At 34.5% G+C, this 63,261-nt stretch overlaps 3 protein-coding genes across 5 annotated transcripts; 2 read left to right on the forward strand and 1 right to left on the reverse strand.

Moving 5' to 3' along the window:
• Window positions 1-8,654: 8,654 nt before the first annotated feature.
• On the reverse strand, window positions 8,655-9,995 carry LOC128997115 (fork head domain-containing protein FD4-like). Its single transcript, XM_054422696.1, has one exon. The coding sequence runs from the start codon at window positions 9,597-9,599 to the stop codon at window positions 8,859-8,861; it is 741 nt and encodes a 246-aa protein (XP_054278671.1). The 5' UTR covers window positions 9,600-9,995; the 3' UTR covers window positions 8,655-8,858.
• Window positions 9,996-30,820: 20,825 nt separating this feature from the next.
• Window positions 30,821-44,069, forward strand: LOC128997597 (uncharacterized). Its single transcript, XM_054423236.1, has 5 exons — window positions 30,821-30,996; window positions 39,293-39,454; window positions 40,552-40,644; window positions 41,360-41,576; window positions 43,775-44,069. The coding sequence occupies exons 1-5, from the start codon at window positions 30,912-30,914 to the stop codon at window positions 44,067-44,069; spliced, it is 852 nt and encodes a 283-aa protein (XP_054279211.1). The 5' UTR covers window positions 30,821-30,911.
• A 3,568-nt stretch (window positions 44,070-47,637) lies between these two features.
• LOC128996450 (transmembrane protease serine 9-like) lies at window positions 47,638-60,528 on the forward strand. 3 transcript variants are annotated; one of them, XM_054421787.1, is made up of 7 exons: window positions 47,638-47,747; window positions 53,114-53,316; window positions 54,653-54,741; window positions 55,768-55,862; window positions 57,629-57,875; window positions 58,598-58,735; window positions 59,629-60,528. In XM_054421787.1, the coding sequence occupies exons 2-7, from the start codon at window positions 53,262-53,264 to the stop codon at window positions 59,851-59,853; spliced, it is 849 nt and encodes a 282-aa protein (XP_054277762.1). In that variant the 5' UTR covers window positions 47,638-47,747; window positions 53,114-53,261; the 3' UTR covers window positions 59,854-60,528. The 3 variants fall into 3 exon arrangements, with proteins under 3 accessions (XP_054277762.1, XP_054277761.1, XP_054277763.1); XM_054421786.1 differs by having other exon boundaries at window positions 47,638-47,740; XM_054421788.1 differs by lacking the exon at window positions 54,653-54,741 and adding an exon at window positions 54,499-54,584 and having other exon boundaries at window positions 47,639-47,740; window positions 59,629-60,526.
• The last annotated feature ends 2,733 nt before the right edge of the window (window positions 60,529-63,261 follow it).

The raw sequence follows: 63,261 nt of genomic DNA on the forward strand, positions 1-63,261 counted from the left end.
TTTTTAATAATACTCATCAATTACATGCTAATATAATATGCTATAATATGTAATATGCTATACTTAGTTTAGCCAATATGAGTCCCAAATAATAATGATTCATTAATACTTTATTATTCATTGTTATAATAAAATAGCAAACAAACCCTGTCCTTCATAGATGTATTCTAACTCAAACCACCACATTATTTCCTTCCAACACGAATTACACATATAAATTGAAGACTATTTTAATGTACGTTCCCTCCAATTCAAGATGTAAGGTTCGGAAAAGTTATCAATTTATTTTGTAATTTTACTATTATTGAATGATAACGACTTGAACATATTAGAGTACGTTTCTACTCTAATATGAAACCCATTGCTTGTTTTCTAGTATCACAACACACAATATTACATTTAATTTTAAATTAGAGAGAAAAATTTAATAGATCATTTAACGTAATCACACATTAAACACACTTCTAAATAAATACTTATTTTTTCAACAAAGAGGTCTATTCGTGTTCAAAGGCATTGCACCCACTTAACGCAATGCATCAATAATTCCAATTCCAGTTCCACCTATGTCCACTCAGTTCCAAGTTCCATCTGACCCTCGACCCACGACGTGGGAGAGAGACCAATGACATGCGGTTTTACCAGTCACAATGCCCTGAGTACCTCCTACAACAGCTGTTTGTTAGACTACAGCTGATTACTAATAACAGCTGACTCCGCGTCTGTACTTCGCCGCCGACAATACGGTTAATCAGCTGTTTGAAATACTGTTTTGTCGCTTAATGTGCATCGTTGTAGTTCATTTTGAGTAGTGTTTTGCATCTAATAAAATCCCTGCGGGATTTAATAAGGTTGTTTTCAGCTCTAAAATATTGTGTGAAATAATTCTGTGGTGTATTTGACTAAAAATATACATTACATTGCTATGTTAAAGTTGTTGCCAGTCTTAGAATAAAAATAAACACTCAAAATACAAATTTATCACCAAAAGAGTGTGTTTATGTAAATTATTAATTTCTGTTGAATAACTCACTTTTTCCAAGCCAACCCAAAAACAATTCATTGTAAACTATTTTATTTGTATGTCTCATCAACTATAACCAAAACAAAATACTAAGGAAATATAAAATTTTAGCATAATACACACAATGAGGGACTTAAGATATATCCCTCTGAAATATAGTATGTGAGAGGCTTTAGCTGGACCCTATGGACTGGAATCCCACTTATACTGTATATCTAAAACTCAATGGCAATAGTGTGTATAGTTGTATTTGTAATAGTTATGTAGATATATTTGTCAAAAATCAACAAAAATAATATGATTTACTACTTATTATTTTCCATTAACTGTCTTATAAAAATTGGTTTTTAAAATAATCCTTAGTATTGCATAATCTAATTTCTATCGTATTGTATATTCTGTTTGCATATATTCACTGCTAAGATAATCATAAGCTATTATTAATTCCCATTCTTAAATGGGTAAAAAATTAAAGTATTTTTGGAAAAAACGGTAAGAAACAAAAACATAATACAGTTACTAGTTTTTATTTAATTTCCTAGCATTAATACACACTGAGGAACATTCGACTGCTTATGAGATAGGATATACATAATACACAATATATACAATTTATATACAATAAATACAAATAATTGTCAATGTTTATCACAAAACAGCTCCTGTATAAAATACAACTCTAGGAACAAACTATCAATGATTTGAGAGGATGTTAACTATATTACGGGATAAACTTTCAGATCTTGTAGACTAATATATAATCTGCTTGTATAGTATGTTTTAAGTTAAATACTCATTTTAAACCATGGGTTCTTAACTATCCATGTATTTTTTATATCTCCATTACAGCAAACCTAAATCAATTTGATTTTCCAATTGGTTACTTAAATTATAATTTCAATGGGATCATAATATAAATTCGGATATTCACTTTTATACTAACGCTCAGTAGAAATAATATTTAGTAATATAATACTTCGGTATGCTGATACATATAAGGGACAAACAAAAATGCTGTTAAACAGAAATTCATCAAGTATGCTTATAATGAAATAAATAAATTGTTATAGAAAAAAATAAATAGAAAGCAATTAATTTATTCTCCGTAGGGATACAATTTGAGATAAAACAATAAGTTTAACAATTGTATATCTCAATTCTTAATGCTTATTAGGATTAGCAAATTTAAATCCTCTCAAATCCAATTGATACAGTTTATTTACAAAAATATTGCACAAAGTTTTTATTTTCTAAAATACATCATCGTCCTTAGTTTTCAATGCATTATTTTTTAAATATGTAATCCTCATTCTTATATTTAAGTTTTTAAGTATCTCTTACACATTTGTAGAACACAACTAATCTGTTATTTGGTTTTCCTTGGTTATACAATATTGAGTCCCACAAAGTGCGGCATTTAATAAACCAGTTCAGGAATGTTAACGTATAATGTTACTTTCTGAAAAATACCACTTCTTAGAATAAATACGTTTTTATTACTTAAGTATTTGAAAATTACACATTTTCAAACTGAGAAAATTCGATTCTTACTTGGCAGTCTTAGAATGTGGAAAAACATTTTTGAACAGTCATAAATATTGTACTTATTTTAAATCGTGAAATTTTAACGTTCACAGAATCCTCCTTATAAAACGGTGATCTGATACTATTTGTAACCGATATTTTGGAAAATAATCTAAATAATTCAATATTAATTGCAATTTATCCAATTTCACGTAGAGTAGTCCTTAAACTGCTTCAACAACATATCCCAGCTCAATTAACTAATATTACTTCCTAATAATACATTAATTGTAAAAAAACTATAGGCCTGCCAAACAATACTTTCAATCCATTTAGGATTCGTTCACTATGCAACATTTTCCTTAAATATTTTTAGTGTTCAAATAATTGTACTCCCGTTACCAGCCAGACTTTATTTACTTTTTAAATTAATATTGACAAAAATAACTTAAATAACACATAAAATGTAATACCAATATAATTTCACATACAATCTTCAAAAATCACAAATTCCGCGTCAACCTATGTTTTTCCCTAACCCTATTTTTATAGGCACGAACCCTGTATAGGCCTGAGGAAAACTTTTAATTTGCATGGCAACTGTTCTTGGCTCAATCAATACCCATCAAGACACGTTATTCAACCCTCCTGCGAAAGTACACCCTATTGTAGAGGGCGCACGCAACAATGTCAAAATATGGGGCAATCGGGGGATGATTGGCCAACACAGCCCCCCTGAGTCCAATAAACAGGGGGAATAACCGATCAGGGACTTTTATTGGGTTATTTGGTAAATTAGATATTTCCTTGTCCTGATAAATGCTGTCTTAGTGGAAATATAGTTACAGTAGTACATTTTTTGAATGTAAATTGAATATGATTTTTATTAAGGGGTGAATAGTTTGACAAAATAAAAAAAAAATAGAGGACTGGTATTTTTACTGACCAAATACTGTTTTAGTTTTTAACTGAATTCCTTTTTTGTTTAATATTAAATAGACTTGTGTGTGCTTTAAATAAGAAGTGATCAAGACGTTTTATAGCCTAATTGTGTTTTTCGTAAAGGAGATATTTCTTTGGGCTGGTACTTTTGATTATTTGACCATAGTTGATCAGTTAAACTTGTTATTTTTGTAACCTACTATTTGTTTGGTTTAAATATTTTTTTTATAAACAAATTTTATCGTAAATATTATTTTGTTGTCGTGTTGTATTATATAAAAAAAATATTGAGTTAGTAACAATAAACAGTTGTCTTTCCTTAAAACATTGTAAAAGATAAGTGGTCTTTTTATCTCCCTCGTATTAATACATTTCAACTATTCTGTTCCTAAACAGCATCATAGTCTTTTGAATAATTTATTTTATACTAATCTTTTAATTCTCTGATCTTATTTACTTATTATAATTTTCTTTAAAAAAATAATAATAATAATTCCGCGCCAATTATTAGTTTTAACTATTACTTTTAATAATTTAAATTGAATTGTCATACATTAATATTACAAGGGACGAATCGTTTTCAAAGTTTATTATTACTAACATATTTAGAAGGGTTTTTACTAGCCAAATATTATTCATCACTTATTATAACTACAACACGTGTTTTATTATAATGTTGAATATGAAATTGGCTTTGTTACAATGAAAAAGGAATATGTTAGACGTACGGTGTTATAATACAGAGCTTTAAAACATCGTATCAGCGTCAATTTGTGGTTCGGTTTTTTTGGAAAATAGGATATTCCTTTATGTCGTAAGTTTAATCAGTATAAAAGCGTATGTATAACTTAAATAATTAAATTAATTTTAGGTATGATTAATTTTTTTCTATTTATTAATGATTGCTAGTTAATTAGATAAATCATGTTAAGCGTATTAAAAGATTTTAAATCAAATCTGCGATTGCTGATGTTTCAAAAAGTTCTTTGCAAAGAAAAAGTAAACTATTTTTCACTGAATATTTTCTCAAGTTGTTTCCATATATTTTAGTGCCTAAAACAACTTTTAATGTGTTTTTCTTTGAATTATTTGACAAATAAATATTTTTTTTAGTTTTTACGCGCCGGGTTTTAGTAGGTTTCCCGGAACTGTTTCCCTACAAGAAACTTATAAGTAGTTGGAATATTTAATTTTGCTCGTATAGTTAAATATTTTTACCTAATACAACAAAATTGGTATGTGCTGGCATATTTTAAAAACACAACAGTATTAGGGATTCATCACTGTAAGAAAAAAACACAGAAGTTTTAGAGATTCATCACTGTACAAATTTTAAAAACTGTAAAGATGAGAATTGTGTATCTAGTTTTTACGGAAATTAGAATTTTCTCCTGAAACAGCTGTGCCTTCTGTATCAGTTGTAATGATCCGTGTCCTATCTTATTGTCTAGGGACTGTCGGGGTTTCACGGGTTTTTATTCGGATTACCACCAATTTACCGCCAAAGAAACAGCTAAACAAGACTACTTAGCTGTACTGTTTTTTGGGAGGAATCGATCTAATAGTTTATAGAGAAAGCGACCAGACAAAAACGCGTAATAAATATCATATAATATAGTTGTATGATCTTAAGTTCATATGATTTACTTTTGTTAAGGTTTGTCGAAAGGAAAGCAACCAAAGTGTCCCTACGTGTTATATTGTTATTTTAATTGCTTGAGGAAAATTAATATAAAATGTTTTAAAAAGTTTTAAATACGCAATCAAAATAATATTAAATCAAATATAGAACAGACAAATATTCCTGAATACGATTTTATATATTATGAAACGTATAGTAAAGTTTAACGATATTTTGATAAAGGTTTTGTTAATTTCTGAAATATATAGAATCATTATGATGAAATATGATAAGTTTTACAACCATTTATAAATTAGAGCGTTTGTTATAAGAATTCAAGAGAAAATGGGATTCCAGGCTGCTTTAGTTACACAAATAATTCGGTTTTGTTTCACAGTTTGATTTATTTACACGATTACCTTTTTTTAAAAGAGTAATTATTGCAAATTTTGACACATAGATAATTTATTTATTAGTTAGTCTGATGTACCACATTACGATAATTGGTGTTATTTTAGATGTATTTGGGGCTTTGTCCCTACAAGCCACTAGTATTATTAAGTATATTGCAGTAGAGGCAACGTTTAAAATTTTGATTGATAACATGAAAAGAAATACAATTTAAAATTAAAATATCACCAATATTTGCATAAATGTATTTACATTAGTACATGTAATATTTGTGATTAGTTAAACATAAAGTGGATTTTTATAAGACATTTTTACACTACTTTAAATATAATATTCTTGTACCTTATTGAGCATTCTAGAAATTATAAATAGGCTATACGGGCAATTCTAGAACATTTCGAAGATATAACTTCAATTTATATTATCTAGTAAGGTTAAAAATACTATGGAAAGTGAATTATATTTTGTGATTTTAGTCCCAATGTCTCAAAGAATTATCTTATGTATAAAAATCTGCAAATATGGATAAAAATATTTTTACCAAAGGTATAATAACCTAATTTACGACAGAATGATTCCATTTATTTTGTAAATTATAGTAAATCGTAACAAACCCTTTTACTATTGATAGAGTTTGACACTCCCGTGTAAAAAGTTGTAGCCACAACTTGTAAGGCTTATAGGCCTACAATAACAATGTACGTTGATATAAATAATTATGATTGCTGACGGTAACGGCAAATTTATAACCACGCCAAACTGAAGGAACACCTCACTGTTGAGATAAGCCAATAAGTAATTTATTAAATCAGATTCAAATAAATCCATTGCCTCCGCCTTCTGAGAATAGCTTGTTCAAAAAATATTTTATTTATTCTGTTCCGCCAAAGAACATCTGATCCTTATTTAGAGGATGTTTACTTTCGCATCCAAAATTCAAAGGTGCTACCATGTGCTGCCTAAACTTAAAGAATTGCTACAGCTGATCAACCCTGGTATATAAGAGTCAATATCAAATTATAAAAATAAACCTCCAACAGATATTTCTCAATAAACAACCGGCCATCGTTTATTTCCATTATATAGAGTGTTTTTTGCCTACCCCAGGACCCCAGCCTACAACAATCATGTAAATTAGCCTAAGGTGAGAGTATTAGGCGGGCTGCGTATTAACCGACCAATTACCAACAGCTGCGCTCTACCATTTGTTTTGGCCTTTCCTGAATTAAATTAACCGTAATTATTGGTGGGTTTTTTTGTGAAACAACCTCGGTTGAAAGAGGTATTGCTATCTCGTATGAAACGTGTAATTCAGAGAAGATTTGGTTATGTTTGTAATAGTTTTAGGCCGTACCCGACTTGTTAGAATGCAATTTGTTAGGTTAGACAAGTTTAATTTAATGTGTGTTTCGTAAACGGCAAAAATATAATTTTTCTTACGGTGTAAATGCAGTAACTATTATAATCAAACAATCTCATCATACAGTTGCATTGTAGTTTTTTTAGCTTTGGCAATGCCAATTTTAAGTTACTTGCACAAAGGAAAACAAACATTCTTAATTCAATATGTTAAACCAAAGACTAACCAACACAAGGGAGTATGTTTTATCATTGACTATTAGATACAGAAGTTGTTGTATTAATAGTTAAAGGTTTTATCTATGGTTAAACTGACTTTAATTTGCATTAAAAGGTGTTTTGGTTGGATTATATAGTGCGTAATAGACGAAACTATAAAAAGAATGTAAAACTAAAACATGATTGTGGTAGGGTGTACTTCTGGAAACACCGCAACAAATTCCACTCGTTTTTTATAAATTGTATTGTGTAAACCTAAATAAATTGTATTATAAATTTGTAACACATTTGCATGGGGACAATGTATAGTAGTTTATAACGAATCTTGACATTTTATAGTACAAAGTCTACCGATTCTTAAAAATTGACAAAATCTAGTAAATTTTAATAAATAATACTAATAATAAAAATGCGTGTTCTGTTTTAACTTTCGGTTGTTCTAAAAATTATAAAAATATATTATTACTTGTTGAATTATGAGCAAACATAATTCTGAAACGTTATGGAGTCATGGAAACGTGTTTTCTTTGGTATCCATGTTTTTATTTGTTTGATATTTTACACTTCTACATAAATAATTTATTTAATAGTTTTGTTTGATTTTAATTGTTATCTCTACTGGAACAGTATTTAGTTGAATATTTTAAATGCATATGACTGGGCTAAGCTGTGTTTTGTTAACTATTACTTCTTTTAAAAATAAATAGGTACTATTTAAAGACGTAACTAGATACAATATAAAGATGTAAAGTTATTCCACATTTATGATCAATACTATTTTCATCAGCACTGAAAAGGGCAATTTTGGACTGTTATGCGAGGGTTAATTATGTTATTCAGTACTTTCTATGTATATAGGTCTATGTGAAATACAAAAATATTATTTTTCAATTTTTTCGTAAAGGAATTCACTTAATTCGATTTAGTATTTTGGCAGGCCTACAATGTTTTATCATGCTAATCGGTTATGAAATGTGTGTAAAAGCCGATGGAATGGAACTAAACTTTTAAGAACAAATTATATTACACGAAAATAAAATACATCATAATAATAAATAGTCTCGTAGAAACTACAGTAGTTTTCCCATAATATCTTTCCTTAATAAATCGAAACTAACAATAGAGACTGTATAAAAAGACTGCCAAGTTAGTCGTAATTTTTAATATAATTTATTAATTATCTTTCACAAAATGTACTTACACTAAACTTAAGCCTAATATAGGCTAAATAAAAAATGTGTTTTAAAGCTATAAATCAAATTTACACTCTTTGTCATGGGTCTTTTCATTGAAGTGTTAAAACGGATTCGCAGTTAATAACTTATATAGTATTTATAAGAGTCATTGAGAAAACAACAAAACAAATCACTTCTAAAACATGTATTCCTACTTACATAAAAAAATTTAACAATATACAACTTAACATTTATATGGGAGTTTCTAGAACATTTTTGAACAATACTACCACAAAACGAAATGGGTTAAATCGAGACTTTATGACATGAATATTTATAAAACTAATAAAAGAAAATTCTCTTTGATACTTACAAAGTAAAATAACATTTGCAAACGTTTTGTTAAGTTGTTCAACTAATCAATATTGGGGTGGAAGAATTTAGTCGAATAAACATGTTAGACCCTTACGCTATTAGTATACTTTTGTGACCCATACACAAGATATAAATTCTATCCACAATAGACTGATAATTAAATTACATATGTATAATAAATTACAATACTTACAAACCCGACCTATTGTCATACGGCGCGTAACGTGGGGCTGAATCTGAAGACGTGCTGTGGTGGATGGAAGTACGGGGGAGGAGGCAGCAGAACCAGCTGGGGATGGTGCATCGGAGGAGGGTAGCAGGCTGTCTGGGGAGCGGCCATCACGGGAGGTGGCGGACTTTTGGGCTTATCCGGAGAAATAAGACTCTCTATGGTGAACAGCCTCTTGGGTCTCGGCGCTGGCTCGGAGACCACGGTGTTGACCGGGGGCAGTGACGTGAGGGAGGTCACTGGAGGCAGAGGGTCCATGGTCACAGCCGGGGGGGGTGGCGGCGGCAGAGGCTGCGGAGGTGGCGCGGGCTGAGGTGCGAACAAGAACCTGTTCATGTTAGCCAAAGCGGCGAGTTCATTTTCTAACCTATCTTTGTCAGATTTCATCAACTTGAACCTCTTCCTCCTCCTGAGTAGGGATCCGTTCTCGAACATGTCCAGAGCAGCGGGATGCAGCGCCCAGTAGGCACCCTTGCCCGGACGGTCGGGTCGCCGCGGGATCTTGACGAAGCAGTCGTTGAAGCTGAGGTTGTGTCTGAGCGAGTTCTGCCACCGCTGCGTGTTGTGGCGATAGTACGGGAAGCGCTCGCTGATGAAGCGGTAGATGTCCGACAGCGGCAACATCTTCTCCGGAGAGCTCCAGATGGCCATCGCGGTCAGAGAGATGTAGGAGAACGGAGGCTTCTGGTCCCCGTAGGATTCTCGGCACGGTCGAGGCATGGCGAACTACTCGGGTACACTTCAAACTGTCTACAAGTGTCAGATGTCACAGAACAGAGTGTGAGCCGTGGAAACTTACCATTCCGGCATCGGTCACTTGGAGCACAAAACACACAACACGAGAACAAACAGATGGTGCTGAGATGGGCTCGCGCTCAGAACTGGCTCAGGTGTGATCGCCGACACCTCGGCTGCCCCTCCACTATTGGAGAGTGACGCCGCGCCAATCGCAACGCTGGGCGGAGCGATAGGCGGGGCTTCCAACAGCGCAATCCTCCTCTCCCATTGGTCGTTCTCCTTTATACTCTTGTTATTCCATTAAACGAGCGGTTTTTGTTTACATTCCGCGCGCTAAGATCGATGCTCCGCGGGCGGTGCCCGATAAGTTAGGCACAATTGGAGAGATCTTTGATGAATCGACACCGCCGTCGACAAAGGATAATGAAACCGCTCCAGGTCCGTCCTGCACGATAAATAAATCAAATCGATAAATGTTCGGAGGAATTAACTCGGGAATATGCATGGCGAGACGCAATTAGCGTAGGGCCGCGGGCAGACGCGGTCGCCATTAAACGACTGACTTATTGATTCAATCAGAGCGGTGATGTTGTGAGACAACCGAGGATGGGCTCGTCAGTCGATATCTACGGTGATCTGTAGCGACTAGCGACTAGCGGCTAGCGGCCAACTGCTTTAATGTAGCCGCAACCCCCAGGGCCCACTGATTATCGATACATATTTATACCGAGTTTCTCCCGGTTAAGCTTACAAGTCGCTCAGATTGGCTCGTTGTATCTTGAATACACAGAATATTCATGGCGTTATTGATTTGATGTCATCCTAGTAGAGAAAATGCATCATACTACAATATCACAACACTAACGGTGTGATTACGTCTATCCTACCGAGTTTAAGAACGCTGCGAAATTTTCTTCTACAAATGTCTGCGGTTTTCAGGAGCTTGCAGAGGTATTGAAATCCGAGTTAGTAAGCATGATCATCGAACGAGAGCCTTGGATATGTTCCGTTGCCGTTTAAGTCACACTCGATCACACCTTGAAGAGATGCCTTCGCACGGCAAAATCTTCAACAATCTGCCTTACATTCCTAGCAATATTAGAAACCTCGAATATGCAGCGAGCAAGACTTTCGATTCTGTCTCACATGAAATTCTCCTTGCCAAATTAAACAAATATAGGGTACGTGGTGCAGTTTCCCCTCGTGTCATATTTGGAGAATCGGCAGCAGGTCGTTTCAATAGGCGGTGCTAAGTCCCAAAATCTCAATGTTCCTCTCGGGATGCCACAGGGATCATTTGTGGGCCCTGTCTTCTTTCTGATAGCCATAAAGGACCTAGAACTGGATGGCAATGCACTCAGGTTAGCTGATGACACTACCCTAATTTATGTTAGTGACAATCCAGGAAATGCTTCAGAAAAAAGCTAAAGTGATGTTTAGGGCAGCAAAAGAATGGTTTGAGACGAACAAATTAAAACTCAACCAAGACAAGACACAAAACATCTTGTGTTCACTCTATCCTAACTTGTCCCAGGACGTCGTTGGTTAACTAGGTTTACGATCGACCCAAAGCTGAGTTGGAGACCCAATGTGTAAAGAGCTATCAAGAGTAACACATCTTCTCAGGAAGTTAACAATACTAGTTGATAAAACTTATCTAGTTGTGATCTATCATGATTTAGTCCACAGCCTCATTACTTACGGTCTCCAGCTAAGGGGTCATGCAGCCAATGTCATCAGAATCCTTAATGCTGCAAAGGAAATCCCTCATAGTCATAACTTGTAGCGGGCGAGCGGAGCACTGCAAGCCTATATTTGTTGACTTGGGCATCCTTACCAAGCATAGCAACTACCACTTTTACCACTAGACAAAATGTCCATCCGCATAACACCAGGCGCAAAAATTACATTGATGTGCCCTATTGTAGGCTCAGCAAGACAAGAGACGCGTTGCCAGTCATGCCCCTCAAACTGTTCAATAAGTTGCCGCATGCAGTGAAGGATTCTAACCACAAAAAATTTCAAGCCAGTTTGAAATGTTGGTTAAATGCTAGGTTTTACACACTCATGGAGTTCTTTGAGGACGACCTCACAAGCTTTTTAAATCCACGATCCATTAAATTTTTTTAAAGTCTAAAAGTATGGTATAAAAATCCTAAAGTTAACGGAAATCTGTATATATAGTAAATATACGTGACGCAGCCTATCCAGCTTATTCTGGTATGTGCCAATGAGTAGGTAATTTTTTTTGTCCTAAGACGCTAGGCACGAGCCTGGGATTGTTTTACACATTACTTCAGGCTAGACCTAGGGGTTGCGGCATTATCACTTAGATAAAATCCATTGGTGCCTTGGCGGGGATCGAACCCGGGACCTCAGGGACTGAAGTCCCGCGCTCTAACCACTACGCCAGCTCGCTCCCCAATGAGTAGGTAATGAGTTAATGAGTTTCTGAACTGTGATGAAGAACTTGTTCACAAATAGGCCCTTGTACAATCTGGAAGAGTTGTCCTCCGCTAAAAGTCAGGGTGGAAAGAACTACGGCCTCGTGTACCACAAGCACAAATTGACGATTTTAATGTTATATAAATATATAGTGTACATTTTAAAAATATAAGTTTTGTTTTATTGACGCAACCAATCCAATTTTCATTGGTCAAAGATTTAAAAAACAAGTAAGTGTAACGGGTAGTCACTGAAATTATTTTCTAAACTTTGGGATTATATTTTAAGAGTAAACAACCTGGTAAATGGATTTCACAATTCATATAGGCCTACCATTGGAATTAGTAGACAGCGTTATTATTTTGTTGACTACCCGTCACATGAGTAAGAAAACTCACGACAGAATGAAAGGAAAACTTAAGTTTATCAGCTATGAGTTGGTCTTGGTTACATTGAAGCTATTTATTCGAAAGTTCGACAAGGGATAAGGAATAGAACTAGTATTAAGTGTCAAGTAATTTATTTCCCCTGCTAAAAATTCTTACGAAATTAAACCAAAATGAAAAAGTCTTTATCAGGGAAAGTTAGATTCACATGGCATTTTCCTACACATCATACTGAATCATTGATTAAGACGTTACTGTATTTAAAAATATTGTAAGCTGGCCAACAATTTCATTTGAATTTTGTGTACGCGAACATGTAAATTTACTTCAAGAAATTTCTACGACTACACATTTACTATCAACTCCGTTACGAAGCACGGGTATAGCAGAGGTAAATAAAGTGAAGCCAAATCAAATATTGATTTGATTGTAACAATAGGCTATGTAGGATGCTTTTAACAACCCTTCAGATAACATTGAATGGGACGTAGCGTATGTTATCTTATCCGTTTAAATTCCCGTTATCTCCATTCATTTGCGTCATCGTCCTTGGGTATTTAAATTTTATCTTTACTGTGGAATTTCATTAATTTGCATGTTCCAAAAAAAAACTAAACTTCTCAACTAAAGTGTTATTTGGATTGTAATTTCACCGGTGTATATAACTAAATAGTTGTTTTTATATAAATTAGTTTTAAAATTTCACATTAAACTACTGATCATCTATAATATTAAAACGAAACAGTGTTTTTTTTATTTCACGATTCTGAATCAACCACTCGACGGATTTTCATGATTTGTGTGTTAAAAGAAAGATAATTTTAAGAACTAGGGAATGTCGAAGCCATAATTTTAGTTTAGGGCCCCAGTTTTTTAGAAATTAAGTTTTAATTTTTAAAAAGTCTAGCAGCCGACGCTAAGATTCTAAACTAGCTTTCGGCATAAAATAATTTGCTTCATAACAGCTGTAAATATTCAGCTTTTGTGTCACAAATTCAGCATTTGGATAAAAATGTAAAGACTTACTTAGGGTTGACTTATTTATACTATGTGTAATGCTAATCATTGATACGTTCAATTCTTCTGTAAGAGGATGCCAGATTGATTAAATATACATAGTAAAATACTAGGTTTTTCAAATTATTTTTTAAAGCAATCTTTGTAATCATCGATTTGTTTTAGAGCAATATAATTTGTTTTAACTAACAGCTGGTTAAATATAAACTATGGAACTATGAGGTTATTTTATTTACTCTTATTTTGTCATTGATTATAGGAAATAAGTAAGATTAGTAGAGATAATTAGACCACAGTTTAAAATAGTTTAGACCAAAATTAATTAAACCACAGTACGAATCGAGGCTCTGTACACGAGTCTTAATAAAAAAGGATAAATGCAAATTATTTTACTGCTCCACTTTTCAAGGAAAGTTTAGAAAAATAACAATGTTTACATGTTTTAATTCTTTGTGGTAGCTTTTTGTTTACAATTAATGTTTGTCTGCTTTAACTTTGTTTGGATTAGGCCCGGAAATATTAATGTCATAAAAAGAAGATCAAGAATAATCAAGAATCACGATTTTAAATTACCACCACAACCTCAGCCGAGTTTTATACAAAGATTGAACACAACGTCAACATTGACCTAGGATACTGCAATTAGACAAACCATCCTTTTATGAAATCGTGTTCAGTGTGGTTACGTTTGGGGGTGCCTATCAGCGCCCCCAAACGTGAAAATATTACTTTTATTTTAACTATGAATATATTGTAGTTTAAATTAACTATTATGGGAAATTACGATGTACATTTTTATTCAATGAGGGTGGGTAATTATCAAGGATAGAACTGATAACCGTATGGATAATAAACATTGACAATTACGTCATTAGCTTTACTAGCGTGTTTACTTTTTATATTCCTGCTACATGTGACCAGTTCTTTTTTCAAATGAATGTTATTTGAACCAAACAGCTGTTTCAAAACAAACTGTTATTGATTTTACTTTTCTTTGTTTAGACTTATTTATTTAGCAATTATTGCAGTGAAATTGATATAGATGTGACGATTAGTTTTGATGTTAGGACACCAACGTTAAATTATGTGTACTGTGAATTTTATTGGATACTATCGTTTTATTTTAGGTGATATTTTTTTTCCTATGATGGAATAAAAACATATTTGGCTACACAACATTTGTTTACAAGATGATTTTTACATTAAAACTGCAAGAAACTTTGTCTTTATATGTGTAAACTAGCTGATCTGAATTGTACACGGTTTTAACTGACTACTGAATTCCCGTACGTAGGACGGGCTAACACCTCGTTTCTTAATATTACGCAAACAAAATCATATTTACGTTATACATATTTTACATTTGCATATTTTAGAATAGTTATTTTACTGATCTCGTTGGAATTTCATAGAAAGCTGCAATTTGGTTTAATGTTTGCTTTAAACTATGTAAAACATCTAAAGTTTTAGTCCATTTAAAAAAATTTTAAATTTCAATTAAATTCAAATATTATTTTATTCATAGTATAAAAGTAGAATGATTTTACCAAGTTTTCAATCCAAAATCGAGGGCCAATAATTGGTATTCAGAAAATTGTATACTACAGTTTCCAAGTTGCCATATTTACTTTGTTTGTCTAAAAAAAAACTTTGTTTGTAAATAGTAATTAATTAAATGTCAAAACTAAACCTTGCTCATATTTCAATATTTATTCATATTCATCCAATCGATGTAATATAACATATATTTACCTAAAGCTTCTTTGAATTATAGTATTAACTCTGTAAACAAGTTTAAAAACACAATTGACTCAACATATATGTAATTTATAGCCAAAATTTATTCATTGGTTTATTAAAATTGTTATCCAAAACCAGTACTACAATCACGTATAATGTATCTGGGGTCAAAATAAAATTAAAAAATATAAAAATAAAAATTCAACACGAGTGTAAACTCCATACATTAACGCATGTGGTTTGAGATTTGAAGAAGATAATATCAAAATCAAAGCTGTGCTAAATTAAAGTAATGCATCTATATATCTAATTCCGTAAGCCCAAAATTTTACAATGAAATTGTGAGCGAACCGGAGGCCGTAGAAAGCTGGGAGGGGTCTCATTTTAAAGGTCTGGGCATGAAATTTTGGGGAAAATTATTCATTTTTCTTAATTATGCACCAAAAGGTTGTGACAGAATAAAATAATTCACATTTAAATAACATGGGAATCTAGGTCATGTTTGCTTTGTTTACATTAAAACATGTGGTTTAACTTTATTTAAAGCATATGGTAATATGTAATATGCACTGTAATATGTATACTAACCCGAGAGGTTGAACCTACCAATTGACTATATTAATTTAATTGCACGATCTGGAATGCCACCACACAAATTAGTTTTAAAAGTTGGTTCAATAGTGATGCTCAATAGAAATATGAAGCTAGGGTCTGGATTAGTTAATGGAGTACGATTGGTTGTGTTAGGTATTACTGGAAAAAGTGTAAAGTTAGTAGTAATTACTGGAGTAGGCAAAGGAAACGTATTTTCCATGCCAAAAATAATACTAATATCCACAGATCCTAATATGCCGTTTAAGTTTACAAGGAAAATTTTCACAAAAATTGGCATTTATTTGAAAAATTTATCTCCATGTATTTTATCTAAGTGAATTTGTCTATATTCAAAGAAATGTATATACATTTAATTAATAGTCATGAAGATTATCATTGAAAATTATCCTTAGTTGTATTATGATTAGAAAGTTTATACTATAAACACACCGCATGAAAAATCCTTTGTAATTTTTATTTTTAACAGAGCAGACCTCAAAATGCATTATGCAGGTATGTAATGACTATTATACATATTATAATATACAATAATGTTAAACGATAATCAAGGTAGGGTAACCCATGGGACTAATAATTTGTACAAAATAATTACTAGAATATATATATAGGGGCTACTGCCCCTACAAGCCACTAGTTTTAAATATTGTTGTAAAATTAAATTGGATTTATCAAATAAAAGAAAGAAGACTATTAAAGACTTTTGGAAAATTAATTTAAATAAGACAAAAGACAACTTTAACAGACGATTGGTGAGAAAGTTCGAATTTCAATCTATATAATTAATACGCTACATGAAACTTTGTCGACATCTCATTGGAAAGAGCGTGTCGCGTAGATTTGCAAACTGGCCTTACATTTTTTTAAAGCCCCTTGGGCTCTGCCCCAGTGGCTTTGAATTGAATTGAATTGAATTGAAAATAACTTTATTCATAAATCATACAAGTATGTACATTGAATGGCGTCAAAATTCTTAAACTACTTAAGCTTATAACATAATATCAGCTGTACAGTTCATCAAAATTATACAGTACTTCTTGTGTTAAGTATATTTTAAGCTGGGATTTAAATTTTTTACAATCATCAATTTTCCTCAACCACTCTGGAAGCCCTTCCAAAAATTTTCTTCCAGCACATGAAGGTTTTTTGTTATAAAATTCCAATCTATGGGCACCAACAGCAATTTTGTTTCTATGCCGGGTGCCATATTCGTGGTTATCCCCTAGTTTAGGTAACATACTTTCAGACAAAAGATTTTTAGTTAAAAGAACGGTATGGAAAACATAAATGCCGTACACAGTCATTATACCCATGGATAAGAAATGATCACGTACGGAAACATCCCAGTTTAAATTTAACATTCGTCTTATTGCTCTTTTCTGCAAAATTAAAATTCTATCCAAATTTTTCTTAGATGTTCCACCATAAACACTTATGCCAAATGATATTGCGGATTCAATGAAAGCAAAATAAAGCTTTTTCAAAATATCTGCTGAACAAAATTTAGACATTATACAAATTGCATAAATTCCAGATGTGATTTTGCTGACAACATGGTCAACATGGGAGTTCCATGAAAGATTTTAATCAACTACTAAGACCAAAAATTTAGTTGTAGTAACTTGATTAAGATTAGAATCTTTAAAATTAATCACTGGATCTATTGGATTTTTTGTTTACCTGTTGAAAATACCATAAAGTTAGTTTTACTGGAATTTAAAAGTAATTGATGATAGTTTAAGAAAGCATCTATTGTTTTTAGGCAATTCAAAGAGTTAAATTCCAAACCGGAAACAGATGTACTGCTTACTTTTAAACTTGCATCGTCTGCATACAAACTTATTTTATTAAATATATTGTTTTGAAGTGACCCGGGCATTCCTTTGATGTAACAAAGAAATAAAACAGGTCCTAAAATCGAACCCTGTGGGACCCCATGTTGAATAATAGATAACTTTGAGCAGGAGGTTGAAAAAACGTTATTTTTTAATTGCTTCATTTCAACATACTGAGATCTCTGAGTTAAATAGGATCGAAACCACTTCAATGACCTGCTGTCGGCACCCAAATCTCGGATCTTCCCCAAAAGAAGCTGGTGTGAGACACTGTCAAAGGCCTTAGTCAGGTCCAAAAATATGCCCACTGTTTTATCCCCTTTATCCACTGAGTTTATTATTGAATCGATAAAATCTACTGCTGCAGTTATAACAGATCTACCTGGTCTGAATCCATGTTGTTCATCATCATGCAAATGGTTTTCTTCTCGATAAGTTACTAATTTGTTATATGGCTTTGAAAGTTCCCATGTTATCCTTATGGATAGCTGAATTGTATACATTTTGATCAGCTGTATAATTTAATTGCTGTTATTTATTTTTCAATTCAATGAAACGCATTGAGTACATTTATTTACTATTTGAGTTTGTGTAAACATAACCCCCAAGACGGATCGTGGTAGTATGGTTGTATCTTAAATTTGTGTATTTATCGTTGTTTTGTGTTGCTATGACGGATCGTGTTAGCATGATTGTAACTTAAATTTGTGCATTTATAGTTTTTTTGTGTAGCTATAATATGTTTATTTGTTTTTTTTTTTCTTTTAAATGCCTCCGACGCTGAGAAGGAGAAAACCGGCCGGAATGCTTTAGGTTTATCAATAACGAAGATAAACATGGACAACCTTATATGGCTATAAGTCAGGAAATATTTTTAGAAAACATTAAAAAGCAATACCAGGTTATGAAATATGATACAATATTTACAGGAAATGTTGATTACTGTTATACACATCGTTAGTATCTCCATGAGTTACACACCGGTAATCTTTTAGTTGACTCTTTTAAACTCATTGTAAATATGACTGTTACTCGTTTTAAAATATCTCCTGTAATACTTTGCAATTGCTCAAATTCGAGCAACATGTACACTAGTTAAGAATTTGTCAATGCAATTCGAGTTGTCAAAGAAATTGTAAACCACGTTATAAGATGGCTTTTTGCGGTTTCCTTTGTTTTAGGACTGTCAATTGAATTTTTGCAGTGTAAACCAAAATAGTAACATATTCGGATTGAAAACCAAATAACAACTCTGTGAATAACCGAAACAAAATACTATTTTTCGTCATACTGCAGCAAAAACATCCGGTTTTTATACATGCGTTGCGGGTCTAAAGTAACATTATTAAGTTACTCCCTAGCCATTTTAGTCCCTAGGGAATAAAAGTCAGCTGTTGTAAAGAATTGTAAAATTCTATGTGGCAATCACATGGATCAAAATTATTTATCGTTGAATTCTTGTCAGTCCGAGATATCGATAGTATAATCATAGACAAAATGTACAGTTACACAATCGTAATAGACGAAATCATTGAATCACTTACTAAACAGCCGCTCATTTACATTAGCAGAATTGAAAATAAGCTGGAAGTCGTTTTGAGGGGTTATCTTTACATAAAAAGTAATTTAGTTTTCTTGCTTGGTTTGTTAAAGATGCAATAAGACGAAAAATATAGATCATCATATAACACTGGCAAAAATTGTCTTTTCAACCTTCACTCATTTTCCGAATTGAGTCACACAAATTTGAGGTCGAAAAGAGCCACTTTACGCCCTTGTAATGAAATATACTATTTCCAATTAATTTTCATAGATTTCAGCCAAACATGTTGGGAAATGTTTTGATGCTATGAGCAACCCTATATATCACTTTATTGGGAAGAAAATAAAGATCACGGAGTGAAATACCTCCTCTGCTGTTACGAGACTGTTGATACTTAGACATAAATAGTAAGTCATAATAAACCATTGCCCTTTACGACCTTTACCAATAAATAAACTCAGCATCCCAGATGATTCAGTGCCAAATTGATTAAAGATATGGTTTATGGTGGTTATGACTTTGTAACGCCATGATCGAAGTTTGCAAACTGTTATTTATTTATTTATTAAAAGTTTTATATTTACCGGTGTTAACTGACTCAAAACGTTAAGCAAACCAAAAATATCTATATCCCATATAATTGGTTACTGGTACCATAATACCACATAATATTAATTTGCCAAAGTATTAACTTTACAAACGTATTAACGTCAACATTACTATTCACATAAATTGACATTCACTAAATTTTAGTGAGAATAGCATTTAAATCATAATTTTATGCCGCATATCTTTATCTGAACTCTCTGCAGTTTTTAGGTCTCCAGCAATTTCTGTTTAGCTGCTCACCTTAGTGCAAGCAGTGTTATCTACAATTTAAAATTTTTGAAACGTACCTATTTGAAATATTATGAATATTAGTTGTAGTTTTCTTTACATTTTAGCAAGTAAACGCATTTATGTTCAGGCCTACTTACACGTACACAAACATAATTACATACTTTTTCATATGAGCTTTGACAGTAGTTTCTATACATTCAATCTTTCTATTACGACCTAATATATAGTTTGTTTAGTCAATTTTTTAATGTTTCAAATCACAAACATTCCAGACTAAAGATAAACTCTAAGACCAGGTAAATGTTTAAAATATAGAACAAATTAAAGTTCGTTCATACTTCAGACATTTAGTAGAAGAAAAATATATACATACTGAATTTTACTGAATAGTAAAACACGAATGCATCAACACGATAGTTTATTGACTATTCCTACTCCTGCAATGTTTAGTGCAGCAACACCGCTCACAGTAGTGCAGTACTGTAGCATTCATAAACTGCAGGAACAATTTAAAATTCAACTGAAACACCTATATTGTCATTGGAAACTTGCGGAATTTTTTTTAATCAGCTTGAATTATATACAGGGTGTCCCGAAGCTCTCTACCAATATTTTAGGGCATTGTTCCTGAGTATGAAACATATCTAAATAAAATTTTTAAATTGTCTGGAAGTCCTTAGTTACTCACACAGCCACAAATTTGTTTATTCACTTATACATTGTTTTCTAAAATTGGTTAAAGATACGAAATTGAAACTTTGCACAAACTTTGATGACAAATATACAAAGCTAAAAAGAATTATGATAATTTTTCAAATTCATAAAACAAAATGGCGGCTTTAAAATTCTTTTCAATAACTCAAAAACTGTTGATTTTACAACAATTTTAAAGGCCGCCATTTTGCTTGATGAATTTGAAACTTTGTTATAACTTTTTTTGTAGCTTTGTGTTTGTCATTTTTATTTTTTTAATTGTCATTGTGCACAGTTTCAATTTCGTATCTTTAACCCCTTTAAAAATAACAAATGAAAAAACTAAATGGTGGCTGTGTGAGTAACTAAGGACTTCCAGACAATTTAAAATTTAATATGATTTATATATAATATACATGGAATGCATTAATCTTCTACCAAGCTAATTTTCTTGCGATTCGTGGAATTAGTAGGCTATTAGTACATATTAAGAAGCAGATGATTTACATTAAATTTCAAATGCAATATGAACTCTTATTTCAATGAGTTCTTAAGCTTGCTAAGGGTGCACATCATTACAATATTACAAACTTTTTATTTTAAAAGAATTCAACGAAAAGCCTACATAATTTGTTTGAATTTGTCAGCTAAAACCACAATAGAATATGTATATTTTTACCATATATTACAGCTAATTAAATAATTTGTACAACAGTATTTTGGTGTATAAAGCGCCATTACCCTCACCGCTGCAACCCTTCAGACCAAGCGAATTTACATCACCTAATTGGATTTTCAATAAAATATTTCCTTAATATATGAGATTTGTTTCCTATTAAAATATCAACAGTAGGTGTGGCTAAGCCATGAGACTGTACATAGCAAATGTTTTTATTTACATCTGGTTAACACAGATGATATTTTGTTGGTGATTGTAAATAAACTATTAACTTTTTGAATGAAAACTAAATTGGATGAAATGAGTGTTCTTTATTCTTTTAACTTAAACTAAATTTTATCTATGAAACAAATCCAATTCTTAACTTATATAAACTAACTAACAAGAAACTTTAAACTAAACTTCTTACTGGACAAGAAAATCTCAAACCTCAATCCTAAATCCGCGACAGTAGGTTAACGAGTACTTAGGAATGCTGGCACAGACGAGGTGATAAAGTATGTTTAAGAGAAATATTTGTAGCTTATAATGAAATAAATAAATTTCACAAATTCAATCAAAATACATGAATAAACTAGTAAACCACATCTTTTTTTCTGTAACAATAATATTGAAATTTTAAATGTAAAGTTCATATTTATTTTTTTCATAAACATTAACCGTTCAACTTTGCTTCTGCAAACAGAATTAAACTCGTAGATGTATTTTCAAAGCTCTACAAAACAGTTTGTAAGAAAACTGTTATGTTTTGACTGTTTTGAGGGTTAACACCGGAGAGATCATCTTTCTCATAGACCTCAGGTCCTATAGTCCAAACGTGGGGGCTCAAGAACTCGTTAGAATAATCGTAAATTAAGATTTAACGTTTCCAAATTTCATCCAAACCGGATGATTTTTACTCGAGTTATCGAGCTAATGGGTATAGACATGAATTTCAACGATTAGTGTACCTATTAGCATCTGGGAGCTTTAGAAGAAAACAAGTAAATCGGTCCCAGGTCTAGGTCTTACCATACCACCTACAGTAATAGATTATTATGTAGGGTAAATTAATTCAAAACAAATATTGCATACAATAATAATGTAATAATACCCTCGCCACAGCAAACCTGCAGACTAAGTGAATTCCCATTTGCCTGATTGCATTGACTCTAAAATATCTCCTTAAAAATATCACAATCATTCCCCATTTAAATAGCATTAGTTTAACGAGTACTTAGGTTCGCTGCAACAGGGAGGCTAAGGTATTATTTTTTATTGTAATAGTTTAGTATAAAATGAATACATTTTCCAAATTTGATCAAAATATGTTCAAAAACAAGCAAAATACAACAGGTTACTTATTGTCCATAAAATTTTTACTTATAAAAAAAGAATTTTTATTTATTTTTTTCTGTTACTATTAGGTGCATAATAAAACTTCAATATACTAAATTATTTAATTTTTTAAGCTCTTAAACAATTGTTTGAAAAGAGATTTCAAAACTGTATGTTTTAGAGTCAAAAATGGGGAAAACCAATTTTTACCCCATAAACCCCTATTCCCATAGTCCGATCGTGCTGGTTCGCGAACTCGTTAAATTAAATGTAGGTTTACACATTTAAACCAAATTTCATCAAAATCAGATCAAATACAATTACAAATATACAAATGATGTATTTACCTATTCTGCCTAAATGTCTTCATGTACTACTCAATACTCATAGTTCTACTACTATGAGTACTAAGACCCTCAGGCAAAATAGGTAAATAGATAATAGATTGTTTCCATAACTCCTTACTGCTATTATGTTTAATTTTGATAACTATATTTATTTAGACAAGCTGTCCAAGTAGTCGATTAAAATGGAATATAATTCAGATCTGCTAGTTTACACGAATAAAAGAACATTCTGGTAGATTGAATATGGTAGTATTCCTATATAACTGCAATAAATATTACTTACCACAAGTCACAAAAGGAATATGCAGGTTTCTTGTCCTAAATCTAGCTGCACGACAACAAACACTAACATCAAAACTTAACAACACTCTGACAATGTTCTTTTGCATTATTAGATCAAAATGTTTAGCGCAACGAATTTTCGAGGTAAAATAAATACACTTATATTCTTGATTAGACATTAACAAAACACGATACAACATTAAAGAACACATCAACCGACACAACTAAAAACGTATTAACCAAATAACCACTACAACAATGGAATACTTGACTGCCAACAGCTGATTCGTGTTTTACCAGTGATGCCAACCTTAACAACGTAATAGAATGTTTGGAAATACACTTATTCTGATGAATTAACGAAAAAAGAGTGATTATTTTGTTAGTGTGTGTAGGCCTACTGTGTACAGCTTACATTTATTAAGTTGTTCGATTGTTTTATTATATTGCTTGAAGGTTTATTTTAACATGATAGTGTGTATATCATGAAGTACAAAATTAAGTTTACGTAGGTTAGCTTGTCCAAACGTCTGTGAATGAATAATAATTTATGTGTATTGTTAGTGCCTGTAATGTCAAAAATGCAAACTCATTTCACAACAGGTTAGCACTAAACTGCACGCTTTTGAAGGCGTTGACTTTATGTTTATTATGTCTTTTAGGAGGTCTAAGATATTATGTTATATGAAAACAGGAAAAAAGCTGTACCCATGATATTAACATATTTTCTAGAAGTTGTTCAATTGACCATTTTATTGGAAGGGGAAAATAAATGGAAACACATTTTTGCCAAACATTTTATGGTTTAAAAGTGTTTTTTTTTTTCAATTTCATCTTCATAGGTGCGTGCTCAAAATACAACTACGTCGAAGTCATCCATAAATGTAACCTGGAAATACAAAATAAAATATAAAACATATATCAACTGCTATTTAGATGTACATGTATCATAGTAGCTAATAGTACTGGAGCATAGATCCCCAGGAAGTGAAGATGTCCCTTCAGTATATAAAAAATTCTACTGTTCTGTAAATTGTAGTCATCCCTGTGCTTCAATGATATATTATATTATTACAGTGATACATTCCAATTTGTGTAAAAAAATAAAAATACGTTTCATAAAATTAAAATAATGGCATAAGCATCATCAAAATGAAGCTTAGAGTGTATATATTTGCTGAAAAGTATTGGTATAAAAGAATTTCTTAAGGGCTCTCCTAGAACTAGGGAATGCCGGAACCATAATTTTAGTTTAGGGTTTCAGTTTTTTTAGAAATTAAGTTTTAATTTTCAAAAGGTTTAGCAGCCGACGGACGAGTTTTAAGTTGTTTTAGTGGTGGTTTAACTAACAGCTGGTTTCGAACTGTCATTGAAATGTTTATGTTACAAATTGTTTGTATACAAAAATATTGATCGTCAGAGTTTGCCTATACACTATTTCACTTTAAAATTTAGTTTCTTTCCTCCCGTAAAAGATTCATTTTATCAGGACATTGTGCAGTTTTGAACTAACATATTTAAACGTATAATCAAGTTGTGTCATAAATGCAATCCGTCTAAGTATAAGTGCTAAATCCTTTAAGATATAAGTGGTTTACGTGTTGATACATCTTTTTCTAGATGTTTGGATATAAGTATGACTGCATACAGTACACATTTTATTCGTAATGAAAATGTCAACCGGTGTAGTAGGTCTCCAGAAAACTTACCAGTAAGCTGCAGGGTGTCAGTAGAAACCAAAATCGATTCATACCATATCATAACCATCCCAGTAGTACTGTATGATTCAGAAACTTGATAAAGGGGTACATTCCAAAAGTAGACCAAAAGGCTCGGATCTCTGATGGGCTGGGCAGGCTTTGTATGGCGGAGAGAAGATGCTTCAACTTCTAAAAGTGTATTTCAAGGAGTACTGCAAGGTAGACGACCACTTGGAAGACCAAGTAATGAAAGGCATCTTCAGACTAGTATTTTCCTTAGAAATGGCAGGGGATGGAAGAGAACGGGAGGCCAGGATCATTTTAGAGGTTTCAGGGGCCAAGGTGGTAAAATTAGGTACGGTAAGTGATAGTAGGCCTATGCGGTGGAAGGTGGTATGTAGCTACTGTACTCAAAGCCAGTGTGTGTGAATCGGCCACCAAGTTGTAAACTAGCTGTTCTGAATGATATTCAGTTTTAATTGACTACTCGATTCCCGTCCAACAGCTCGTTAATGATTTAATTTAAGTTATTTAATGAAACAGCTGGTGAATGCAATAACTGCATATTTACTCGAAAAATATGTTTGTGACGCTTTGTTTAGATTGAGGAAATATGTGAATTATTCAGTAAGAGGGTTATGTTTTGTAAAAGAAAGGTATAGTTCGGCCGCTTAGAAAACGACCTGCGCGCTAATGCTAAACCAATGCTGGAGGAGGTCGTTTTCTAAGCGGCCGACCTTATAGTACGGGTAAAGGAGGAAAACGGGTCCGCGACGTAGGAAGTGGTGAAGGAAGTAGTCAAGGTGAGATGTCCGGAGTGTGGAAACTGTTTATGACGATTAGATTTAGGTATCTGCATTCCTAAAATGCTATGGGAAGGGAGGAAAACGGGTCCGCGACGTAGGAAGTGGTGAAGGAAGTAGTCAAGGCGAGCGGTCCGGAGTGTGGGAACTGTTTATGACAATTATATTAAGGTATCTGCAATCCTAAAATGCTATTGGAAGGGAGGAAAACGGGTCCGCGACGTAGGAAGTGGTGAAGGAAGTAGTCAAGGCGAGCTGTTCGGGGTATGGGATCTGTTTATGACCATTAGATTAAGGTATTTGCAATCCTAAAATGCTATGGAAAGGGAGGAAAACAGGTCCGCGACGTAGGAAGTGGTGAACGAAATAGTCAAGGCGAGCTGTCCGGAGTGTGGAAACTGTTTATGACTATTAGATTAACGAAACGACACACGGAAGATTTCTCAGGTGCCGTTTGACGTCACTAACTGCTGACGTCACTTTGAGGGAACACCATTACCGCAACGATACGGTTTTGAACCATCGGCCTCGGTGGTGTAGTGGATAGCGTGTCGGGCTGATAATCCGAATGAACCTGGTTCGTATCCCGCTGGTAGCACTTCCTGTTTGTCAACATGACTACTAGCCAATATGAGAACGGCCATTAGGAAACTTCATTAGGTATCCTAATTACTAAGAAACTCCTAAAGATTTACTAACTAATCAATTACATTTTGGAGAAAGTATTGGATCTATACTTTATTATATTTATACTTCATTTAGGAATACAACGAATTAAAGATTATTGTAAACGAATGAGCCACATCGGTTGTGTGCGTAATTTAGTAAAACTTTGCAATTCATGAATGTTAGGGGTGGTGGAGGGGAAAGGTCTTAAGGTGATTTCAGGGAACTTTTTGTACAATGTACATCTTTGTGTGTCCTATTCAGTGGTATATAGATTTGCTTGTCACTAATTTGTTCCATTACAAAACCTTTATGGACTGGGTTATTACTTCTTATGTTGTTTTATATGGTTATAACATTGCAGGTAAAGAAACGTATTTTTATATATATTTTAGTGTTTTTTGCATGTTTTTATTTAATTATTATGGACTGACTATTGTACGTCAAGAGGATTATAATTTGTGACCTAGCCTATTACTTATTTGTTGAATGGCCCAATAAAATTTTGATTTTTAACGGGGAACAACGAACGAACGAACTATTTGAGTTATAAGCCAATCATCGGTCTCAGGTAAGAGACACAACTCTCGGCTTCTTAAAGAATCCAATTAATCCTCACACCGTTAGCGACAGCGTTAAACAATGAACAATGTACCAGTTGAGGGTAGTCTTGTAAGAGAAACTAACAGAACACTGCGAGTATCAACTAATAAAAATATACTATTGTCAAATACCACAGCTTTAGATTGAAAATAGGACAACTTTAAATGTATAGCTTACTACATTGTACCTAAAACCAATTTTTGTTTCTATTTTTTATATTTTTTAAAGGTTTAAAATCGATCAGTAATATATAAACTATAGTGGATTAAGTGGGATTAAGTGTTATCAGTTGAAGATGCATCTAGCGGGGATTAGGTGAACTGTCGCGAGCCTCGACGGTAGCAGCATCTAGCGGAGATTGACTGAAGTAGTCTTAAAACTGCTCACGGTAAAAATATTGTTTTCACCACACTATGATGTTTTTGGCTGTATTACATACGTTAATTGGTGGCTGAAAGTTACGTTTTGCTGGCCATGCCAGCTGTCATCGTAATTTGGGGACCGAGCAGGTTTTTACAGGCCGGGGCCGCAAAATCAGCTGTCCGCTTACTTACTTAAAACATGAATGCATTTAAAATACACAATCAAAATCGATAGCATTGCAATAGAATTGTGGTATTGTCACCGTTGCCTAGCAACTATTTATTTTTATTTTTACTGATTCCTCAAATTATTTCTTCACATAACCTTAAAGTTGTAGTTGTGTTGACTATCAGTGTGCATTATTATAGTGGTGAATAGTGGTAATAGGGTATAGTGTGGTGAAAAATAGCGTTCGTACCACGGACCGAAATGGTTTTGCAGCTCTCGATCGATAAAAACTACCTCGAGCCGGCAAAACCTCATTTTCGGCCCTAGGTACGAAATATACTATTACGGTTGTTATATATTTTCAAACATTTTAATTAGCTCACTTTCTTGTCCGGTACAAATTTTGCAATCAATTTTACACTAACTTCCCCATGAGCTAGAGACTTGAAACTTGAATCTTAGCTCACAAATGGATTAACGAGAAACAGATTAAGCATTGATTATGGAAAAGTATTGGATTAATTAGCTCCGCTCAATATTGCAATCAGACAGCTTTATTGTACACCTAGTCACTTACAATTACAGTTGCCTTGTTCAAAACAGCAGACAGCTGATTGTTTACTCATCACAGCTGATTACCGCATAGTGCTTACCTCTAACATAAGTATACACCGGGGGACGCTGGGTGGTCAGGGTAGGTCTAGCAGAAGTCACAGTTACCCTCGCAGTGGTTGCTGAAGTTTCATTACGTAGTCTACATCTGCGGCAGCATCTCCCTGACCGGCAAGGTTCAGCAGCGGCGTCAGCAGACAGCATGCTGCAGCAAACCTGCGTCCATCGGACAGAACAATCAGAACAAACAATTGATCGATTGATGAACTAGTAAAATATATCCTGGCTATCGAAGCAGCCTATTTTAGTACATCGCAGCTACACATAACATCTTACCATCCCACACGGCCTTGTGCAAATAAACTTTCGCAAGAGTGAATCTTAAACTGTACACTCCTGTTATCTGGTTAACCGAGTATCCGTATGTGCTCGTCTTCACCTTCAAATCTGAATGTTACTAGTTCGATCCTAGATGCAAAAAGCTTATACAAAGTGACAAAGTTAGATGGATTGAAGATTCCAAAGGCGCTAAAACTCAGATAAAACATATTACACAAAACAAACTAGATACATACTTAAATTAACTACATCCACAACTACATCAACAATCATATCAAACACCTTTTTCTACTGAAGGTCATCATAACCCCAAATACCCTCCCCACTCCAAATGAAATACCCAGCTTCTGCTTCATTTATTTCTTTAATTTTTTTGTATTTACGGATACACCATTTTTGCATAGCTACACAGACATTAAAATACTTTTATTTCTTAAACATACAAAGGACAAAAATAATCACATAAACGAAACAGTAATACTATGGAATGACAGACAAGATTATACAACAATTTAACTTTAACAGCTGAGTTGAACCATATGATTTTCAAATTTATCTTAGGCCTACTAAAGTTCATAAGGTTTCATAATATAAGGAACCTGCCGAAGTGAACCTATTTCCAAGACCAGCTTCAGTGTGTTTAACCAGGCTTAACATTCACTGAAGTTCCACGATCAAATACAGGAAGGTCGCAATATATTACCGGACTTGAAACTTCTTGCTTCATATTTCATTATGGTTATGGGGTGTCTCATATCGACATCTCTAATCAATGGAACTTAAATGATATTATGAAAAGCAATCAAGTTAGTAAGCTAGGTGGTAAGCATATACACATATTTTCGGTTACTTACCAAAACTAGGAGTAAAACCGACAAAATTAGAATCGCAGTAGGTTTCATTTCCAACAGACTTTGGACAAACCTTTTCTGAAGAGGATCTACCGGTGTTTGAAAAATATACAGGGGCGGATGTGCTGTTTTTAATTACCTAAAGTGATTTTCAAGGTCAAAACTAAATAGTAGAGTAATGTTCTAAATGACAAAAGAAAGATGATTTATGTCAACGTTAAACATAGGTTTCCATACAAACGCTTTGTTGACGCTTTTAAACAAATTGTTTAAAGCATTGTGGACAACTACAAATGGAGTACCACCACTTTTAACAATCACTCTCCATTCTAATGAATACTAGAAATTATTTGTTCAAAATCCTGCAATAATTATGTTTTTTATGTTCACTCTCACAGTCATGACTGAAAATTTAAAAAATATAAACTGTTTTTAAATACTTGCTACTACTGTAACTGTTTTAATATCTTACTAATATAGACACATCCAAGTAGGATGTAAATATACAAACATTTTATAATCATAAACATGTTTGGCCTGGTTACAAAAGTTTGTAGAAAACTCTGTTGGATGTTCAATTCAAATGGTAAAAATTACTATCACCTTTAACTCAACCTTTAACGGAATGTTAACTTTACAGTAAAGTATCCATGGTCAACCCAAAATTCAGAAATAGAACACAATTAATTGCATTATGTATACATCATTTCGTCACAAGCTAAACCCATCGATGCTAAACCAACATGTTTTTTAATGGGCTGTATGTATACTAGTGCTGGCATTGCTGCTCTTCTCCTGTAGGTATCAAGATTGGGGGAGGCGTTTTATGGCTCGGGTTTTATGAGTTATATTGTGTTCCATTGTACATATGTTCTTCTATATTTTTGTTCAGGTTATAGTAAAGGCATTCCAGAATATCATTTTTAAGTTGGATGGAGAATTTTCTTATCTTGATAATTTTTTGGACAAATTGATAAAAACGTTTTAAGTGCATATTTCGATTTATAAGAGGGATTCTACACATCTAAAGGCATATATCTTTCTAACAGTATGCCTAGATCTTCCCGGCGATGCACATGAGGTGAGAAAAAATGTGTTAACGAAACATGCTTCCCTATTAAGAGAGGGATTCGATTAGAGTATGGGTTTCTAAGGAATTATTATGAATCAAAAAAATGTGTTATACAGTAATTGTTTTGCAGTAATTTAGAAAAAGGTTGCATTTCTTTTATAGTCTGTGATACTGTTTGTTTTCAGTCCCTCAAATAATTCTCTGGAATAAAAGCATTACTACCGCAACGACTTGCTAGCCGACTAGACCAGTACCAGACTATGACGGCTTTACCGAGTCCACAGAAGGAAAGCAGATCGACGGTCGTCCCCTCCTCTGACCCAGTGGCCCGGATGGAGGCGGCCGTAGTGCTCCGCCAGTCTACACTCGACCGTCCTTGCCATGGTGTCTACCGGAGTACTCGTCCTAGCCGGGGTCGCCGTCCTGGCAACGCTCGGAGGAGTTCGCGCCCAGGCTGGCATCTCAGGTAAAGAAACTATAATGTTTTAGGAATTACAGGTTATTGCCAATAGTAATATTTGTTTAAATTGCATTACGAATATTTTTAAATTTTTAGCATGGTTAAAAAAATGGTATTGTAATAATTTTAGAATTTTTTTAGGCATAAATATATATTTTTCTGAAAACATTGTTTAATAAAGAATTTTATAAAATAACTATACTGTTAAGAATCGGAAATTAGGTATTTTGAAAAAAATTATAATAATACAATTCCAGTTGAGGTGGTTTTTATTGTATACAAGTAGTACCAGAGTAATACTTTTTTTTTTTAATTACCACTTAAGTGTTTTGCACACAGGTAAGAATAGGAATTGTAAAAATACTTAAGTCTTACATATAAAATATTTAAATATATTCTACAGAAATTAAGTCTTTATAAACTTTTACTTTCTCATAGGGCAATTGGTAAATTTATTATTTCTTACAATGTTTTTGGGTTGAAATTTAATAGTATTTTATTGGATTTTTCGGGTTTTTCGTGTAATTACAGCATAGGTTACATCAAGACACATAGTTCTGAGGTGTTAGTTGATTTGCACACAAAAGTGACTATGTAATTTATTTAAAAGAAACATGAATTAGATGGAATTTGTACGATTTAACAATATGTAATGGGATAATTAATCAGTTTGGTAAACTGATTAATAATACAAATAATGTAGATTTTTTCACTAGCTGGTTACACTTTGTGTTTAACCAATTAGTAATACCTGTGCTATTTATGCTAACAAGTAATTAAGCTTATGACTTTTTGTCTAGTATCATATCTCAAAAAGGTAAGAAAAAGTACAGTAAATAGTTTAGATGTGTATTACAATCATTAATAAAAACAATTGTAGGGGACTAGTTGAATAATATATGTTGAAAACATTCTTAATGTCTTCAATGTGAATCAACAATGGAATTTCAAATAAAAGTTTATTGAAGGTTTGCAAACATAAAAGGTAAAGTAAAATAGCAATGAGACGTTATACAATACGCGAATTATATCACATAAGAGGACCAGAGGACTTGTACTTTGCTTGTATCATGACATAAAAGTTATACCATAACTAACTACCATAATCACTATAACTACCATAACCACTATAATTTGTATTGCACATGATACAAGGAAATCGTACTTTTATTCTGTTATGTAAACAGGTTTGTGACATTATCCAAAATTTATATTTGATTCCATTACTATGAAAATAAATTTAAATTATGCAAAGTAAAATATCTAATAAAATATACTAGAGGTCGTCCAGTGGTTGAAAAATCGACCAAAAGTATGTAATGTACACTCTTCTCTATTTTTACCCCACGCTGTAAAAAAAAACATGTGAATAGGCTATCTTCCGTTTGTTTTGATTTTCTGTTTATATTTCTATGTTATTTCGTCACCAGTATGGCAACCCATAAGGCCCATGTTAATTTGTTTATATTTATATTAATTTTCATGCTTATTGTTAACCTATCATCTGAAGGCATATATCTTTCTAACAGTATGCATAGATTTTCCCGGCGATGCACATGACGTGAGAAAAAAGGTTTTCAAGAAACATGCTTGCCTATTATTAGAAGGATTCGTTTAGAATATGGTCTACTTAGTAGGAACTATTATGAATCCAAAAATGTTTTATGACTTTTTTGCAGTAATTTAGAAAAAGGTTGAATTTCTTTTTTAGTCTGTGATAGTGTTTGTTTTCCTTCCGTTTGTTTTGATTTTCTGTTTATATTTCTATGTTATTTCGTCACCAGCATGGCAACCCGTAAGCCCATGTTAATTTTTTAAATTAAAAAGTCGTGTTTTGTGCTTTTTAGTCTGTTATGATTTATAAAAGTTCTGCACATCTATAAGAAATCATCTTTCTAACAGTGTGGGTAGATTTTCCCTGCAATGTACACGAGCTGAGAAAAAGGTTTTGAAGAAACATGCTTGCCTATTATTATATAGACTCTGTAATTTGTTACCGACAATTTGTTATTATTTTATGTTACCAACTATAATTTGGTACATACTATTTTCTTCTGTAAATAAAATCAAATATACATCATTATAACGGGATTAAAATATAAAACACACAGTTTATAAAAATATTTCTCAATTAGCTAAGCTAACCACAGAAAGCATTCGTTCCAGACAGTAGCTAATGATGCAATTATTGCAATTATTAAAGTATGCAAATTTGACCCTTACCACCACGCTCTCACGGTCTATACTCCCTTGCGTGTGATCTCCAGTTACCATAACAGTGATAAGGTCGTTGCTCTTATCACCTGACGATGAGTCAGAGGTAACGGTCCAAACCGTAGACTTTCCACTCTCTACAACCTTGACTCACTGGCAGAAATGAAAAGTGGTCATGGTTCCGGAATAGATTTGATTTACTTTCACTGTCTTTCTTCGGTGGTCTTGGTTTGTGAATTCAGGTTTCACTGTTTGTTTGTGTTAGATAGACTGTTGTTGGTTATATTTCTTTACAGTGATTGTTAATGGTTCTGTTGGTTTGGAGAAGTATGGGTTTCCATTATATAAACTAAACATGTTTTCAAAACGTTTCAAAAATATTATTGTATCACATCAGTTTAGTTTGCACAATTCAAATGAAAATGGTTAACATTTGAAGCACTTCTTCGCCAAATGTCGGGAACATTATTTGGTAATTTTGTATAAATATAATTTATTGAGATTTCATTTCCAAAAAATTCCTCAAGTAGATAACCTATTATTTCCAAGGGTGGACATTAATTGCGCCAACTGACCTAAGTCAGGTAGTTGGGTATTCCTGAATTACGCCAACTCCTCCAGGGAGCCACCCGATACGTTCATTAACTGCACCAAGTGGCGGCCCTCTTTGACTGTATAATTAAGTAGGTTTTGTAGGATTGATTTTCACATTACTTCAGGCTAGACCTAGGGGTTGGGGCATTATTACTTAAAATCCATTGGTGATCTGGCGGGATTTGAACCCAGGATCCCAAGGACCGAAGTTCCACGCTCTAACCACTGCACCAGCTCGCTCCCCATAATTGAGTAGGTTAGAATAAGTTAGGTTAGGTTAGGATATGTTAGGATAACACGTAAACAAGGACATCCTTCTGCTGGCAACTCTCCCCTACCTGGCTTGGGCTTTGCACAACTAAGTAACATTTGTTGCTTTGAGGGCTTGGCGCAATTAAGAAACTCTTTGGCGCAATTAATGCACGACCCAATTCCAATACCAACAAGGAACTGTAAATCAAAGTAATATTTTCATTTTAACTGGATGGATGTTGGATCAACAAGCTCTCATTTAGAAGTCACCAGTATTAACGAAGACTTTAGCGAACAAAAGATCAAATGTTTAGAAAACTAATAATGCAAACCATGTAACAGTTATGGAAAAGTCTATTTGGCTAAGACAAAACGTCCAAACAAAAGTCAAGCCACATGTCTCTGCCATACACTTGGCCAAATGAAAATAGTGGAAATTGATGTATTGTGGCCGAATCATGATCAAAATACAATCGATATATTTATACAGGTCGGACAGGTATGGACAGCTGTTTATGTTCCAAATTTAAGTGCGGTGTACTTTAACAGTTTAACACAGCCTATCCGAAAGTGTTAAATAAACTTATTTCGCGCACTTATAATATGCACATGATGATTTGGAGAATAAATTAGAAAGTTACCTCTTAACCTAATAAGGTAGTGTCATCGTATTACAATTGAAGTGTCGTCATATATGATGAGTGAACGATGGGGTAACACTTCGTTTCTTCTCACATCATATGATTAGGCTGTTATGTAACTAAAACATCCAAAGCTCCAGGATTAGCTGTAAGATCCATTGATATCGGCTTTATAAGACGTTAAAATCGTGAAATTGAATCCTGGCAGTGTTATTTAGTTGTAAAGTTGTCAACTAAACAACTAAATAACACTGAGTTGTTGGTTGAAGATAAGTAATACTTTACTTCGTTTTTGAAAAGATTATACAACTTGTGGTCAATTTGAGTTGCATTGGCTTATCTTAGTTCATCAAGGGTTGTCACTATATCAGTTTAAAGAATTAGTATGGAAAGTTTACCTTCAAAGACAGATATTGGAGTATGGAGAGTTTATGTCATTTTATGAAGAGTATGTGTCTGAATGGAGAGTGTATCTCTGTATCGTTGAAGTGCAATTTTCAATTTTCTTATATGGAGAGTTCATCTCAATATGGAGAAGTGTTAGAACGGGTATGTTAGTATGGGAAGTTTATATCGATATATAGTGAATAGAAGATTAGTATAAAGAGTTTATATATTTATAAAGGGTTAATATGGACATAAAAATGTTATCCCAACACAAAGAGTTTACATCTATGAAGAATCTAAAAAAGCCTCCGTATCATACATTTGTGTATGGGAACCTAGTATCAGTAAGGATAGTTTATATCAGTACAAAGAGCTTACACCAGTATGGAGAGATACACATAAATATGAGTACATAAAGTACATAAGTATAAGTAGTGTATAAGTATTTATAGAGCCTTTGTCAGTATACCGTTATCATTCCCATCATATTTAATACCTACCTTATTCTCAATAGAATGATAAAAATGTGTATTTTTTATAGCATTTGTTGAGAAAATCACGTGTCTAGAACATTTTTAAATGCTCTCTTTGTGTTAACCATTGAGCTCTATGCAAATTAACTCGTGTACGAGCTCTAACCCTAGCATAAACTACATTAAATGGGATAAATTAGATGACTTTTTAGCTGTCAAAACCATCTAATACTTCACGATGACACGGTTGCGACCTGCCTACAGCAGACCAGACCTATAGAATCCTTGCAGAATTCTATGTAAGGATTATTTCACCGGCGAAAGCCCTGGCTATGATCCAAGTCTTTCGCAGCGTAGGCTGATATACGATATGATATGAATCTGTAAAAAGTAGAGCTTACGAAGAAAGTAGAGTAACCAGTATTTCAAGGTCGACTGGTCACTTTTACCACCTCCGTCTCTCCTGTTAGCCCAGAGTAATTAAACGCTTATTACTGGCTCTTCTCAGTAGAAGGACCGAGTTCGAAAGTCGTTGAGCATTTTTGAAGAGAGCTAAAATATGTTAAAAGTTTGAAGTACAACAGAAAAATACAACAACAGATCTTTATTATGACGAGCTGTTGGCCCGTCCTACGTATGGGAATCGAGCAGTCCATTTAAACTGTAGGGCCTACATGTAAATATTGTTATTTTCCAACTCTTTCCTGAAAAGGTCGAGCAGTAAAATGATTTGCATATCCTTTTCTTTTAAGACTCGTGTACAGAGCCTCGATTTGTATACAACAATGGTTTTACTTATCTCTGTGGTCTAATTATATCTACTAATCTTACTTATTTCCTATAATCAATGACCAAATCAGAGTAAATAAAATAACCTAATCGTTCTATAGAATATTTTTATATTCAACCAGCTGTTAGTTAAAACAAATTATATTGCACTAAAAAATCAAAGCTTGCTTTACAAAATAATTTGAACATCCTAGTATTTTATTATTTATATTTAATTAATCTGTCATCCTCTTACCGAAGAATTGAACGTATCAATGATCAGCATTACACATAGTATAAATGTTAACCCTTAGTACGTCTTTTCATTTTTATCCAAATGCTGAATTTGTGTCACAAACGCTGAATGTTTATAGCTTTTATGTTAAGCATATTATATCATACCAAAAGCTATGAATGATGAAGTGTAAAGTGGGGGCATATGCTAACATTGGAGTGCTTATAAAAATAATTCAAGAATAATGTCCCATTAAATTAGGATACCATTAAAAAATAATAAAAAACCCCAGCTATACGAATTACACGAAAATAGGTAAGGTATATTTGGATTACGACTGATAGTTATATTTCCAAAATCCAACCACAACCAGTAATATGCTAGGGTTGCTGTTTATTTTCAATATAGTTAAGTTTATTTCCAGAATTTAAATATAAATTACCAACCTTCTAAATATACTTTGAGCCGAGTGTGCGAAGCTCTTAAAAACTAACTGAGGGAAGGTATAAATCTTAAATTATACAAATTGGACTACAGGGTGTTTCCATAAATTAATTTCAATTTCTAAAAATTCAACATGAGCCTTATTTATGGGTTGAATGGTTGCCATGACAGTATGTACAAGATAACAACAAAAATGTAAGCAAAACAGATGTAACATATGTTAATAAACAAATAAAAAAATCTAAAGTAGCACATTACAAAATACAGAATCAAAGGGAAGAACATCAATGGCACATTGAGTATGATTTTATGATAGGCTCGAACTCCTATGTCTCTCTGAGTATATTTGAGTATCTGTATATTTGAGTATCCAAAATCAATGACTGAAACATTTCCAGTTTCCACCCACAAGTTGAGAGCCAGAAAGAAAGTGACGCAACGGAGAGCAGCTTTCACGTAAACAAATGCTGTGAAAGCTGAAAGTCGGTCGAGCGAGGGACGCTTCGAAGGTCTGGAATATGACAATGGAGAGCTAACAGGATGCATTGTAGATGGGTGCATTCACCAAACTGTTGAAACGATCACTTATGAATCTGAATACTTGGTTACAAAACGTCCAAAGCCAGGACCGTTCTGAATTGAAAAAAAGGCAAACAATACTTTTCTGTATGGTCGAAATTCTTTGTTTCTTTTAAACCTGAATGCAGCCAAGTATTGAACCGTTCTGAAATTGAAAAGTTAAATAAGCAAACAGGTTTTAGTAATTTCTGTATTATTTCGTCAATATCGCTTTGAAAGATAAACCTTTAAAGTGTGGGAGTTTGTCAATTATAGTGTACAGATAATTAATAAATGTTTTTTAACAGATTTGAGGTATAAATTGTGTTAAGGCCTTTATATAGGACTAGCTGTACCCGCGGGCTTTGCCCCGTTTAACTTTATAAGTGAGCTCTTTCGCATGGCTCAATCACGTCCTGGTTGAAGTTCGTTCGCTACGCTCACTCACCTTTTGGTTGCAAATTAGCTGTTGTCATAAATGTAAAAGAAATGATAGTGCTGCACCCTGTTGGTAATCCTTGTGCCCTTAATGCTATTGAACATCATAGAACAGAACCAACTTGTTTAATTGGAACAGCTGTTAAGATTCATTAATTCCATTTAAATATGAGTACTCATAAGGTTAACATGGGAAACTCCAGAGCCACTGGGGCGGAGCCCGAGAGTCCGATCAGAATAAAAACAGCTTAGTTTTCCTATTTAATGCCTAAAGAATCAGTGTACCAAATTTCAGCCTCCTAGGTAAATGGGAAGTAAGAGAATTAGTGATGAGTGAGTGAGTCAGTCAGTCAGTGAGTCAGTGAGGGCTTTGCCTTTTATATATATAGATAGATATATTATTTAGGTTGTATTTATACCAAGTTTCCTTTCTTATCATTATGGAAACTCTGGGACTCTTAAACTCTAAGGTTGAGTAAAACAGGTAAAACTGACACTAAAGTACAGCCACTCGTTGACTTTTTTATAACTAGTAGCAGTCAATGCTAGTGTGCCTGTTTTTGATTAAGTTTCTCTGATTTCAGCATACATTCCCTTAGATAATGTACCTGTTTCTCTAATTAGCTCTCTTTTCCTAGAAAAATTCTCTTCGATAATATGGATATTTCTTATTTTTATATGTGCATCGACGCCAATAGAATTTCTTAACATTTTTGACTAAACCCTGAGCTTGTTACTAACATCAACCTTTTTGTTAGAACACATTAGACAATTAATGAAATTGGATCTGGGTCCAGTAACGATCTAAAGGTCGACCGTTTAGAAAAGAACCTGCGCGCTAATGCTAATGCTATTAGAATTAGCGCGGAGGTTCTTTTCTAAGCGGTCGATCTACAGCTTAAAATCGAACCAGCGAGCTTTATATTTAAGGCGAGCACTACAACCCCCCTCCGGAAAATTATTATTATCACTGCTTCTCCAATTATTTATTTGTTTGCAGACAGCTTTCTGGAAAATAATGGACTTTTGTTTCCAGCTACACTTTCCTGAATCGTGAAACTATCCAACCCCTATGTTTTATCACTTCCTCAATACTACCCGTTTTACACCAATTATCACTGTGTTTTCAGACATATTACCTTGGATACTGTGCTACATTTTCCTCCAAGTGTCCACCACATCAACGCTCATTTAACATTTATGTCGCTGATTCCAGTCACAATCTCTTGATACTGTTCTTGTATATCCAAAAATGTCTCTCTCTGGTTTACTAACTTACATGATCACCATGTTTCTAGATATATTCTCCTGGGGCCTGGACTACATAGATCCAGAAGCCAAAAGTGGGGAGAAGGAAGAAAGCACTTCCTCGCTGGCCTCTAGAGAGTGCAAATGTGAGGGGATGATCTGCAATTGCTGTGTAAACTTCAACGTCACCTTCATAGACTTGGGAGGTCCAGGTAAGGAACTTCAATAGAAACTTAGACTATCTATTTAACTACTCAATTTCCATGTAGAAGATTTTCAGTTATAGAATTAATGAGACGAAAACAAAAAAGCTCCTCACGTCATGCTGTGATTTTTTGGTCGATCCTTTGGTGAATATCATCAACCATTCAATTCAAACTGTGATTTTTCCTGACGATATAAAACTATCTATAGTGAAGTTAGTACACAAAAGGAGATGTGCGATATCTTGACAATTACAAACCCATTTCAATCACATCAACATTTTCCAAAGTTTTTGAAAAAGCCTTTTTAAGCAAGTTGTTGAATTTCATAAATATTAACAAAGTCTTTTGCCCTAATCAGTTTGGATTCGTCTAAGGTATATCCACTGTCAATGCAATTTTTTCGATGATCAATAGGGTTTTAAACGTATTGGACAAGGGTGAGCTGCTTCTGGAGTCTTCTTTGATCTGTGGAAAGCCTTTGATATGGTTTCGCACGATATTTTGCTTGAAAACTTGACACCAATCTGAGAGGGGGTCTCTACTTCGATATCCAAGAGCCAATATGAAACATCCTTGATGTATTTAAAATTTTAACATCAATAGATTCCTATTTCAACGTTTTTAGCCTGTCACACGCAGTGAAGCTTTTCCATGTAACGTTTAAATCTCCAGTTTTAAATTGCAATGCTGATGCTAGCTTTGAGACCACACCTTACAGAATCGCCTTTGGTAGCTTCAATGTTAGTTTTTAGAACACGTAAACAACTTACATAGTTTCAAAACTGGTCATTGCAAACGCGTTTTGGTTTTACATTATGACAATTGGCTAAGATATGTTTTGGACCTAATGACTTAATAGTTCATGTCAATGTATTAAGTACAGTGACTACGCGTTGGCCTGTGTTAACCTAAAAGTGTGCAAAGGCTGCAAAGATTTTGGTTATGCAACTGATAAATACGTAAAAAGTATTTTAAAAATAAAGTCATTTACAGGAAGCTCAATTTCTAAACGAATATGAATTAAAACATTTAACTCATATTACCATGCCCTATTGCCCTACAATTATAACCTTCTAGCTCATAATGACGTCTTGGTTTTTCAGGTTGTGTGAAGTTGAAGTATCTGTCTCAAACTGATGGTCTGATGATGAACGTCTCGTATGGAGACAGTGTGCTCCACAGCGAACAAGTCAAAGGTACAAATTGACTTAAACAATATATGTTACCGAATATATGGTAATGTAGAAACGATTTCTCTTATGTACAGTTAAGTGCCACTTCGCACACTTGTTACACAAATTGGGCTTTCATGGCATTTGTTTCCCCGTATAATCCGTCCTCTTAGATTCAACTTAAGCCTTAAGCCTAGATAAATAAGCCCAGTACAACGACCCTGTTGTTCGAAACCTACCATGTGTAGCACCAACCCAGAAAACTAAAATGGCTCATTAATTAATCTCAAATGGTCTTTTCGGCACGGAGATCATACTTTGTATTTAAAAACTTACTCAACAATATACGTTGTATAATCGATACAAAATAATAGGACTAGCGTGGGACTAGCACAAATTCTGATAACAGCGTTCTCTTGGGTATCTTTTACAGTTTAAATGCTTGAGGGGATGACAAAACTCAGCTACTTTTATAAAACGACCGTACTCTGTATGACTAACCCCCCCCCCCCCCGTCTACCTGAGAACTGATCCGGGCCAGTCTTCAGGTAGGCAAAGGACCAGGAGACAAGTTCCACCAAACAGACTATAGCTATAATGAAAGAGCAAACTAAACTTCCAAAAAGCCATGCCTGCGATTCAACCAGATAATACCTAAATGGGATGTCTACTCTAGTTTAATTTAATAATTAAGGTATTTCACATTTGAACAAATGGAAAACTAAACATTCTTCTACAGCCTCCAACCCAGAGCCATCCTGCATCGACCTCCTGTCGGACCTTGCCCAGGTTTGCGCCAGGTTTACAGAGTTGGTCCCAGAGGGCGACGGCCTACGAGGTTGTGTCGTCATGGAACCCACCCTCCTGGGTGACGTCCAGACCCAGTATCCCGTGGGATGCTACAAGATGGGTCCAACTGGGATGAGCGAGGATACAACAAGGGAGCCTGTACTCAGGTAAAGTAATAGTTGAAGTTAATAACTTAGCCACTGCCCTAAGTCATGTACGTAGTTTAAGGTGAATATTAATGCAATGGTGGGTTCGGAATGAAGTGAAATGACAGCTCTGTTACGGACTACGATCAGGTTGTTGTTTGGCTATGACTCTTTTTTTACCTCAAGAGTCCAGTTTCGAGTCATCAAAAAGCTGCAGACGCAGACGTTCCTCGCGATCAAACCAGCAACCCTCAGATTGTTAGACGATTGCTATACTTGGGAGCCAGCTGGTCTAGTGGTAGAGCTCGGGGCTTCGAAGCGCGAGGTCCCGGGTTCAAATACCGCCAATCGCCCAATGGATTGTATCCATGTGAATGATGTGATAATGCCACGACCCTCTAGGACTAGCATGAAATAATGTGTAAAACAACTCCAGGCTAGAACCTAGTGTCCAAGGATGTGAAGGTGAGACATAAAAAACTACACTTAAAGTCACATCTAGAAAGGATATGAATCTAGGACACCTATTCTTTTCTAATCCTTAGAACGATGCTCACTGAGTCACTGGTTGATACATAAGTGAGTCTCTTCTCTTCGAGCTCAACTGATTCCAAGACAGCTGTAATTAAACTATTATTGGTTTTGAGCTTATTTTATCAGCCAACCTGGAATAGTGGAAATACCGCTCTGCTCACTCAATGACCATGACGTGATGAGTTCGTGATGTTCCAGTCCAGAGAGCTGAAACCATACTGAACTGAGGCTGTAAGGACTATGTTCTCTTCAGCCACTCACTGACCAGGCCCCGCTGGGGCTGATCCTTTGTCTAGTTGCTCAGTTTATCAAGGCCTCCTCTGCGGCGTGAAGCTGCTGGGTTCTCTTGTTTAAACTGTTAGCTTTTCCAGATAAAGCCTCGAGGCCTAAAAGGAGATAAAAGTTAGGACAATACAGAGTGTATCGGTATCTAGTTTAAAAATGTTTAATACCTTTAATTGATTTTTGAAGCATCTGTGTGAGTTGATCAATCCTAATTGAAACTGTATACTGCCAATATAAATTTTGAAGTTATTATATTGTTTCTCATTGGGTGGATTATTTTCATTAGATCAAAGGAGTTGATCACCAACATCATCCCAACGCATTTCTATACAGTTTCTAACGAAATAAGCATCAGTGAAAAAGATTAATCCATCAAAAACAACCGTGCATTTTGGTTCTCATAGCATTCATTTTAACTTTGCTCTACAATTGTGAAATAGAACGGAAACCAATGAGCGTAAACTAGAACGTAAAACTGGTAACATCAACTCAATAGTTACTGGCGGAAGGATATCCTGCCATTTGACTAATGTATATTTGTAACTACTAAAACTCGCTGGAACCTTGAATATGGATACACTCTAAAGTAAATTCACGATCAAAACTCGGCCAAATTCTCTATCTTCCAGACTCCGCGTTAGTCCCTAAAGCCAGATTTGTGTATTTTTTAATGTTCCCAGCCATTACGAGTTAACATTCAAAACAACAAACAAACAAAGGTAAATTTCACAATTACTTTATTGAGTACGATAGTCTGTATACTGTACTTTATTTTAAACTCTGTTAGTAAAACTAATTTTAATCATCTAAACGCCTAGAGAAAAATATTTGAGGGATTCTTTGAGAATGAATTGGAAATCGCAACCGTTTACAATTTACTGCCTATAGAAGCAGATAACTTCTAAAGGTGATCCGTAAATCATAAGAATTAGTGTGTTAGTGTGTTCTATCACTGTCACAATCACTATTTTAGATAAGCCTGTTATAAACCAAATGAGAAAAGATCTGGAAACTATAGTATAAAACCGTAGCGGCTTTCCAAAATCATAAGTAAAAGGGTGAATAAACTTACCTTAAATATAGAAGAATTCGTCACTCAACGTTTATAATAGGAACACAAAATAATCCGGTGGTAGAATATCACTGGGGCATCCCAGATTATTTTGATTAAGTTCTTAGTCATGAGAATTTTGAATGTAACCAGAGGGAATGAAATACCAATTTTGAATAGCTGTTGGTAAGGCCAAACCCCTAATACTTAAACGCTGTGGTAAGGTAAAATTTGAATACCCTAATGTGATGGATAGCTTTTCATATTGTCTAAGACAATCGGTAATCCCATTCATTAGCCACAACTATTGAATCCCCTAAATTCGATACAACTAAATTTCTCGTTGCAGCTCGAGTGAGGAACAGTCCAACGAGGAGTCGGCTGAAGGAGAAGGAACAACTGACAAACCAGACTCTGAGGAAGCTCTGATCAACGCTGTCAACGAAAGTGCTGAGGAAGGAATAGCCTGGTTGACCGGATTGTTGGGTCTCAACTTCGGCAGCGGTAACAAAAAGCCTGCTGAGTCTACTGACGCCACTACCCCCAATGCCGCCCCCAATGCCGCCCCCAACGCTGCCCCCGCGCAGAAGGCCGCTCCTGCACCTCCACAGAGGCAACGTAGCCTCAATGCTATCCCTGTGTAAAGCCACCCCTAAGATTGGAGTATACGAACATTGATGTACACTAGTATAGAGTAAGTTATGTTTGTTGGTAAGCTTCTCGTTCTTAACGTAAGATATGTTGGAAATGCCATAAATTGAACATTTCCTTGTAAGGTTTTGAAGAGCTCAGCTTCAATTTGTGTTCAGTTTGTTGTTGAAGTAGGCATCCATATTCAAACCATTCGTAGTTTATTTAATTTAAAAAATATCAAGATGGTTAAAGATTGGGACATCTGTTTCGGACTGGACTTAATACTTGCCAATGGCGTATAGGTTTATCTCATGTACGGTAACGTCGTGGATTGGAACCCACTTTAATCCATACAACTAACTACCCACGAAACTAAAATTGAATGTTGAATTGAATTTTATTTTATAAACTGTTGAAATTTCTTCCACAATGTGCGATAATGTATTTATATCAGGATCATTGGACGATTTCGAGCACATGTATAGATAATACTCTTGAAAGTATTTCTTTACTGAACTCACTATTGAATGAAAGAGAAAACTTAACCCTCTAAAACCCACCCCCAAAACAGACACTGCCTAAATGGGATTGCTCTAGTTTCTACTACCAATCTCTTAAGCTTTAACTGTCGTGCAATCTTATAACAATATTATTAACGAATAATCGTCTTATTGCACATTTAATTTCCAAATAATTATAATGTATTTAAATTTTGTATCACGAATTCTTGAAAATGTAAATAAGAATATACCATGTGAATTTATTCTCAACGTATAACATATAAACTTTTGTTAAGTATTTTGAAAAATGATTAGCTAGGTTGATATTGTAAAGCAGTAAAACTATCTTATAAAAGTAAGAGGTCGGAAAACATTTGATCTATTTAATACTAGACCCTTTTCATTCACAATATTAAAGTTTCAATGGTTTACTTCAATCACCTTATAGTATTATTTTATACGAGTTGTTTACCTAAATTAGCAGCAAATCTTAGACTTTAATTTTTAGATTACTGTACTTTTAATTTATTTGACGCACTTCACTAGATTAACCTAGTTTGTAATCTAACGACCAAAGACTGTGTATTAATTTATTTATCGTACCAGTACGCATTTACACTTGTACAATATTGTTAGCAATAAACATGTTAATATTTTATATTATACTATTTTAGTACAGTAACATGTACAGTATCTACTTTATTTCCTTTAGCAAAATCCAACCGGATGGTTTTTAGTAGGACCTACTCATGGTAAGACCTGGACCCGGTACCGATTTGCTTTTTCGTTTTGAGGAGGTCCCTAGAGGCCAAAAACACCATCCGTTGAAATTCATATATATAGTGATTAAGAAAACTATGATTATTGTATATGCGTGTGCTCGTTAGCACGATAACTCGAGTAAAAATTATCCTATTTTGATTAAATTTGTTATAAACGTGTAAACCTACATTTATTCGAACGAGTTCGCGAACCGGCATGATCAGACTATGGGAACAGGGTTTTATGGGGAAAAATGGGTTTTTCCCATTTATGACTCTAAAAACTAACACACTAACTAACACTAACCTAAAAAACTTTTTTTGTCGAACAACAAATGTCAAAATAAATTTAACTCACAATAAAACATAAACATGAAGTGAATATTATATTACATAAAAACATTCAGAGGTTAATATTTCTTCTTATTTCGGTTTAGTAAACAACGATATGAAACCGTATTGTACGCTGTTCCAGAGTTATTATTTATGATACCTATTGTAGTTTAGAATGTAATATACTCGTTTCATCAATGTTAGCTGCGATTTGTTTGCTCCATTGCTGCCAGCTTGTGTGCAAACGGTGTTATAAACAATAATTTTGATTTATTACTAACAAAGTTGAATGAACTGTTAACTAGAGCACTCCGGGACATAAAAGGTGCTCCAGTTCACACTGAGTGAAGCAAAACTCCCGTTTATTTTCTCTCAACCAACCTGTCTCCTCCAAATCTGTTGAGGAAAACCCGTGGAATCTGCAACCGGATAAACCTAATGGGTTTGTTGACATACACCGTTTGTTGCAAGTCACTGCCTCCGCAATCTACAGATCAACCGAGAAACCAACCGCAACCTTCGATCTAGGAGGCCTTGGCTGTGGAAATGACAAATGGCGACGATAACTGCAATTTATAACTGAATGTTGAGCCCTAAATAACCAATAGAAGATCAAAGCTCTGGCATTGTTACCAAACTTCCAATGTATAATCTTATATATATTGCTTCATACAGTCATGTAGTACCGGTAGGTTTAAGCACAGATTAAAGGAATTTGTTTATAGTTAAATATGTACTTTAAGGATCTGTGGGCGGCTTTCAAGTGAACTTGTGTATGTGTAAAATTTCCGAATGGACATTTTGTTGCTACAAAAATACCTTCAGGTATGCCAACCTATAGTTTTTAGCGATCATAACCTCGTATTTTACAATAAAATTGTGCCACCATCGAATTATTGTCTTGTGGAACTCCCAAGACCAATTTATGATAATATGGTTATAAGTAATTAGTATAACCATAAACATATTAATCACATCTAGAATTTGTATTACAAATCCCATTGTTAAATCACGTACGAGACTCTGCACGTTTTGTTGCGATGACTTGCAAAATTCCTCCTTCAAGGAAACACTCTGAGATTTCCAACGATCGAAGTTTACATCTTAACTCCTTAGTGCATCCAACACTTAACACTGTTCGAATTGATCCGCCATCTCAAGCAACTTAATCGTAAGTAAACGTTTGATAAAAATTAAATTTAAACTATTTCTAAACATTGTAACCAATTCATGCACACTAGTGAAGCTGTTCACATTTTCAGTAACCTGTAAAGCATTTTGTAATTTTGTATTATGAGTAACTGAGTTATGTTTAGATAACTTCTTATCTATAGAAACACAGAAAACCACTCAAGCACATATTCCTCACAATAACACGTACAAAGTGTTTCTTCTCAAGGATGACTTTACCAAACTATCGGGAACACAAAACAGAACCAACATAACTGAGTAGACTTCCAAATTGCTGATTCAAAACAAAGAAAATCCCTCAACCGCACAGACGAAATACAATATTTTTGCTCAACATCCACTAGCATTCTTCACAACAATGTCTTAACGAAATTCGCAGTAACATACGATCAACACAACGTAGATGAATTGAATTAATACAATTTAGAGTCACCAATGATCTAGCCTAAAACCACAAAAACCACAAAACCACAAAAGCCATCACTTTTAGGATATTCACAACAATTACATTTCCCTACACCCGATCCCGTAACGTATGGTCAACACAAAACACCAAGTAAATTTCAGTATCACCTCTGAGCTCTGATCTAAAGCAACGAATACTACAACACACACTGTCACAAACGTCCAACAGCTGTCACAACAATGACTTTGTCCTTTTGAGGTCATTTAGAGCAATCAGCTGTAATGCAGGTCGGCGGGAATCCCCTCCATAGTAGTTCAGCTCTGGACCGCCAGAGTATGCTGCTCCCCCAGCTTCAGCGACCTGCGAAGTGCGAAGCACAGTACGTTCCGCGGAGTGTTTACAAACAAAGAACATTGTGAGAGTGAACATGTGATAAGGGAGTGAGCTTCTGTGACGTCAACAGTGTGCAAACGAGGAAAAGTTTTATCTTAGTGAGTTGTAAGATTACTCTTGCTGTTATTGCTAGGGATTGGTGTACGAGGAAAGTAGAGTAAATAATTAAAATTTTAGTTTAGAACATATTGTTTGGATGGTGTGATGATATTGGCATATTTGAGAGAGTGAACGAGACTAAGGAATTACAATAGTAAACATTTACTTAAAGCGCAGTATTTTTAAATAATCTTGGTAATCCCATGAACTTTTGAGAAAACTACAAGTCACACCCCATAAACCATATATCAAATGTTCGTCATTATGAGAAACCTTGCGTAAAACTATCCATTATTTCATAAATTGCCCTTTAAGGTAGTAATTCCTTTCTAAAAGTAACTTTCCATATACCTAATGTTAAAAATACCTCAGATGTACTTATTTGTATGTTATTCTTTAAATTTATTACCTTAAATCAGGTGTGATTATTTGTCTGTATTACTGTATTCTGTTTTGTTTATTCCAGCTTAACTTAACCAATCAATAGTTTTATTAATACTTATGAAGTCAAATGGGGTGAAGCTCGTGGGTAACAGCTATACAATGCTGAATTTTCAGGTTAAGTTGGGTTGAACAAAACTCGGATATATGAGCACTCTAACCAAACGTTTTTAGTACTTAGTATTTTATTGAGTAAATGCCATGTGCATTGTGCAAAGATAACTATTAATTTTATTCTTTTCACCTCCAACGAAGTCAAAGTTACGATTACAATATTTTGATTTGAGATATTAATAACATTTGAAATTTTGAAGGAAAAATATTTTTTCGTATTTGTTTTAGTGGCTTACACTTGGCTTTAAAATAGTAGTTTCTTTAAACATTTATTTCAATTTTTTAATTAGTATCCTTTTAAATTTCTGTTTGTTGAATCTGGTAATAAACAGAAAACAACTATATTTTTTCAAAGAAACCCTTAGGAATGACTGGAATATACGAATACGGTATCATGGAAATGGTCTTTGCCTAAACAACGCTTTAAACACGTATGTCATTCTCATCCTTATTCAATGTCACATTCCTAGCTGCGTCTCCATGCAAATTATGAGGTGGAAGAGCTCAAAAGAAGCCACGGCAACTGGGCTTATTGAACTCGTAAATTCAGGGGTCATACAATTGTCAAGTTGTGTGGAACCTGGCAAAATATTGTCTCCCCAACAGTACCATACGGGATATTTTGGTGGACGGGGATGGTAGGGTAAAGAGAGGAGTGAGAGAGAGAGAGAGAGATGGTGGGAGAAAGTAAGCTTATGCACGGGTAGGGGTTGAACAACACGTAAGCATGGCCAAGGGTTGTATAACGAATTGCAATTACTATGAATAGATGTAAAGGAGTTTTTAAACAAAATTTGCAAGTATCTTTAGTTTAGGGGCGGAAATAGGACGGTACCTAATGCTAATTTAATAGAGCCATTTATTATGACAATTTTAAATATATGTAATGGGCCTACAGTTACGAAAATATTATCGTTAGCTATTTGTTATAGGAGTGTTATTAAAGAACCTATGCCGTTTTAGTGTATTATAGATCGAAACCATGGTGGAAGATGGATCGAAACATTTAATACGTTAAAAATTTTACGTAACCTATTAATTTAATTATACAAACAGCTGTTCGGAGGAAAAGATACAAACACTTAAAACAATTAAGAATCGTGAGGTTTATTATGGTTGTTACGAGTCAAATGAAGACGATTTGAGGGAAAATGGACTTTAATTGGTCAGGCTGCCCCAGCCTAACAAACATCTTTGGAATAAGGAATTCTCAAACAAAATCGTAACAAGATGTGTGTCTTAGAGGACAAATCCCGATAATTTATCAGATGTAAGATGTTAATGAGTTCAAACCAAAGGTATAAACTAATGCAATGCTCAGTCAAACAGATTCATGAATATAATCATAAATTTAAACAGACAAATCATACATTCACTTTTACTCGATAATACATTCGAGTTAGGATTAATAACTAGACCAGCTGTCATCGATCATATGGCTTTTAAATGGTCCTTGCTAGAGAACAGCTGATCATAGTAACGAAGCTACACAAGTAATCTTGACTCCATTCCGCACTCATAGTTCACTCAATTTCTTCGTAGCACTACATGCATTTATCATGCAATGAAGTATGAAATAATACTTATGAAATTATTATCATTTAATTTTCAAACGAGAGAGTTCTACGGTGTAGAGATTACTCTTCATGGCTGAAATCCATCTTTTTTTATTTTTTGAGATCCATAGTTTTTTTTATTATGTCCCACCGTCACATCCCAGGAGGCTAGTTCTAGTCCGGACGGTTTTACACATTTGACTAGTCCTGGGTTGTGGAGTTGCGGCATTATCACATAGATAAAATCCATTGGTGATTGGCGGGATTTGAACCCGGGGCCTTGTGCTCCTAAGCCCTGCGCTCTACTACTCACGCTCCCCAAGATCCACGGCTATGGTGAGCACCGAATCAATCCACAACCCTATCGAATTAGAAATCGTGATTTGCAAGACTTGAACCGTCATCCCCAGAACAGAAGTCTCGTGAACCTTACCAACCTCTAAATCCTCCAATGACAAAATTACACCGCAATATCACTATCAAACCCTGTAAGCCAAACAAGTCAATGTGTGTTTTAAATGTTAAATGCCTGTAATTGCTTTTTAAACACCGTGAGCGTGTAGTCGTGTTTGATCAACTCTTCGCGTGCTCAACTTACATTCTTTTTTCATCACGCACTCCTTGTGTAATCAGGGTCACGGCACGATAGCCTTTGCCTTGTGTTTTATAGCTTTATTAAAATATTGCCAATTCTGATAATGGATTGGATTGTTTAACCCCGTGATATAACTGCGTGTTTTATGGGGATCGTGTGGATTATGTTAGAGGTATTGGCTGAAGTTGAAGAGGTTTTGTGTCATTTCGTAAGCTATGCCATTGAATATTCCATTAATATGTCCCATTGTGTCTCATTTATCCCATTGTACCCCATTTGTCATCCACACCATCGTCTCTTTTTCACCATTTATTTGTTTGATTCAGTACCATTCATTATCCCAAGAACAGCTGGGTTGAAAATACAGATTAGAACCAGACAAAAAAAATCACATAGACCATCAGCTGTGCTGCAGTTACCATAGGTTCTGGCGCACACCGCTGGGAGTGCCATGTAGTTACAGCATACGCGCGGCGCTACGTAACTACACGGTGCTCCCAGCGGTGTGCGCCAGAACCTATGTTAACCATGGTAATCACAGCACGGCTTACAGTCTATACTTAATTCTTTTTGTCTATGGAACCACCAAAAACCCCATTATTAAACTGGTAACCCCTTAATAAATTTTGTACTAAACTTAAGGAATGAAAAATTTGAAATATTTTGATTTGTTACCATTTAAGATGTGAAGTAAAACCAAACCAAGAGATTTTATCTACAAAATGTCAACCCTACCATTTCGTAGTTCGTCATTTCCGTTTCCTATATCTTAGTGACGGCATCGATTGATAGCATATCGTCACTGCCACTGATATCATCACTTCGGCGTATCTTAGTATTATCATTGATATTATACAATGAGTAGTAAAAGATATCATAAATTCTTTAAACCCCCAAATATGACGTAGAGACTTATGAGTCAATGGCGAGTGATGTGAAGCAACTTGTATTGGTAAATTTCGTCAAATAAATTAAAGAAACGTTGGATTATGAATTTGAAAACTTATTTCACGACACTAATATAATTATTGCTAAGTCAACTTAATCTCTTTGTAATGCAATATTAACCTCTCTCTTCCCATTTCCCAAGCCATGTTTAGAGAAATACATACATCATACAATCTAATGATACTGTCCCATTGGTTAATTAATTTCCTACTGACCACAAAGTAATTTTTCAAACTGCACTACTACAGTTGCAATCATTTCTGCTATTATTCAAGGAGAATCGCGTAAACCTGCTCCGGTATGATTCAAAGCTATAAGTTGTCTATTTTTATCACCATTATTTTTCCAATCACAACCATAGTCCCACTGTCGAGCACTTTATAACACAAACATTAAATCAAAACAAACATTTTAAAATATATATAACCATTTCAATCGGCATACTTTGAGCAATACTACGTCATTTTCTAGACCCTAGAAACACCAATGTTTTATAAATATTTATACCTACACTGCTCACCTGATAATCAGATGGTCGAAACATTGATCCATAAGAAAATCCAAAAAGAATTTGGATTGTTTGAAATTAGGCCTAGATTTCCTTGATCATATGTATTCTAAATAGTCTTCGATAGAGAACCAGCTGATCAGAGGACTAAGTAAGTATAGCAGCCGACATCTCATTCATTGAACATTCATATTCACGTAGATGAACATTATATTTCTAATAGATGAATTATATTTTTTCGTCATATTGCAACATTATTTGAACAAACTATGTTACAAAACTAAAATAGTTTTCATTGAAAGACAACCGCTCAAAACTACTTCTAGCTTTTTTCAATTTAATTTGGTAATGGAAACCAACTTTTGAGTAAGTGATTCCATCGTTTAATGTATTACGAGTGTACATTATATTATCGATATGTTGAACTATTTACAATAAGGCAAGCAATTAACTGCTATCGATTAAACAATCAATACATACTTTCGATACATGCATTTTGTTTGCAATCGACATTTAGAACTAAGTTGACAACAGCTGATATTTACTCCCTAGGGGCTAAAAACGCTTTTTACTTCCTTAGGAAGTAAAAACCTTTTCACCACGCAATGATGTTTTTAGCTGTTTTACATACATTAATTGGTGGCAGAAAGTTACGTTTTGCTGGCCATGCCAGCTTGTCATCGTCATTTGGGGACCGAGCAGGTTTTTACATCCCTGGGGCCCCAAAATCAACCGCTTTCTTTCTAAAAACATGCATATTAAATGCACAATCAGTATCCATAGCATTGCAATAGAATTGTTTTATTGTCACCGCTGCCTAGCAACTATTTATTTTCATTTTTGCTGATTCCTCAAATTATTTCTTCACATAACCCTAAAGTTGTATTTGTGTTGACAGTTGTTGGTGTGTTGTAGTGACCTAATCTAACGTTAATCAATTACAGTATAATCTCAGTTTCTTTTCTTTCTTTAGTAATGCAAAGATCTTTCACTGTCTGAGTTTTTTTATCAGTCTCAGTGTATTCCTACCTTTTAAACCTTGAATTGCATCCAGCATTGTAGTGAGAAAAACACAATCACAACAATGTGATTGTGTTTTACGGCACAAGCGTAGAAACTCAGTCATTAAATTGTGACACATCGTAAATATTGCTGCAATTGGGCCAACACGGGAACTCCATTTATGTGACACACTTTTTTATGATTACAGGTGATTAAATCGGTTCAAGATGGTTACGCCTAAATAAAAGATTACAATGACGCGGTGTGGTGATAAGATTGTTACACGCTGTATATGAACTTGGCAGTAGAACAAGTTCAGCACAGCTTATTGCAGTGAACAGTACAAGGAGTACATCATGGCTATTGAAAATTCTCCTGTTATGCCAGGACTTATTTTAGTTTTCATGCTTGGTAAGTTAATTGTTTGTGCTTATGTCATAAAATTGATTATACAAATGTTCTGCTTTAAACTAAGTTGTTTATGTAAAAAATTGGCTTGTTTTGTGGGAAAATGAATTGATGTATTTAAGGTACATAATTTAGATAAGTAGACATTCCATTTATATTAGGGGTAGTTGTAACAGTTATTAACGATTGACTTTAAATACTGTATTGCAAATAGACTGTTCATTGTTGTTTCCATATTGTCATTGTTTTTTGTTTAATTTTAGAGTTTCGGTGCGCTGATGTCAACAAAATATTTCTATTTTAGGGTAGTGTTTACAATTTTACAAAGTTATTTGGTCAAAGAAGAAATTTAGATGAATGAGGGAGTATCATACTCTCCTAGTGTGTGATACAATTAAGGTTTTCTTAATTTTTTAGACTACGATCACTAGTTTATAGCAATTTATTGGACGCCCTGGTTGAATAAAAGTTGACCTTTAAGCTTTACAAGGTTCAAAGGTGAGCTTCATAAGGAAGAAAAGTGTATTCTAAAACAGCTCAGTGCACTCTGCGGCTTAAATTGAACTAATTTAATTGTTATTGTTAACCAGACTACAACCATAGATTAAACATACTCCCTTGTGTTGGTTAGTCCATGCTACTGTACAAATATAGACTAAGAAGGTGTATGTTGAATCTATATCTATTCATCTCATTTGTTCGTGACAGTTTATGTCTCTTTAAATTTTAAAGGATTGTGCGTTTGCAAGCAATATGGTACAGAAAATCATTAACAGTGATTTGTAACTACTTATAGTTTGTTCATTACATAAATCGAGAAGTCTACTTTCACATACGTCTTGAAGGGAAAAATTGGCAATTGGTTTAAAAATTGGTCTACGCCAAAATAACAGCATAAAATATAATTTGGTTTGGACGTATCTTAGCGTCTCATACTTCAGTTCAATAATGGCGGGGTTGACCCTCGGAAACTCCACAATAAATTTAAGGGTTTGGAATCGATTATGTCCAAAAATGTCAGTGACATTAAAAATATTGGCATTGCAATATCAAAATATTTTACACAATATGCTAGTATTTATATTTACTATTCTGATATGCTTTCTCGTGATAAACATTTTCTATTGAAATCAAAATAAGGTGTTAATGTCAAAACTATCTTGATAATGATCTTTTTTACCCTAGGAGCCTCGGCCTATGTGATGTCTTCGGTAGACATGAACAGGATCATCGGAGGCTACGAAACATTCGAGCTTGAAATGCCTTACCAAGTAAGAAACTGATGAGTAGAACAGTATTTTATTTGAGGCAAAACTATATTATATTTATTTTATTTTAGTGGCTTGGGGACTAGTTTCTCCATCCTTAGGTGACGACAAAAGGATCATAGGAGGATACCAGACCACTGTCGAAGATCGCCCGTTCCAAGTAAGATTTTGGATTTGTCTGTAATCTTCTGGCTGCCTTTGAGACCGCTTCTGATGGTCTGGTTGTTTGGAATCTACAGGAATAACTACATCTGTATTTACTAATCGCATGGGAGGTTGTCGAGAAGGGGTGCTTCTGATGAAGTGGTTGTTTAAAATCTTCAACAGGAATAACTACATCTACATTTACTAACCGCATGGGAGGATGTCGAGAAAGGATGCTTCTGAACTGGTTGTCTAGAATCTTTAACAGGAATAACTATATCTGCATTTACTAATTGCATGGCAGGTTGTCGAGAAAGTATGCTTCTGAACTGGTTGTTTAAAATCTTCAACAGAAATAACTACATCTACATTTACTAATTGCATGGGAGGTTGTCAAGAATGATGCTTCTGAACTGGTTGTTCGAAATCTTTAACATGAATAACTACATCTACATTTACTAATTGCATGGGAGGTTGTCAAAAAATGATGCTTTTGATGAACTGGTTGTTCGGTTGTTTATCCTGTCCTAGAAGTTTGTTTCGGAGGATTTTATATATTTATATATATAGATTAACTCTTTTCTTTAATAAAAGCATGGTTTTACTCCTTTATTTCTAATTTTCCTGTATGAACTACTTAAATCTGTCGAAGATTGGACAATCTAAATAGATTTGTTACAATGATCACTAATCAAAGTCAAAAATTCTTTTTTCAATAACTCTTTGAAAGTCATTGCCAATACCGATGTATTATCTATTTCAGTTACCAAACTGACCTTAGCTATTCTGTATGGACAAAATCTCCTCTACATGCCCAAGGTGTTGGAACCACCGTTGCACCGGCCGACCTATTATGGTAATAACAGTAAAAACAAACGTAAACATGAACATTTCACAGACGCTCCATTGTGAATTAGTGCAACAGCTGTTTCAGTCCGGATCTGCGGGGTTGCCACTTCATGTCTCGCCTTAGTACGGAGGACACCATGGTATGAACCGTTCAGAATATCGAAAATAAATGTTATTTTTGTTTTTTCATCAGCTGGCTCTAGAAGGGGCACCCAATGGCAAGCATACATGCGGGGCATCGGTGCTGGCTACCCGCTGGGCACTGACAGCCGCTCATTGTGTCTATAAGTGAGTGAGTAAAAACTAAATATTCTATTCAAATAGTTATAAAACATATCTGTAAATCCATTTTCACCATACTATGATGTTTTAGCTGGATTACAAACGCTAATTGGAGGCCGAGCGCTACGTATTGCTGTCTATGCCAGATCGTTATTTCGGGGCCGAGCAGGTTTTTACATACCTAGGGACGAAAATAAGCTGCATATTATATACACAATCAGTATCCATAGTATTGAAATAGACTTGTTTTATCGTCACCGCTGCCTAGCAACTATTTATTATTATGTTTGCTGATTCCTCAAATTATTTATTCACATAACCTTAAAGTTGTAGTTGTGTTGACTGTTAGTGCATTATGTTGTGGTAAATAGGGTATAGTGTGGTGAAAAATAACGTTTGTACCACGGACCGAAAGGGGTTTGCACCTCGATAGTTTTTTAAGTTTTTGACTTCGTCTCGAACTTAAAAACTATCTCGAGCCGGTAAAACCTAATCTTTGACCCTAGGTACGAAATATACTATTGCTACTCTACTACTACTCTAAATTTGGTTGTAGACGACTCTTTCGAGAAGTTTTGATCGGGCCGGTAGGTTTGTGATCGGTCTGTAGTTTGTTGGATTATTTGTATCGCCTTTTTTGAACTTTGGACCTTTTTTGAACCTAAGTGGAAAAAAGGTAATTTGCTCAAGTACTAGCGATGTCAATTTTGAAAGATTTGTAATTTTTTTAGCTAAAGTAAACTCCCAAAAATTTATTTTCGTGTTATGAAAAACCAAACATATTTTGTCCTACACTTTTAAACACTAAATTCAAACTTGAGTTTTATCTTCTATACGATCACGGTGCATTTTTACTGGACTCACTATACAGTTCTTTATGAAGATTGCCAAGTGAAACTCCAGTTTTACCGGTTTTGCCTCTGCGTCAGATGTCATCTAGAGATAATTTTCCTCTTATTATTTATTAATCTTATTTACCACACCAAAAGCTATGAGGAAAAGGCTAAAATATTTATTTTCCTTCCAAACCCAAGTCTCGGTCATGTGTATGGTTTGATGTCCTAACTCCAAAACGTTTGTATCAATACATTTAGAATTACTTGAACCACGTTGAACAGTTAAATATCGATTTCAGTAAACACCTTGCATCACATAACACAGAGCTTGTAAGAAAAAATATAAAAATCATTGAACATTATTCAGTTGCCTATTAGAGTTATACTCGAGTTCGACCAACAGACATAATAGTTTTACATTGTACAGTAATAAATTATTTTATGCTGACACCAAAGTGCTTATTTTTAAAGTGAAGCTTTGTAACTGGCTTAGACAGGTGGTTCTCTAGCCAGGACCATTTGCATATCATTCCTCTGACACAAGGCGTTGGTGTGTGGCAACATTGCACCGGCTAGGCTGTTGCCATGGTAATATCAACAACTAATTTGTAAACATAAACATTGCGCAGCTATTTTACTAGGCCTGGTTTGCGGCGTTGCCACTTTTGTCTCGCCGCGGACTGGTAGCCTATTGGAGGAAGCTATGCAGTTTTTCAAAAGCCCAATGATCAAGAGCAGTCAGGTCCAGTGTTGAACCATTCAAAAGTTTTGATTTTTATCAGGACCGAATTTGTAAACTTTTCACTTGGAATCCTTATCCATTCTGCTCCCAGCTATGTTATTTCAACCTTTAACTTATAAACCTATATTCCTTTAACTCACCATTCACAAAACCGTTATCAAACAATTCATCAGTCTGATTTGTCTGATTTCCAGCAAGCCTCTGAAATCGCTCCGGTTCCGGGCAGGGACGACGGTACGAGGGGATGGTGGAACCCTTCACCCCATCAGGTTCTACATCTACCACGACCTGTACCGCACGGACACCTTGGACTACGACCTGGCTCTTGTCAACGTCAAAGTTCCCTTCCGCTTCGGGCCAAAGATCAAGCCTATATCGCTTCCTAGGAGTCCACCAGTGGAGCATGAGCTGGCGATCGTTTCGGGTTGGGGATACCTTGAGGTAATTTGGAATCTTTAAACTCTCTGGAGTGAATTTTATCAAAAATATTATATTCGAATGGTGAATCCTCCTAAAAGAATGTGTGGGGAAATTATGAAAAATGTATTTCTGGCTGAAGAGTACAAAAGTAATTTGGAGTGAGGGAGATGTGTTTGATAATGAAACTCTCTGATGTTGGCTTGCATGTGAATATTCCTAATCACGTATCGTTCTGAGGAATGCAAGGTGGTTGGAAATATGCTTGGTGTGCAAAATGTGATCTTGATTTCTCAAGAAGAACATTTTATTTAACGTTTAAATTTTCACGCTTTTGAATGTTTAACACGTAATCATCCAAGACAGATTGATCATTCATCATACATGGACTTATTCACAGAAAGCGTTCCTTCGAGTCTTCGTTCTGGAATGTCCTCATCGGCTTTGATAATATAAATTTCATTGAATGTAGTTCTGGATTCCTTTTTGTTAATTTATCACCACTATTTTGTTGACTTTCCTAAGCTATCCAAGATCTTACCTTGTCTAACCAAGCCTTATTAGTAATGATTCAACGGAATTATAAGATACTGGTGACTAATTAATATAACATCGTTCAAGAGAAGCTGGTCACAGCTGGTAGTTCATGAGACGGAAGTTAGTATTTTTCAACGAGGTAAAACACACTAGAAGAATTGCTAAAAACCAAACACAATTGAAGAGTTGTTTTAAAACTGTTTTTTTAGAAGGAACAACTGAGGAAGCCGAAGAACCTAGTGGCAGCTGAAGTCTACATTAGGTCTTGGGACGACTGCAAGAAGTTGTACCCTCAGCTGACTCGACGCATGCTTTGCGCCGGTGAAGACGACATTGGCTTTTGCAGCGTGAGTTGCTGATTGATTATTTGTATTTCAATAACTACTTGACTATTTTCTCTGTATTAGTCTCGACATATAATTTGTGGGAATAGTTCTTTTTAGGGTAGGGTGTAAAGGACATAGATTGCATCAACTATGAGTGCCACTTGTAAACTTTGAGACACACATTTAACAGACCTAACAGCTGAGTACCTTGGAAACAGTTGTTCTTTTATATCAGCAAAGCAGGGTGGTAGCAGCCACCTTTTGGGGTGCTAAATATAAACCTTGAACAAATAACGCACGAAATCTGCGAGTTAGTGGTGTTGTGAACAACATTCTGTTTGGCAACAGAATTCTAGTTTACCTTTTCACCTTGCTCGTTTTTCGTACAGTCTTCCCTAAACGTAAATTATTTCATTGAATTTAAACAATCTATTTTATAATTCGTAACTGAGACAGATAATGTTTAAGACAAATAATTACCGAATATATTGGTTCACCACCCAACCAAGGTTTTTTATGTACAAATTTTACTTTTCAATGCGTTAAAAGAAATGTAGGCCTATGCAAAATGCCCGCAATGATTGTGCAAATGAACTAATCAGCCAGTCCAGTGATCTCAGGTTTGAGAGTGAGCTGGTCTTAGTGATTGAGCTCGGAGTTTCGGTCCCTGAAGTCTTGGGTGGAAATCCCGCCAATGACCAATGGAAGTTATCCTCTAGACTTATGGGCTTGAACTTTGCCTCCTAAAGAATATTGATAGATCATTAAAACCTGTATAGTCTGTATAATGGAACCTGTCTACTGACCCTCTATCTACCTGGAACTCGTCCAATCCTTAAAACATTAGCCAGTCCCAATACCAGGAGGCAGGCTCCAACATACAGAGTATAGTGATTCATTTTTTCCCCCTACAGGGTGACTCCGGTGGACCCCTCACCAGGCCCAACATGGAGTTGGTTGGAATCGTCTCCTGGCTGTACAACTGTGGCGATGACCTTCCAGGGGTCTACACCAACGTCTCCTCCATGCTGCCATGGATCACATCCTCCTTGGCGAAGTACGGGGTGTACATGGACATGACAACCAAACCTACGGTGGACCTCAACACGGACTCATACATCATCTTCCCTAGCAATTAACCAAAGGGGCTTTATTTAGAATTTAAGCTACAGGGTTGAGATCTGTGTAAGGGTTGTGTGTATAAATTTACACAATATTTTACGTATGGATTGCCCATATGGAATAATGTGCAACTAGATTGTCCAGATTATAATTGGTTAGTAAAGTTTTCTGGATTTCGTGACGGAAGGATTGTTACAGAGTGTTGCACGATCGTCTCAGAGGAATTGAAATTTTTAAGGATCTTGTAAATAATTTTACTATCAAAAGGTTAATTCTTTACATGGTTACTTTTTTGATTAGTCTCCTTGAACCCCTCAAATAATGTTTAATTTTTTACTTTATTTGGTATCCATCCTTCTTATTTAAAATGGCAAGTAAAACTATTGATGGGAGTTTGTTGACTCCTCGGGTACATTTTGTTGGATTGCATCATTAATTGGCAGCCCAATAATCAAGGTCAGAACCGGTACCTTAAAATTAGAAGGTGGGCATTAATTTTTTAAGGCAGTAAAATAATGTGTTATAAGAATATTAGCTGGCCCGACACCCCGACAGACGTCGTCCTGTCCTAATGTGGTTTTATGTCAAATGCTCGTTCATTTTCAAGATGAGCTCGTTCGCATCGCGCGTTCACGTCCTGGTTGAAGTTCGTTTAATACGCTCACGCACTGGAGCTCGTTTGCTGCGCTCACTCACTTACAGGGTTAGCTAGTTCCCTACGCTCACTCGCCTCCAGGTTGAAGTTCGTTGAAGCTCCTAAGCTAATGTAAATTAATTTTTTTAAATTTTTTAAAAATCAAACTATTCCCTAACGGTTAGTTGGATTATAAATTTGCATTGCATTGCATAAAACCCTTCCCCTGTCACTAAGCAACACAACAAAAAAAGAATCATCCAATTCGGTGCACTCGATCTCGAGTTATGGAACACCATAAAAAAGGCATTCATTTTTATTTATATAGATTCTTATGGAAATTTATGTTTTAACTACAGTACCAAGCCTTCGGAGAAGGGTGACAGACTTTTCTAATGCTTATCATCCCTAGGTGGATTTATTGGGGGAGCGAGCTGGTATAGTAGTTAGAGCGCGGGACTTCGGTTCGAAAGGTCCCGGGTTAAAGTCCCGCCAAATCACCAATGGATTTTATCCATGTGATAATGTCACAACCCCTAGGTCTAGCCTGAAGTAATTTGAAAAACAATTCCGGGCTCATGCCTAGCGGCCTAGGAAAAAAAGGTGGAGTTATTACTAAAATTTACAATTATTTCAAAATTATAGAAAACGAAAACGTTCATTTATTATGATATAAAGTGATATAAAAGTTGGTCCTTCGATCATGTTAATGAGTACAAATGATGGCTGAAAATTAAATCTAGCTTTCCTTAATCAATGGGTTGTCAACGAACATGGCTGACGAAACAGCTGATCCTACTAACAATGCTATCTTAGTATTCATTTAAAACTGATCCATAACTCATCTTTGCAATTTGGTGTGTCACCGTTATAAAAATGTCCCAACAAACCTTATTATTAACTTCCATAACACTATTATCACAGACAAAAAGAATTAAATATAGACCGTCAGCTGTGCCGCAGTTAACATAGGTTATTGCGCACACCGCTGGGAGCGCTTGTAGTTACGGCCTACGATCTACGTAACTACACGGCGCTCCCAGCGGTGTGCGCCAGCACCTATGGTAACAATGGTAACCACTACACGGCTGACAGTCTATATTTAATGCTTTTTGTCTATGCTATTATAGACAAAATAGAGAAAACATGTTCTATTCAGCTACATATCTGACTAAAACAGCTGACTTTCCTCTTACGACTGAAAAGTTGTTTGTCATTTTCTTCCAACGTATTCCTTGCCTAATGGATATGAATTGTTAGGAAATTCCGTAAGTTATACCTCAAACACAATTGCTATAAGGAAATCAGTAGATTTATGCTGAAGTTTGGCTTAAGCACAAACTACTACTGTATCATTGTTCAGTGTGATGATGAAAGAAACTAAATTATTTATTATGAGAATGTTTATAAATTAGTATGTATGCACCAGTGATCTCATACTATATCAGCTTTATCGTAACACTAAACCTTTTTAGTTTAAATAAGGGACATGGGTGGTGTGATTTTTTTCACTGTGATAACTTACTTAGTAATATGTTTACTTATGCTACTGTAACTTTCAGGATTAATAATGTCTGTGTTTCTTTACACTTTTCATTGAAATATTAAAACAATGTTTTGTGATATCGTATGGACTTATTTAACTATGAATGTTATTCATTGTGACCCTTGGTTGGAATATATAATTGATAAAATGGAAGAATTACCTTATCCAACCACAGTTGCTATTGTGACAACTTGTTTCGTTCCTTAGAACATCGTCAGGTCATTGTATGCAACCACATCTCACTGTATTAATACATTGTGGTATGTCAAAAGATTCTTTAAAATACTGTCAGATTCACAATAGTAAAAACTAGTCATGTTGATCAAATTATTAAAATTGAATTAAAAATGATAAAATTGGTAAAAACTGTAAAGGCTGGCCAGCACTCTCTTATCACTGTCACTGACTAAAATGATTTGTAAATTGTAATTGAAATTGTATGTTGTAAATTTATTTATGATTCTATTTGTATTTTGCAGCTTAAAGATTGAGATTTAAAATGTTTAAAATAAAAAAATGATGTGTAACTAAAGGAGATGAAGGTAAATCAAATTTTATTTGAAAATTATGTCCGTTTTTTTTTTCATATCAGCCTACACAATATTTAAAATGAAATAAAACGAAAATGGCGGTTTCCATTACTTACCAGATTTAAAAGTCATAACTTATATTTTTCTGTTAAGGCCATAAAGGTTGAATTTTGTTTCCAAACGCGTTGGCGGATGTGTAACTATTTTATGCATTAGATGTTTCTACAGTATTTTGTGCCTCCTTCCCGTTGCGAAGCACGGGTAAACGGCTAGTTTATTATATTTAAGTGTTTTTGTACGGTTTTTGGTTACCAAAAAAATGTAATTTGACGAAAAATTTTTAAATTTTAAATCCCCATGTTTTATGTAGATATTTTAAAATTATTTAGCTTCCTTGTGTAACGAAATATTTTATCAAACTTGGAATTTATTTATACTAAGCTATTATTATTTAAAAAAAAAACACACTATACTTGCCCCCCTGAAGCAACCAACCTAGATCTCGTTAAACCTAATGCTATTTACAGTAGATGGATTCAATTGAATATCAATTCAGGAAAATGTAAATTCCCTTAGTCTGCAGGCTTGCTGCGGTGAGGGTATTTGAGATATAAAATAACAATAATTGATTCAGATAAAAGAATTAAATCGAGTATTTAAGTTTAAGAATTGTAAGTCCATCGAGTTACTGGCTATAAGTGCAAGTAAACATCAC

This window comes from Macrosteles quadrilineatus, unplaced genomic scaffold (assembly GCF_028750875.1).
Source record: "Macrosteles quadrilineatus isolate MER2022 unplaced genomic scaffold, UCM_ALF_1.0 Scaffold_6__1_contigs__length_79288215, whole genome shotgun sequence".
NCBI lineage: Eukaryota > Metazoa > Arthropoda > Insecta > Hemiptera > Cicadellidae > Macrosteles > Macrosteles quadrilineatus.

Excerpts from the sequence above, each read along its gene's own strand:
- LOC128997115 (XM_054422696.1), bottom strand. The coding sequence starts at position 9,599 with ATGCCTCGACCGTGCCGAGAATCCTACGGGGACCAGAAGCCTCCGTTC.
- LOC128997597 (XM_054423236.1), top strand. The coding sequence starts at position 30,912 with ATGGTGTCTACCGGAGTACTCGTCCTAGCCGGGGTCGCCGTCCTGGCA. Across the intron at positions 30,997-39,292 it reads CGCCCAGGCTGGCATCTCAG|ATATATTCTCCTGGGGCCTG; the intron begins GTAAAGAAACTA and ends CCATGTTTCTAG. Across the intron at positions 40,645-41,359 it reads CCACAGCGAACAAGTCAAAG|CCTCCAACCCAGAGCCATCC; the intron begins GTACAAATTGAC and ends ATTCTTCTACAG.
- LOC128996450 (XM_054421787.1), top strand. The coding sequence starts at position 53,262 with ATGGCTATTGAAAATTCTCCTGTTATGCCAGGACTTATTTTAGTTTTC. Across the intron at positions 55,863-57,628 it reads GCCGCTCATTGTGTCTATAA|CAAGCCTCTGAAATCGCTCC; the intron begins GTGAGTGAGTAA and ends TCTGATTTCCAG. Across the intron at positions 58,736-59,628 it reads ACGACATTGGCTTTTGCAGC|GGTGACTCCGGTGGACCCCT; the intron begins GTGAGTTGCTGA and ends TTCCCCCTACAG.